The sequence below is a fragment of the Stegodyphus dumicola genome, chromosome 2, assembly GCF_044657685.1.
Source record: "Stegodyphus dumicola isolate Sdum_Otavi_A_Nest chromosome 2, ASM4465768v1".
NCBI classification, from domain to species: Eukaryota; Metazoa; Arthropoda; class Arachnida; order Araneae; family Eresidae; genus Stegodyphus; species Stegodyphus dumicola.
The window spans coordinates 96,197,596-96,269,684 of NC_140769.1; the positions used below are offsets into that span (position 1 = coordinate 96,197,596).

At 32.7% G+C, this 72,089-nt stretch overlaps 2 protein-coding genes across 2 annotated transcripts in view; both read left to right on the top strand.

Annotated features, from left to right (window-relative positions):
- Window positions 1-8,772: 8,772 nt before the first annotated feature.
- Window positions 8,773-39,051, top strand: LOC118179652 (oplophorus-luciferin 2-monooxygenase non-catalytic subunit-like). Its single transcript, XM_035348815.1, has 4 exons — window positions 8,773-9,099; window positions 21,717-22,111; window positions 25,876-26,024; window positions 38,855-39,051. Exons 1-4 carry the CDS (start codon window positions 8,818-8,820, stop codon window positions 38,998-39,000), a joined length of 972 nt encoding a protein of 323 aa, XP_035204706.1. The 5' UTR covers window positions 8,773-8,817; the 3' UTR covers window positions 39,001-39,051.
- An 11,692-nt stretch (window positions 39,052-50,743) lies between these two features.
- The window catches only part of LOC118180684 (uncharacterized), a 22,523-nt gene continuing 1,177 nt past the window's right edge, over window positions 50,744-72,089 (top strand). The window contains exons 1-3 of the mRNA XM_035349750.2: window positions 50,744-51,038; window positions 67,868-68,259; window positions 69,210-69,358. Coding sequence (XP_035205641.1) covers window positions 50,763-51,038; window positions 67,868-68,259; window positions 69,210-69,358 — 817 coding nt within the window. The 5' untranslated portion in view covers window positions 50,744-50,762. The remainder of the gene's footprint in view (window positions 51,039-67,867; window positions 68,260-69,209; window positions 69,359-72,089) is intronic.

A 72,089-nucleotide genomic window follows, 5' to 3' on the forward strand; every position in this document is an offset into this window, starting at 1 on the left:
CCCAGCCTTTTGAGTAACGCCTTTGTAAACATATGTTTAATATATATTTATATAATACAAAACAATATGGCTGTTTGAATACTTGCAAGTAATTTTCATGATGTTATTTAACTATTTAAAAATATTATAATAAATTTAGTTTTTCGAGGAGTAACTTTATTAAATTAATTGCTAATTAATGAAGTAATTTAATATGATACATTAGTGCAATATGTAAAATACTGAAAGTCCCTGAACAATGGTACTAAAGTAAGATTTTGAACAAGATTACCTAATAGTAAGGGTATAGTGCTTTGAACCTAATTATATTGAGTTCTAGTGAATTCGAAATCCGATTAATAAAAGGTTTAGTTAGTTTGAACAAAAGCAGCAGTCACATAAGACCAGAGTCGTAGCTAGGGTTTTCAGCGCCCAGGGACAACTGAAGATTTCGCACCTCCTACTGTTTGCCAAGGATGGAAAACATTTAATTCTAAAATGTCGTAACATCAGTTTGGCGCCCCTTGGATTCTGCGCCCGGGTACAGATGCCCCCCTTGCCTCCCTCTAGCTACGCCCCTGCATAAGCCTCAAATGGCCTTCACCGACAGCGAACATTCGAATAGCATATAAAAAAAATTAAGTTGTCTGCAAAGTGTTGAAATGTAATGAATCGTTTCGATAATTCAAGTGTTTAATAAGTGGGTTAATTTTTTAAATCCATCTGAATTCTATTTAGGAAGAGACCAACGCAGTTATTAGTATTTAATTAACTCATTGTTTAAATGAATTGCATTTCGACTGTAAAACAAAATCAGAATTACTTGACACATTTTTGCAAATTACAGTCGCTCTAGCGAAAAGATGGTACAAAGGATTTTAAAATAAAAGCAATAAATCGATATGTTCATGCTAAGTCTATTGAATCAATATCTAAATTATCTGTAAGAGAGAAATGCACCCTCCGATTTTGATTATCGTGTTATTAAGCTAAAACCGCCATTTTGTAAAACAATTACTTAAAACACTTAAGAAATGAGCATTGTTACATAATTTTAGAAGTTTAATTCACAGAACAAAATTGTTTTTACTGCATTTAATACTTGCAAGTTGAAAATTTTTGTTATTTTCTTTTGAAATTTTCATATTATTCTCAAAGTTTTACCTCGTTGAATCTTTCTTAAATGAGCATTTGCAACTATTAACAGTGCAAAAGTGAATATTTTCAGAAATTACGACATTAATATACTCAAGTAAGTATGAAGTGCGTCTCAGATAATTTAATTTGAGATATTTAATCAATAAAGACTTTGTGGTGACTTTTTCTTACCCACAGTGTAAGAAAAGTCTCCACAAAGTCTACTTTAAACACATTCTCCTCCTAAATTAAAGATATCATTAACGAACACTAGATGGCAGCACCATACTAATATGAAATGTTTGCAAGAAAGTTCAGCAATCAGTATAAAATTAATTTTGCACGCATTTACACTTTTTTTTTATCCCAATTGAAAAAGGCATTTTATTTGTACTGAAAGAATAGTATTTCATTTCTCTTGCTTAAAAATGAATGCTAATATTTACTTCTTTAAGCCTCAGTTTGCAAAGATCTGGAATGAGGAAGTAAGCATTCAGTAACAAAAAACACTCTTTAAAAATCCATCTACCAGAGTATTTTATAGATAAACGCGGGATTTCACTTGATTGCACAAACATTACAGTAACGGGCTTCAAGTATAAGCGACACAGGAAGCTAGTTTGAAAGTTTTCAGAGGAAGACAGTACGCCGGCAAGATGACATCCGTCCTATGTTGCGGAATTGAATGTCCATCTAGCGGAAATTGTTCTTTTTTTTTTTTTTTTTTTTTTTTCCTCTGTGGTTAAAAAAAAGGTATATGCAAACATAACAAAAAAAAATAATATACATACATAAGAGATCATAAAAACTTACGTACGTAGATTTTGCAGTGTTTCACTACAATGGTATTGCAAATTGAACATAACCATTGTTGTACCATTAATTTCAATTTTCTACATGTATAATACCGGCTCATACCATTACACATATTTTTAAGTAAAGCATTACCGTGCTTATTATATATACTTAGATAGCCTCAAGATATATAAAAATGCACATTAGCAATTGACATAAAAGAGTAGTTAAGAACAAATTTGAAGGAGCGTAGGAACTATAATATAATACTCGTGAAATAAAGGGAAAAAGAAATCATACAAAATGCATAATAATGAATATACAAAATAAAATGTGTAACAACTGATAAATACTATATGATACACAATGCATGCCATAATAACACAAAATATACAAATTACATAATAATACTTAATAAAATGTAATACCAAATACATAAAATTAAATATATGGGGTTGAGAAGATATATACATTTTTAAAGGTCACAGTTTTTACTGAAAATGAGAAATTCTGGCATAAGTGGAAACAGTGTGATTAATAGCTTTTTCAATCCTCGGCTGTAAAACTTAATCAGAGAGAGCATATTCTCTGTCCAAGCCGTATTTTGCTCAGGAGCCGGTAGATTTAAGATAATAGTCCCGGATAAAAGGACATTCAAATATGTAGTGAATGGGGTTGCTAGCGCTCCACATTCACAGATGCCCATGTCACTATACCCAAATCGGCTTGGATAGGACAGAATGGAGCAGTTTCCTGTTAGTAACTGAGTGAGAACTGCTTTATCAGTTTGCAGTTTTGTCGTAACTTTTAGCATCAACCAATGGGTACATCTGTCTGTCGCATCTGAGACCCAGCGTTCCTGCCACTACGAAAGAAGGTACTTGCGGATGGACTGTTTTTTTTAGATATGTGATTGATTGGAAGTGAAACGGGCTGCTCCAGAAGAGATAGATCATTGGCCACATTCTCGGCAACGATATCTGCCTGCTTATATCCAAGAAATCCAAGAATACCAGTGTGTCAGAGGAAGGCAGCGAAAATGTTCCCAAAAGCGACTAAAAATACGTTTCACTTTGAATTAATTTATACTGGGTGCCAAATGTACTAATCGCTTAAAGCGCCAAAATGCTGGCACCAAGTATGCTGGCGCGTCGTTACAAGAATTACTGAAAATTACTGTTGGTTCTTCCTTCGCATGTGTTGATTTAAGCTGTACGCATGTGGAGTTGTGACATTTTTAAAATTTGGTTTTAAGTTTTACCTTTATGCCTTATTCTGTCACGTAATCAGTGCAAAAGTTTATACAGATATGTTGCAGCCGACATGCCTTACAGGGAGATATAGTGCAGCTACACCATCATTCCGAATTTCAGCTTTTGTGCTGTATTCATGTATACTATCTACAATCCGATATCAGCGGCATTTATGTGAAATAAAATTTTTGCAAAGTTACAATAGTTGCACAAATATACATATGACATACAGAAACAGATTATTTAGGGCTTGTGGTATTTACATAGACCACAATGCTTACAATAAAGCTCATAACATAGTATTTAGATAATTGTTACATATGTTGAAAATTTATGTTTACAGATTTTTATATATTAATTTTGAAAAATAACTAAATTATATCATTATTCAGTTTAAAGAATTTAGACATACATAATTTAGAAAAAATTAAGCCAAATTAAAAAAGAATGAGAAAAACACTAAATATCGAATAAACATTTAATAAATTTAGAAAAATGTAAAATGTAGACTACGTATAAATATTTATAGGTATGCTAAAAGTAAATGATAAATGAAATAATAAAAATATTAATAATATTATCGTTAATAATCTTATAGTTAAGGAATAATCTTACAATTATGAGAAAAGAAGTATTAGGTAAGTATTATAATTAATAGAAGAAAAGGAGTATTATAAATTTATTGAAGAAAAGATATTTAAGGTAAGTGCTAAGAGAAGGAGGTGAATAGAGCGTAAATTGAAAAGTGACAGACTTGGGAAAGGAGATTAACATTGAACCATTGTTATAAATGCTGAAATATTACAGCTATAAATCTTGATAACTAAGCTACAGAGTTAACTACGACACTAATAATACAAAATTATAAAATTGATAATTAAATGTAAATGATATAATGATTAACAGAATTGTTATATTCAATATATGAAACAATAAATGTAATAGTATTAAAATTTTTAGCAATAATAGTACTAGTATTAAATAGGAGTAAAACTATTATCTGATATTAAGGTTACTGGAAGTACAAATACGTTAAAAATTGTATAATGTAGTAGAATATGACAGCATGATGAAAAACGTAAAATTACAAGATCTTCTCATAATATTTTGTAGGTCACAGAACAGCCTTTTCGGTGGCTCTAGGTAGTGTATTAGCTGTTTTTGAGCACTGTCGAGCGCTAGCAAAACATGTAAATTTTTATTATAACCCTTTAATATTTAGTTTTAGTTATGGGCCCAAAAAATGCAAAAAGTGCTTCTTGTGGTATAAAGAACAAATGTTACCCGTAATAAATAAGGTAGAATTTTAAAATATGAGTATGGCATATCTATACGACCTCGTATCATATTCACTGTTCAGTATCTTTATTAACAATTAATAAAGGAAACAAACATGTAAAAGGAAAACAATGGTAATGCCTGATCAAATCAATCGCATGGCAACTTATACGACTCTAGAATAGTGACAATCGCCTGCCATCGCAAAGAGCTTTATTTATACAAATTGATTTTCATCCGCTTTTCATGTGCCTTCAAATTTATTTTCAAGTACATGAAAGTGTTTAATTTAGTTTCATATTTAAAACATTTAATTAAAAAAAAAGGAGAGCATTTTATGTCTTGAGCACCACTTGAACTCTTTGCTGAAAAGCTTTCTATGAAGGCAAAGATGATTCTGAGACTGATGTGACAAAAAATTTTTAACATCTTCTGTATGATAAAATGGTTATTTACATAACTGTTCATAATATGAAGCTTAATAAAAACAAATCAATGGAATATAAGCTTCAGATGTGAATAGGAATGTACTTAATTTTTTTCAGAAGAATTTGTTCAAATTAGTTCTCCTTAAGAAATGTTCTACGAAACAGGAATTTTAAGGAAAATAAGCATTTCACATTTCGCGATTAATTAATTAATCTATGTAATTTAGATTTTAATAATTTTTTGAATAAATATTGTTGTTATATAGCGTTCTGACTTCAGAAATAATTCTAACTGTATTTTTCATTTCCATGATAAGAAAGACGAGTATTTTTGGACGAATGAGTTTCAGGCGTCGGGGATAGATAAACAGATAAATCGAAATAAAAGTTGCTTTCCCTTGTTAGCGAGAAAAAAACGCTTCCTGTCGCCTTAATGAGTGAAATCGTTTATGGACCGTGAGGGATTCGCTAAGAGGAACGGATTTAGATTTGAAAAAAATGACTCATTACGCATAAATTGTTGAAAAGTCTAGAAACTAAAGTTAGGGAAAGTTGAAACATAAAGTTACCAAATTCCTTGTTAGAGACAAGATAAGCAATAACTCTGGGAAAAACGTTTTTTCTTGTTAAGCACAGGACCATTTTATCGTTAAATAGCTTTTGGGATGATAAAGAAACAAGATGTAGACAAACTGTCTAAGATGCCTATTATTTTTAAGAGATGCTTTATCGATTGCACTGGGTTTTCTGCTATACAGAGAGTTTGATAAAATAAATTAGTTTCGTTTTTTTGCTTCATTGCGGCAATGTAATAGGCCTAATTTTAATGCCTGGACGCTTGTAATTGATTTCGTAAAAAGAAGTGAGATTTTCGTAGACCATCATGAGATCATGTGAAGTATGGCTGCGTCAGAAGTCAGTTTTAGATAATAATTAAGTTGTAACTTAAATAGTGAGTCGAAAAGGAGAGAGGACGAGGAAGGAAAAGACGAAATGAGATGTTTTGACAGTTTTAGGTGTGTATGTGTGTGTGGGGGGGAGAATGCCGAAAATAAGAATGCGCTGATAACTGATAGAAAAGTGTGTAGATAATGGAGAACAGAGGCAGGAATAGTGCCATGATGATCCCCAAGACTATGCAAAATGGAGGAAATTTTACTGAAGTTATACCAGCTCATGTATGATGGTTTAGGCAAATTGGATGTTTATTTAGTGCACGTTTAAATATTGTTCGAAACTGTTATTTAATGAGGATGACGGGAAAACTAAACGTGCAAATTCCAGATTCATCTGATAAATGTGTAAAGTCCAGTGTGTAATTATAGATTTAGCGTTTAAATTCAATGCAAATTCCAGATTTAGCGTCTTTGAGTATTGGCGGCTTCCGACTGTTTACAATATTCGACGATCAGAGTGTGATGTCCTGTCTACAACATGTTGGGCCAACCAGATACTGAATTTTTGACTTCTTGAATGGTGATCAATAGAAAGATGTTCATGACTGGTATTTAGATGAAGAATTCATTCCTGATGAAGAAGGACATCTAAATTCCTGCTTTAGGCGACTTAGAGCGTCGGCGTCTGATTGCTACGAAGCAGATCTGTTTCTACTTACGGAGTTTTACAAGGAGACTGTTCTGATATTTAGTGTGATGGAAAGATCGGATCTACTTTAAAGAAGAGTAACAGACAGAATTAAGGACAGATTACGTCAAATCATTGTAGTCTGAATCTGACTGGAGCGTTCCGACGAGCTATTCCTCAGCGTCAAATAAATTGTTTTGATTTTCTGGAGCCCCGAAGTTGGCTAATGTAAGTCCTCTTCGTCTGTTCTTTGTGGAAACGTAATGCATGTGTAACTCTTATTTAAATCCTAACTTAGGTCAAGTAAGGTAATTTTTATATGACTATTACGAGCTGCAGGAATTTTAGATGGTATCAGAGATCGACTAATGATGATTCTAATGGATGATCGGCTACTTCTAATGATATACGCAAATATAGTTATGTAACTACTAATGATGATACGCAAATATAGTTATGTAACTATATTTGTGTGTCAACATTAGAATGATGCTTTTTATTATGATTTCACATCTTACTAAGTAATTTAATATATTAGATATTGATCTACGTATGTTTAACGTAAACTGAAGGAAATGTTAAAAATGAATATATGTGATATTTTTATGCGCATATGCTTATCTGTCTGCCATGTTATAGGGTAAAGAATTCTAACCTGTATTTTATCAGATGAACCTGCGTTGTACTGTTTGCGACTCTTGGTTTTATTTAAAGGTTGTAGATTAAATAAAAACAAACATAGCGATTATCAATTTGAACATTATATATTTGCAAAATTAATAACAGAGCGTTGTTAAATAGCAGTTATTTAATCTTTATCTGTATAATTATAGGTATACAGTGAAACCTCCACAAAACGACATCGCTATTCCAGAAAAGTTTGGTCTTCTGTGCAGGTAGTAGAAATATTATGATGTTCAACAATATTACACAATAATATTCTCGGAAATGCTTGGTATTGAGATGGTGGTCTCCTGAGGACTGTTATCACGAGATGTTTCAATGTTAATAAATACATGCTCTAGAACACTGTATTATGAAATTCCACCATACAATATTTAATTGAAATTTGAACAATGCTTGACAGGGGCCCACCAGCCGCCGAGCGGTAAAGTCGCTGTACACTGGTAGCTCGGACAGGGATTCAAGTCCCGGCGAACCGGCTGGCTGCATTGCGTGAGCATTTTCGTTCTTTTCCTAATGTGTAAGTTGTATACGAGCCAGTTTCCCTTAGAAAGCCTTCAACGAAGGCATCCCCCCTTAGGCAAATAGCTCGTGAGTGCTTTTACGTGATCAAATAAACCAAACCAATGCCTAATAGTAACACTTTATCTCTTTTCTAATATCAACCCGTTTACCTTTTATGAAGGAAACTCAAATAGTAGTTCAAATAGACTACAAGGTATTTCTCCCGCCTTCTCAGCGTGCCTTCGTGGTGTAGTGGTTCTGCACGCTGGACCGATATTCCAGAGGTCCATAGTTCGATTCCCGGCGAAGACGATTGCTCATTTTTTATCTTTCCTGCTTCCAAAAGAAATACCTAATATCTCTACAATATTATCGAGTATTTGACTGTGATAAAACTTTCAAGTTGAGCTTAAAACCTTTATTAAACATTCCGTTTGTAACTGCAATAACTTATGATTTGAGAAAATCTACAGGCTTAGTTTCATAATATGACGAGGCTTTCAGAAGAAAATCATAAAGTATGCTTTAGGGCATGTTTTTTTTTTTTTTTTTTTTTTTTTTTTTCAGTACTCAGTTCAATGTTATATCTGTAATAAATTTGTACAATAAAAACGCAGATTATCATTAAACAAGCCAGTTAACAATAAATAAATAGTCGGTTAACGAATAGTTTATGTTTTGCCAAAATTTGGTCAACCAAATACGAATAAAACAATGCGTGAGGCCACTTTTATCTCTTTGAAAGAATCCATACATTTAAGAAATATATCTGTTATTCAGCTATGCTATCCTTATTTGGAAAGAACATGGCAAAAAAATGTCAGCTAAGACAAACAACGCTTCAGAATTTATCTTCATCTTACCAAATAGGATTCATATTCTAGAAAGCGGGTGGAAGAAATAGGAGATGCAGCAGCAACAATGTCATCATTAGAATGTTTTATTTATTTATTTATTTTATTTTATTCAGATGAAATATCAAACCCATTATGCCTCCAAGGCAGAAAATTTTTAATCAATATTCTGATAAAAGAAAATTGCCTCCCGCGTTGGAACACGATCAAATTTTGTTTATCAGTAAATACTGATAGGTAGAAAAAAAAGCACCTGTTTAGTGTGCTTGAGAGCTCCCAGCAGCTCTTTTGCCTCGTGAATAACAAAACAGTAAGCTGAAAATGGTTGCCTGGCTATTTTCCATTTTTTTGGCTCTCGCATCATGTTTGTGTACAAAAGCTGCGTGCCCGATGCCGCGGACCATACACCCTTGCACTTGCGAGACTATGACCGATGAAACTGGTGATGACTTCTCCATCATCCATTGCCACAATCTACATTCTGAAGAAGATCTGACAAGAATTTTAGCTGCCACCAAAAAGCACATAATATTCGAGCTGCAACTTGTAGATTGTATTCTAAGGTATTTGCCACATTCTGCTTTTGAAGATACTACTTTTGAAGTAAGTATTTTAACTGTAACTGTGATATCCTTTTGTGACTTATGCATGCAAACTCCCATTTTTTTTTTAGCAGTCCGCTCTTTTTATTCTTATTTTAACAACCAGAACCTGTATATCTTTTGCATAATTCGCTTCATCTTCCTGTTCCCATTAATCGTTTTCCTTCTTTAAATTTAAAAATAATTATTTGTTTATTTTAAAGTACTTAATATATATAAAAGCATATTATTTGACTTATTTTCAAATGGTACTCGGATTTAATATGCTGCCTTTGCTTTCGGCGATCAAACCACATTTTTAAACTAAAAATGACAGGTATGTTTTTTTCACAATTTCCGGTTTTCATTAGTTCTTTAAATATTAGTTCTTTAAATAGGACTTTAAACTTTTGGCAAAGCAAAGTCTCCTTCATTAAGATTTTTAAAGGAAAGTTACAAACAAGTTTATTGCATGGGGTATGTACAACAAGTTTTCATAGCATAAGAGATTTCTTTTAATTATTTTCTACTATAGTCGTATTTTCTGTACTGTGTGTTTTATTTATCGTCAGAAGTTTTCAGAAGATTAATTGGAAATATTGGTATTCATGTGAGTATTGCGAGTAGTGTTATAAAATCTAAGATTGCTTCACTAACATATTTATTTAATGGCTGAATCTACTTCCATTGGAAGTTTAAGATACTCGATTCGTGATTTATCGTTTTAGAACGTGTGTAAGTTTCTCTTTATTATTATTTATTTATTTTTTTTTGCATGTGGCAACAAGACTAGTGGTTGATAGAATATTGTGTTTGTGACAGCCTTTTAGAATAGGTCACTCATTTTGTATCGCATTTTCGCATCGCTTATTTTATATTTAGAATTAGTGTCATTAAATAAAGTTATAGGAAATGGAGTCCATGTGTAGTGTGATTTTTGTGTATCAGCCGCAGTGTGCCAATTGAAATTAAGCAGTCTAGTGAAAGAAATAATGAAACTGGCAGAAATTTGTGACAAGCAAATAAAAGTTATGAATTATCAACAGTTGCAGAGATTGAAGAATTCTGTTTGGAAACATGGTTGCCAGGAGATAATGTTAGAGAAAAAGGTATTGATTTGTGTAAGTTTGATCGTGTGTAACCATTTACATCATTCAAATGGAAGAATAAGTGTGTAGAAGAAACCTCACGAAGCAATGAATCCCATGTGAGTTTGTAATTCTCACACGGCCCTCTAAGACAAAAAATCTTAATTCTGGTGATAATCTGTAGAATGAGCTAGACAGCTACTTTGAAGCTGCTAATTCTCTGCTGTTGTGGGGGATTTTGAGAGACACGTATGGCATATTGACAAAAAATGCTAGTCTTCTTACTGAATCCCTGAAGTAAAAAGCGGACCAGCAGCTTATTATTTGGCGTAGAGTAAGTTTTCCATTCAGTATGTGCACAGTTCAGCAATAAATTTCTGAATCTAAAATTTACCATGTTACAAATGCGAATGGTTACAGTTAAGCGAGTTATAGTTTTGAAGGTATTTACCTATTTAATTTTAGCATTACAAACATAAAAGGTTTATTATACATACATATTTGACTAAGAAGTTAATGCATGGTACCATGAATTATCTTTTGAAAGTTTAGTGAAAATGATTATTTCACATACTTTAAACACTTTATAGTACAAAGGGTTTTAGTTATTTCAGAATTTCAAAATGGTTGGTCTTGCGTGAAAAATTTAATCAAGTTTTGCTCAAATATATTTTAACGCTCATAATCATAATATTTAAGTCACCCTTCTATAAGCAAGTTCTTTTTCCCATTAACGGTGTGAAACGAATAATAGATAGCTTACTCAAACTGTATGCTATTTTAACAATGTATATTGATCTACACTGAAGGCGTATGTTCTACATTAGGCATGCATGATCTCTTTGCAAGGAGATCTACGTTTTTGCGCATTTTCTCGTCTCCTTCATAGCAGGAAGTATTTGAACAAATCCTGTGCGCATTCGGGCCTATGAAAGTTGCTAATGCATTTGTCCATTGATGAATCAATTTTGATTATACTATTAATTCTCTAAATGTTCTTATTTGGTGAACCTTAGGATTAGTAGAAATCATTTAGGAGAAGAAATGTGACCATTTTACGGGAGTGAATTTGGAATCGTGCTCCAAATGTCTAAAAGAGAGTTAATACGAAAAATATTGATATGTGATCGGTAAGAAGATAATAATGAGAGTTGCAGTAGGATTACAACTACTGCTAATAGATTCCTATCTACTATGAACATTTCTAGCGGAAACATATGTTGAATCAGAAAATATTGTACGTATATCTTTAGTTCATAAGATTTTCAAATTTCAGTGTAACATATACCGTCGCATGGCATCTAAGTCTGGATGGGTCTAGGACGAATGTCATCCAAGGCTTTTCTAATGTTAAAATGTGTAAGGGAGTCCTTACTACAAGAAATATATGTTATTACTACAAGAAATAGATGTTATTATTACAAGAAATAGATGTTAAAAGTTTATATTAAGAGTGGAAGAAGGTTATATTTTCCACTACTGTATCATGTGAATCTCAATGATCATTTTGTTTGGGAGAAGAGTGTTCGCACATATGCATCTTCTTTTCTCGTCTTCGCAAGTAAGACGATGTGGGTATAGATATCATAAAGTACAATGAACATTCATTGTTTAACCATTTGAAATATCGGTATTGTCAAGCACACTAATCTAGATACCTACAGTCCGCGAGGCCCATATGAAGCCCCAACAGGCGCTGCATGCATTCGGTGGATCCACCTCCGCGGGCTGCGCCTCTTCTGGTGGCTGCTAGATCTATCTACCGTTTAGCTAGTTGTTTATGAGATATGAAAAAAAAATCACTTAACACTTTTTTTACACTGATGCACAGATGGTGCCTCCTACACTTACATGCTAAAGAAGACAGTTCCAGTTCTGTTTGTATTTTTACTCTGTTGTGGTTAGAAGCGATGATTGAGTTACAATTCTGAGGCAGATTGCTACAATTTTGTACAGATCTGTTCTTGTGGCAGAATTTGATAAATAAGGCGTTTTTAATTAGGATTCCATTCTTAAGAGTCTCATTGCTAGTTATATGGCTCGATTCTTGTTGTGGCACATAGTTTGAGCTTACAGTAAATGTTGTGAGATTTTGGGAAATGCTATGTTATTTTAGTTTCACTTTTTACTTAGCTCAGTGCCTCTTGTTCATAGGAAGTTTATTATGTTTGAGATTTTTTTCTGAGATCATTGTTCTTGATAGCATATCTTACAGAAAAATTTATTTCACTTTTCGAGTTCAGAAATTTAGGTGATGTGCGGAAGTACTTAAATAAATAATGTAGAGGAGTAAGATGTTTGGCTTACCATTTTGGTCTTCTAACCTGAGGCTGGATATTTTTACTGCTTTAAAATATTTTAAATGAGGATGTGAATGGCTGGATAGGTCTCATATTACGTTAAATTTAATTTTGTATATATCAGTATTACATTCTAATTCATGTCCTTCGTGTCACTTAAGAATGAAGTTTTAATTTGAATACATTTTTTTAATAATCTGAATTTGAATCAAATTGATTGAATGATTAACAGTAATTTAAATGAAATCACAAGAAACCTTATCATGAGATTAATATTTATGTTTAAAATGCAATATTGTGTTATGTTGAGCTTTATTTAAGAGTTTTCCTAGCTTAAACTATAAAACAAAGCTAAATGTCTTAAGCCAAATAGATAACTGTCATCTTGATACTTTTTCACAGTGAAAAATAACTCATCTACAATGATGTCGATTTTCTTATTGCATTCAGATGAAACATGAAAAAAGCTAAAGATAGTAATTGTAATAATAGTAATTGACTGCAGAAACATGAAATCGGATTTCATAAGCAGATGCTTTCGCGCAGGACTTAGTAAGGCAAACTGGCTGGTATTCGGGTTAATCATGGGAAAAGCAATGAAAACCTTCCATGCAGCCAGTCTGTTCAACTTGGGCTTAAAAGCTGAGTCGAATTACCGGCATTCAACGGTCTTAACCACTTGGTTTCTGGTGAGGCCTAATAGAAGGATTCACATTCAAAAATTGAAATTTTTGTTTAAGAAGTTAAAAAAATCGGTTGCGATGATGCAGATATGGTTGAGTGAAGTCTACAATGCGTTAAGTTACTATGCTATTTGAATAAATACATTTTATTTTGGTCTTCTCAAGTAAAAAACTCAGATCATTACCATTTTACTCGACTCAATGTCATTCAGACCATAATTGTTAATTTTCCAGGGCCAAATTTATTTCGAAATAACTTTCCTTGTTTTCAGGGTAGGAAATGGTTTCGCTTTTCTTTTTAATCTGAACAATAGTGATGAAAACTCAAAAGGAGAAAATTAATTCTTAAAAAAAGGTGCTACGATGATAAAATTCCTGAAATATTCTTTAAATAACTATGACAATTCATAAACATAGAAACTCTACTAGAAAGATATTGTAGTATGAGCTACTAAAGGCTCTGGAAGCAAATGGATTCAATCCAGCTATTGGAAAAGAGATTTCAATTAGTTCATAGCAGTTTGCTATGCGATGCAGAAAAGGAATGTTAAATCAAGGACTTTTCATGAATTAAGTTTGCAATATGTCCGAAACAGTTGCCAGTATTAATAAAGCAAGACATATTGACACGATCAATTACAAATAGGATCCCCTTGTTTGGTAGTGGGAAACACAACACAGTTGAGACAGAATAATCAATGTCTATATCAAATAAACTCAGTGTTGTATCTCCATCAAAAGTTAATATACATGGCATTTATAAGTAAGTTTAAAACAGAGGAAATCTGGATTAGAAAAGACTCATCGAATAACAGTAGATTACTCAAACAACAAATAACAGAGCGTTTGGCCAACAACACAGCGTCTGGAAACATGCATTTTCCTGCAAATATGTAAAATCGCGACGCTGGTGATCTCGTTCTGTATCACAGCCTTTACGCTGATAAAAAATATGGACTTTCAATAAGAGAAAACGAATATCGCAGTGACTCAATAGAGGAAAACCAACAAAACACAAATGTCAACATTCGATTTGATTTCCCGAAGGTTTTAATATCTTGAAAATACACTGTAGTCATTCATTATGTGTTTTTGCTATTTACTCTAACAACTGACTTAAATCTGAATAAATACCATCCGAAATTACACACACAAAAAAAAAAAAAAAAAAAAAAAAAAAAACCATCAGCCGTCAGTCGTTTTGATATCTCCAAGATACAAACGGGTCTATCGAAGCACATCCCAACGCACAAGCAGATGGTCTATTGACAGCATGTAAAAATCAGCAGGTACAAGGCTCTCCATCCTGAATATTCCTCAGAAACGGCCTTCTCAGACTTTCACATACCTAGCCATTTGGATCTCCCTTTTAGATGCAAAATTTTCTCTAAAAACAACGTGGTCATTCATGCTGTATGAAGACACTGCAATTCACGCTTCTTAAGTAATGGTTTTTCTTCACTGAAAATACGTTACTCGGTATTCTTCTAAACGAAATGCATTTTATCATATATCACTGCTTGATTTTAATTTGCTTCTGGAATGGCCCGTTATTAGGAAGCAACCTGATAATATATTGAGAAGTTTTAGAATGAATAATCTTAAAAATGGTTTATTATTACGCGACTGCTTATCACTATATGGCACTTTTGCTTTGGGTTTGCTTTAAGATGTTTGGATTAATGTGTCCAGTACGTAGCTTTAAGGAATCTAATTACAGAGTACAGCTAACTTCCTTTCTCCAGTTATCTAAGTGGAAGGGATACTTTCATGCAGACCAAAACTTAATAACATTTAAGACTAAAACTTTAATGAGTCTCTACTTGCGCATTACAGATAAAATTATAAAGATGACGGAACATGATGATATAAAAGCTGATGATGTCTACATGGACGAAATTAAAATTCACTTTACAAAGATAAGCCTAAGGAGAACCACAATTCCCTACTTTTTATCAAGCTAGCCATAGAATCTTTAGCTTACTGATGTAGACAGGAGCTTTTTCTCGTCATCACGCACTCCGGCTTACGTGCTTCCAGTAATTTCATCCATATGATCTGCCACGCCTTATGACCAGACTCTGCTGTCATTCTTCAAGTAGAACTCACCTTAGGGGATATCAGACAGCTGCATGCTACCGACCGACTGATCGACTACCACTTCCAACTTCCAGTTAACTACTTAAAATCCTATGGTCTTTTCAAAAAATCTGCGTAACCCTCTGGAGAGAGCGAGTTCGTGACTAAATCCGAATTGATAGAACAATGTTCAAATTATCGCAACCAGAATTAGAACTGTTTTGGAAATACACACATTTTTTTAATTTCTATGTAAAATATTAGTTCAAAATACACACATGCATTTATAAATCTCTAACGTAAAATTCTTTCCGAATAATCTGAGGGAAACCAAAGCAAATTTTATTTAAAATGCAACTTATTTTATTGCTGTATAATTAATTCTAAATTCCCACCAAGAAATAAAACTATATTTGATTCCAATTATTAGAAACTACCCCAGAATCTCAAGATAACATATGCATTCACTGGAATAACAATGACCTTGATATAATAATTTATCACTCAAGACATATGTTAATTTACGAACGAGCTAGATAAGACAACGTAATATCTTTCCCACGTTGAATGTTTCTTTAAATTCGCATTTCATGCACTTTCTGTTACTCTTCACTAACACGGAAGAAACATTTTATCTCTCAGTTATCGTTATCTGAGAAAAAAGTTTACTTGCTTCTCAGATATGCTTCCCTCATACACGAAATAATGACTGATAGCTAAGGTTAAGTCTATGACGTGTTCCAGACAAATTAATTTGCATTAAAATCAGCGTTTATCAATTTTTCTTGCTATGCGAATGTTTTTTAACATTAACTAAAGGCAAACCTATTCATGCAGTGTCTGCTTATTTTATCAATGAATGAAAATATGCAAATGACAACGTCGCAAAACCACAGAAGGTCAATGCATCTTTACTGATAATTGCATCACCGTTTTTTTAAAGATTATATAAATAAGCACTTTTATGCGAAATGTGTTTTGAAAGACACTAAATCTCTTCAGAGGTAATTCCAAACTAAATGGCCGCCAGTCATGGAGTGGATAAGACTGCTGAACTTCGACACGTTTTGACTGCAAGAGTAATTTCATTATTTTTTTATGCATACATCATTATTTTTTCATGCATGAATTTCATCATATAAATGCGAATTAGTTTTACTTAAAACATTTTGAACGGAAAGGAGAATATTTTTGTGACGTTTCTAAGAAAATTTATATACTTGCATCTCTAAATATGTAAAACAAATTAAAGCAATATATTAAAAGTATATAAATCCAGGTATAAAGTACAAAGGATCTTCTGGCATTAAAATCAATAAAATACGTCTTTCTCATGGCAGCTTTTGGGAAATTTGTGCTTCTTAGCAAAACGTCATGCCGATTACAGGGTTAAAAATTACTTCACGAAGGTATCCTTTCCTTGGTAGATAGGAAGCCTAACCCTCCCAGCGGGTTTTGCCTTAATTAAAACCAATCAACCAAGATAACAGTTGTTAAAGACCTAGATATTTTACAGCTCTAGCTTCAAATATCTGACAAATAGATAAACATATCAAATACAATAAGAAAGAAAATAAAATTCTCAAAGATTTCAGGTTTTAATATTCACCCAAAAGGGTCTGTTAAGGTCTTCAGCGGTCTCACTTAGCTAGCAATCTAGCGTTCTACTTTTGTGCTCACTCTTGCTAACGATTTTTTTTTTTTTTGCTTTTCCTTTTTTGTCTTTTTAGCCTTATTGTTAGGCATCATTTTCTTCGTACTTTTTCCATATATAGTTCAACAGCAAAATTAGAAAAAATTAAAAGTAGCATAGCAGCATATGTTTAAAATTCCCAAAGCGGTGTTAAAATGTTGGCATGCATTTTTCTATTTGCTTTAGTCTTTTCTCAGTTCATCACATCAATGCTAATTTTTCTTAGATGGTTTACAAAAAATTTTTTTGCCTTTATATTATTTACGTTTTGAATGTTGACTTTATCAAATATCACGTTCTTCGCACTTACGCCATATAAAATTCAGTTCAACAGCTTTGATGTTTTAGTGTTATTACATAACATGAAATAATAAAAAAGTATATAAAGTCACTCTGTGAAAATATTAAACATTTTTAATTAGCTAGATTATGAATTAAATGCATCTTTATTATTTAAATAAATCCGATTCGAAAGTAAGAAAGGAATATTCTTAAGAATCTGTTGGTCTTAAATAGCTTAGTTTGGTAATCCACAACAGACAGATTCAGTTTGAAAGACAAATATTTTACATTTTGCCGAATGGCAACAGACTGTAATGAAAACTGAAACGACGCATTTATAGCGATTTAATGCAAAATTGCTTCTCGAGACTAATAGCCCTTTTCAGCGTCAAAAACAATAATAAAACAATAAACTCGAAATGCAAAATGTTGAAAATATTTTTAATACCAAATTACCACTCAAAATTAAATAATAAAAAAAATAAATAAAAACAGGAATTTATTAGGTAATTTTTCAAAAAAAAAGGAGTACTGACATTTATTACTTAATTTTGGTAAATATATAAGTTCCCATATTATTTCCAGAGGCTATTAGAAAAATTCAGACTAATCAAAGACGTTCTTCTACCAAAACGTTTTCTAATCCCTTTCATGTTTACAAAGAAGGTAACATCTTGCAAATATTTTTCTTAGAAAGTAACAGAATTTTCCAGAGTACACCGAACTCGCTATCCCTTTACGAAGAAGTTTCTTACGAAAAGCGGTTTAACTTATTTCGTTCTAGTGTACTGCTGCTTTGGGTAGCCTGCAGAACACATATGGAACCAATGAACTCGACCCTCTAGCCAGTTCTTTGTACCTGAGTAATCCCACCAAATACTTTTGCCATACAGGGTTAATACAGATTATTATACAGTTTCAATAATAAAAGAAGCCCTCATTGAAAGACATGGTAGCAGAACTGATGCGCATGTAAATATTTCTTTCGGCAGCATTCCATACAGTAATGTAGGCCACCACCGAGAGTTACAAGGCTCTGTACGCAAAATGGAAGTGTCTAGAGCAGCAATCGTCAAGATACACCTAGAGCTAGATACACCTTAAACTTCACGGATTACTATATATATAATTTAATATTTGGCGGACCACTAATATAACTAAAAAAAAAAAAAAGGTAAATACATTTATACAAAAATAATCAGCGAACTAATCAGCGAAATAATAATCAGCGAAACTTCCTATTTCGTTCACATTGAAAAATTACATGAAAAATACAAAAATCTTACCTTCTTGTACAAACAGCTTCACATTTCCATATCACTGAAAAAGAATTTCACGAAAAGCAAGAACAAATCGGCAAACGCAAGCAATATCAATAAACTGATAGTGTTATGGCGCCAATTTTTAATTATTGTAAGTATAATAATCATTGCTTACTCATCAATGGCGCCATCGATCATCAGTTAGACAAAAACAAAAGCGGAAACTTTCAGTGATGCAATTATAAACAAGAATGTCGATAGTTCTCATAAAAATCCATCAAGATGCCTATTGACACGGAGAAAAACTGTGTTATTAACGTTCACAATTGCATACGTTTGTAATTCAAAATGAAAGAGAATTCCAGTTCGCACTATTATTGATAACAGCAGCATATTCATGGATGCCAACTCTCACTTTCAAATGTCGCTAGATACACCTGCAAAAGTAGCTAAAAAGTCGGTAAATTCAGAAGGAATTATGCTAAAAGTAGTAGATAAAATTTAATAAAAAGTATAACCCATATTCTATTATAGGTTTTGTTACTCGTCGTTTTTTAAACTGAAACTTCATTAAAATATAAATAATGTCCCAATTTTTCTGCGGACCATCAAAAGGTTTTAACGGACCACAGGTTGCCGACCGCTGGTCTAGAGTGGAGAAAATTTATTTGTTCTGTAAAGGTCATTAAAAATGGAACCATAATTGCAATTCATATGGATTGAGTTTTAGTTACTATCGCAACCGTCCTATTGTGTAGGTGATATGAAACAGGCTGCCATAGTCTTAGAACCATATTTGAATCTCGTAAAAGGTATAGCTGTGTGTGTATAAAATCTTTACTATGTGCAGGCACTTAATATACTCTGAAGGTGAAAGGCATCTCGAAAGGCTGATGGTAAGAGATAATGGTAAAATACCTTTCAATCCTTTCCCTAACTGTACAATCTGAAGTTTAAGTCATGATTTTTCATTGCCGTATTTGACGGCATATAAGACGCACTTTTTTTTTCTAAATTTGGTCTCAAAAAAGTTATCTGCGTCTTATACGTGAAGGACACAGGTTAACTTTCAATACTGAATACTATTTTTAGCCCGGATAAATGTCTAGACACACATAACGTTTTCTACATCTGCCATAATTATTTTGCACATGCGTGAAATATCTGTCGCCAAAAAGCTCCAAAGCTCGAAGCTGATGTCGAAGTTCGAACCAGTTCGATGGTCACATTACGTCTATGGAGCCTTTCCTTCTTTACATAGACTTTCTCTGACTCAGCCGACACACGTGTCAGTATCGGTGCTACTCTGTAGAAACGTGTCGGTATCGGTGCTTAAAACTATTTGTTTAAAAAAAGATGAACGATGAAAGATGTGCGAGAAAGATGGAACAAGTGGATAGGAGAGCCACATCACGCTCTCACACCCTCAGGTAGAACGAAGCGGCCCACTATTTCACATGTGTGCGAGCGGGTAAAAAGATCTTCGGAAGACGTAAAGGCTGAAGTAATTCTTAAGTTCTTTAAGAAGTGCGGAATCAGTAATGCTCTTGACGGAACGGAAGACGACCCATTATTCGAAGAAGGTTATACTAGCGATGACGGAAACAGTAGTGATGACGGTATGCTCGTTTTCGATGATGATGATAGTGAAAAGGATTTTTGTGGTTTTGAAAATGATTAAAGTCTAATTTCATGATAGGCAACGTTTTCCTTGAATATGAGTTTTTTGTTGTTTCTGCTTTATTTTGTATTATGTTTGATTGCTTGCCGTTCATTTATTTATTCATTATTGAAATTTACATATCATGTCCAAAATAGCTTGCCGTTTGTTAATTTTCCTTGATAAAAATATGTTTGGTAATTGCATTCAATGATTATTTATTTGGTTTTTACGAAAGGTGAGAACTATAAGAAACCACATTTTAAGTTATTGTAGTACCGCGCTGTCGCGCAGACTATTGAAACCTTTTTTCCTTGTGTGTGGCCTTCTAAATAAAGGTGCGTCTTATATGCCATCAAATACGGTATTTTTCGTGGGCATTTTTGGAACGTCCCAAGAACAAGTTCAGTTTGAAATACTTCAGATATCTTGAATTTAGCATTTATATTTTTAAATTTCTTGTGCCTATCATAGTCAGATTTCCTACACGTAGATGTCATTTTGAAGCTTGATCAAAATTTTTGTAGCAAATTACGTGTTGCTGGATTTTAAAACATAAAGCCAAAGCGTAGCTTCGTCAAAGACAATCTCGTCGATTGCATGTTACCTAAGCACTTTTTCAATGGCATTAAGATGCTAGCTGATCGAGCGCTAAATACATCTACTGCGATGAATGTAGGATCTTGCACATGACATCACGATCTCTCCACGTCACTCATTCAGCGAAAAACCACTTTTTAAGGGAGTCATTTTTTACGTTTTGTTTTGTTCGTCGTGCTAGTCACTCATTAAGGTAGGTGCTCGTTAACCGACGCTTGACTCTATTACATTTATAGGGATAAAATAATATTCTAATTTTCACTTAAATTTGTTCTACATCTAGGCTCGAAGAGAGCACAACCACCAAAGGCTCAACCACCAGAGAGCGCAACCACCTACATTACAAGCTAGGTAAACACGAATACTGTGATAAAGAATGCTGTTGAAAGAAATGTTAGGGATATTTCTGTAATTAAATTTGCTTGTTACAGTTTTACATTTCAATTTAATTAACTTTTAATAGCTTCTGCCTTAGAAAGAATATTTCATTTAGTATTAAACACTTTTAACAGCAATAAACTACTTTAAAGAGGATAAATTTTAAACTGATTAAATTGAAAATAACATTTCACTTCCTTAGGAACACCTAAAACTCTAGATAATCTCTTAAATGATCTTAAACTTCTTACATTTTTACGTTCAGCTTGAAGGGGGAAAAGTGCATCAATCAAATAAAGTTTTCTGGAAGTGAAGAAAATTTTTTTTAAAATATTTATTTATTTATAATCAGAAATAATATTCCCATTTTCACACACGACCTAAAAGTTGCAAAAATTTCTATTTTTAAAATAACAAATATAATATAAATAAATATAATAATAATAAACTTTAAGGCTTTCTTGTGTATACTTTCTGTACGAAAACCTCAGTTAAGCAAATTCAGATTTCTTTGTTTATGACATATGTGTATTAAGACGTAGAGATTTCGTAATAATAACGTTTAAGAAACATAATTCATCAACTAACCATTTTTTCTCTTCTTTTACTTGAAGGTTTTTAGTATTCATAATTCAACCCTTAGAACACTGAGTGACGACACCGTTGCTTTCAAAGGTCTCGAGAAGAATTTACATTTGATCGAGGTAATAAATTGCACATTTGTCAGCGACTGGGATTGGTCACAGTTGCAGAATCTGAAGCATTTGATGGAAATACATGTCAGCCATTCCGAACTTGTTGACCTCACGGATAGCATATCGAAAATTCAACACCTAGACGACATCGAGGGATTTTCCTTCACGCAAAACAAGATCGAAGTTTTAGAGGAGAATGTATTTGCACCCTTCTTTTTCTTACAGCGTTTGACGTTGGACCATAATTACATAAAGCAACTAAAGCGTTCCATGTTGCCCAGTCGTGCTGAGCACCTACAAATTTTAGGCTTAAGGTAAGCATCAGTTTTAACCAGACAGATTTTAAATGAAAGGAATGTATTGTTATCGCGTAAACTATATCCTTAAAACCTTGGTTGCACATTATTTTAGGGAATTTAGCTATATGTTTCAATTAAATTCCGTGTGTTTTTTTAAAATATAAGTTCATTTTGAACGAAACTGAAAGAGGAAAAGAAGATGAAAGATGAAACGAGAAAATCTCCACTTAATTACAAAATAATATATTTAAATGATATTGTTTATATTATAAATTAAAATACTAAAATAATAAAAATGATTATAATTAAAAAAAATCTGAAATGTTTCAGATTTTAAATTACGTCCAAAGGGGCGTTTTTTAACATTTTGTGTGTTACCTTTCTTTATTAAATATCATGTTCCTCGCACTTAAACCATAAGATCCAGTGCAACAGCAATATCGCAAAATAGTTTTAAAACGAGCATATCTTTAGAATTTCCGATACAGAGACTCACGCGCTGGAGATAAAAATGTTTTTTCTGCACAACGTTGCCATTGCTCGCTTTGAAATCCTTGAGTTTGTTAATCAAAAATTCGTCAAAGTTTTAAAAAATAGGAAATCGATCATAAAACAAATTTCAAATTTCAAATTTGGTCTTCCACATGCTCATATTCGTTGGAGGATTACGTTATTCAAAATTCGATGACTCTATGTACTGTTGTTTTATCACAATACGAGAAATATACATACATTTATGCAGATTTTTCATTATTTAATTTCTTCAAATATAATGCAGGAACATTTTGTGGCAACAGTTTGAAAAGTGAACCGACATTTATGAGTCCGACGCAAAATGCCAAAACGAAACTAATAGTCCTTCGGGATTCAAATCCCTTTGGACTAATAATATATATATATATATATATATATATATATAATACAATAAATTAAAATAATATATATAACATAAATAATGTATTTACAAAATAATTACAATTTGTTATAAATTAAGTATTACAAATTAAAATGATATAAATTATGAAATAATAAATTATATAAATAATATATAATTATATATTATCGATGTAGTATAATTTACTATTTATTATTTTATATTTATATAATATTTTTCTTTCAAACCATACGCACACAGAGTAAAATAAAAAAGTCATCATCTCAATTTTGCTTTACAAAATTTAAACTACTAGATCACTATTAAACTATTAAACAAATGGAAAAGCTGTTTATTGCTATTAAAATGCTCCGAAAGGAAAAACGTTGAAGGTTATATTCTGAAGCAGTTTATACTAAGAGAAGATTTTAGTACTCTTCTAAACCGAGGCCTACCCTAAGTAATTACCCCATAATATTTGCAATTGAGTGAGACAAAATACTGGGTGTAAATATTATCAGTTCAAGCATGTATAATCTAAGTTTTAGACTATTTTATAATGCAGAAATTCACTCCAAGCGTTAATAATTTCTTAAAACTTTTATTTACTTACAAATTGTTTAAAAAATTATTTATCTTCTAATTTCCTTCACTTGTTGATCTATTTTAGCACATAAATTTATCTGCATAAAAAGAAAATATATGAAGATTAATAAGCAAATTCGAAACTTTGATCTCTGTAATATCCTATTTTATAAATATTTGATTCAATTAGTATTAAGCATAAGAAATTTTTTGCTATAATATAGAAATTAATCTAATTCTATTTGGAATGAGAAATCGAGAGATTTAGCTGCAATAATAAAATTTGTATATATGAAAGAATAAAAATTTTAAACATCTTTGTTGTCAGTCTAATGCATCCTTTCTTTCGGTGTGAGGAAAATTAACTAGTTTGTTTTAGAATTTGAGGTCACTATTTATTTATTTATTAAGAATTTTTGCGCTCAGGTTCGGGGTTTGTTGTAATATCGTGTATTTTATTATTGAGAGGTAAACAAATATGCTTTGTGTATGTATCTAGTGTGTTCAGAATAAATGATAAAGTAGTAGCTGGTATTTAAAAAACTGTGCCTTTAAATGCAGCAAATAATTCATAATTCAGCAAAATATTAAAAACGAATCATAAAAAAGGAATCTTGAAACCGATGAATTCATTAACATTAACTATGCAAGGAAGAAGCTTGGGGTGTTTCGGATGGGAAGATAAATTGCTCAAAAATAACAAAATGTTAGTTCGTGAAAACAGGAACTCTAAACCTCATAAAATTTATTATAATCGTATACACTTCTTTCTTAATATTCTTCTTTTTATCGTACTGATTATTCATCTGACATTTTTATTATTCTTCAGATTTTCAGCAAGATCTGTTCGGAAAGGCTTTCATTTAGTCCTGATTAAGTAAAGAACGCGGAGTGTGAATGAGAGTAGTCATACTGCAAGGTTCAGTGAAAGGTTTATTGAAATCACTTTGACAACCTTCGTTGAGTTCTTTTTCAATTAAAAAAATGCACTTAAGTTTTGAGTTCTAAGCTAAGTAAACGTAGAGAATTTACGAAAACATGACTATAAAATTTTGTAGAGTTCCCACCTTTTGTCTGACAGCTAAATATGTAGGAGCCTCGTGAAAAAGTAAGCGAATAATCGCTTTAGTTCAGAAACAGAAACGTAAAACTCAAGAAGGGTTAATTGCCCTTTATTTCTCAAAATAAGAGCTTAACAGATGGCTCCTTCAGAGCGTAAAGTAAAGCTTTGAACTTAAAGGGCTTGAAGTTAAAGTAATAAGAAGTAAAACTTAACTAAAAAGATGTAGCAGAGGCTTTCAAGATTTCTAAGTAGTTCGCTCCTAAATATCAAAAAAGCTGGCGAAGCTGTCAAGGGCCTGAAATACGGCCGGGTGTAATAGATTAGAGAGAGTGTAGCCAAAAGGCAAAAGAGCGCTAGTCAGAAGCTTTGAGGCTCTCTAACGAAGTCAGTGGAACTTCGACTTAAATACCACTCTTACTCATTTGCATTAAACGCGATTCTAAAAATACATTCTGGTAGGAAATTGTAATCTGAAATTAGGAGAGACAAGGAAGTAGCTTTAACTAAAGATAACTGTTAAAAGCTTAGGATAAATGTTACAAGTTTATAATGAATCTTTATTAATGTGAAAATAATTCCAGTTTGAGAATGCTGAGAAGTTGATATTTATGTGTTATTCACAAAGTGAGTGCATAAAGAGAACAGCAGTGTGTATACTTTATGTTATAAATGTATGTAAGTATGTACTTTATGTATGTAAACTTTATCAAACATTATTTAGCAAAATTATCCTCTAATTTGAACTTTGTTATCTGAGTGGGTATTTCTTCCCGTGATAGCTGACATACGTGCGAATAGCATCCACATAAATACTAACAGTAATTATCAGTTATTATTAATAAAATTTCATAACTACATAACGATAATGCTTAAATTATTTTACTCAGGTAATAGTTTCTTTCGAAAGAATGTAATTTCTCTTGCATGCTTCTCCCATCCCTTATCTTCTAATTATTCATTCACTGCCATTTTTTCTATTCATAAGTTTGCTGGATAAAGATATGATTTACTACTACTTACTTGATAATTATTCTAATTATCCTTATTTATGGTATTAACAATAATTAGGATATTAAAATTCAGTTTTGCATGGTTATGAATTATTTTCAAATTTCATAAATAATAACTCGTTCCTGATTTTAGGTATAATATAAGCTTTTCAATAAAGACAGGCTCCTGCCTCAAATTTTTTAATTAATCTAGCGAATATGAAGTTTTGTAATAAAAGCAATGACAAATACTCTTTTTGTTTTCCAGTTATAACTACCTGAAAACGTTACCAGCGGACATGTTCTTAGGTATGCCTGCTTTGAGATCCCTATACCTGACTGGGAATCCTCTGTACACGATTGACGAAGCTGTATTTAAACCTGTTTGGAACCAACTACATCTTTTCCTGTTTTATGGTAAGAACGTACACAAATGTTTTCAGATGTAACAACAGAAAAATCAAAGTAGCATTGAAGTTTTTCATGTATTTCAATAATTATAAGTATAGATAATTTAGATAATTACACAATCGTATAGCAGATATAATTTTGATAATTACGTACTCTAATTTACATATTACACATAAGTAGAGGAAATGAGAGTTCTGGCTAGGGATCTTAGGGATCTGGAGTTGAGGGAGATCCCGAGAAGGAAGGCTGAGCCGTGGGAGGGAGGCTTATCTGAAAATGGAGACAGGGAGCCTTATCAGGAGGTGGATGGGAGTAGGGTAGTTGCTACGTCACAGAAAAAGGACGTGTGCTGAGGTTTTATTAATTAGGTGATTTAGGCATTGAGTAGTTATATGATCATGTGAACTTACTTATATTGAGTTCTTAAAAACGTATATGAAGTAGGTGTTTTAAGTGACTGATCCAGTTCATCTCGTTAAACAGATATGTAATAAAATGTTTCCTTCACAGTCTTTGGAAAATATTTATTTTGTTACTTGCCTAAAGTGGAATGTCTATAATACTGCTATATATAATGGGTTTCATTCACACATTTTAAACCAAATCATAAGTTTATTCAAATACAAATCATAGTGAATACTGTTTCTTAATTTGGTGATTTAGACATTTAGCAGTTATATGATCACTTTCTTACTTATATTGAGTTCTTAAAAACATATATCAAGTAGGTGTTTTAAGTGACTGATATAGCTCATTTCCTTAAACAGATATAAAATGAAATGTTTCCTTCACAGTATAACCTCTTCCAAAGATAATTATTTTCTTACTTGTATTTATCCTATGATTGAATATCTGCAAAACTGCTACATGTCATCACAATTTAATAAGAGATTATATTTTACTGATTTATCGGAAGTGATTTCCCTTCGTTAATAAATTTTTAGCCTTTGTGTTTTTTCTTCGTATTCCAACTGTTTTACTACGTATATGATGATTATCTCCTAGTTACCTTGAATGAGGATTATTTTCGAATTTAATGATTGAGTGATCCTATACACTCAGAATTTTACCTTATTTCTTAAATCTTCTGTTCATAATATCACATATACTTTCCGTAATTTTCCTTACATTACTCGTTTTTATTCTTAAATTCATTTTACACAGAGTTTTTTCAGACTTGTTAGGCAATACTTTTAGCTTATTTTCTACTTTTTAATGTTTTTAGTTTCCAACATGCTCTGAGTTTTAACTAATTTGCTACATTTTCACATTACGTACATGACGTTTACTTCATTTCTCTTATACATTTTAACCTTCATAATTTCCAATATATTCCTAATTTTAACATAATTGCTATATTTTCACATGATATACCTGACTTTTATTTAATTTTAGGTGTAAATTTTAACTTCTTTTCCATATTTTAACGTTTTTAGTTTCCAATATACTCTGAATTTTAACTAATTTGCTATATTTTCACACTATGTACATGACTTTCATTTAATTTATAGCTACTTTCATACGTTTTAACCTTCGTAATTTCAAAAATATTTTAAATTTTAGTTTAATTCCTATACTTTCTGACCATATATATGAATTTTATTTAATTTTAGATGTAATTTTTAACTTGTTTCGTACATTTTAAACCTTCGTAATTTTTAAAGTACTCTAATTTTTTGCTTATTACATTTTCCTACCATATACCTAACTTATTGATTTCTAGATGTAAATTTTAACTCCTTTTCTATTTTTTTATTGTTTTTAGTTTCCAATATACTAAGAATTTTAACTAATTTATTATATTTTCACATGACATTCATTTAATTTGTAACGACTTTCATACGTTTTAACCTTCCTAATTTCAAACAGGCTCTTAATTTTAGTTAATTCTTCTATTTTCTTACCATGTATATGAGCTTTATTTAATTTTAGATATTATTTTTAACATGTTTCGTACGTTTTTAGAGTACTCTAATTTTGAACATGTTTATTACATTTAACTGCCATACGCATGAACTTTAGTTAATTTTAGATGTAATTTTTATACTTTTCTGGCACTGGTTTTCTTTCTAGTTTCCAACATACTCTAAAGTTTAACTGTTTTATAATTTTTGATTGTAATTGCGCTTCTGATTTTACTATTTCAGCTAAATTAACACGCTTAAATTTCTTAAAAATAGAGATAGATTTCAATTAAGCATTTTATTTTACAACCTTTAACTGTTATTCATATCCAATTCGTCGAATAGCCCTTACTTAGTCCATATTTTATAGTACTATTTTAATTTCCCAATTCTACAACTTATCATTCTGTAGTACTCTTACCATGACTTATCCTACTACTTTCCTTCATTATTAACTTCAATCGCATTTTCAAACTTTAACATTTCCTGCATATTCTGGCATTTTCTTTTAATTATTAATACTCTTTATATCTGAATATATGTTTTTAAGCTCTTCAGTGTTACCAATGTTCAGTTCTGAATCTTGATTCTCATTAAGCTAGTTTGATAGATTCCGAATTTTTAGAATGAAATCTCTACTTTCATCCATAATTTTAGACCCATATTCATTCTTTCATGTACTCATACAAAATTCTTTCTTATTATTTTGAACGCTCAGTACCTTTTAATTCAGTAATTTGTACTAATTGAATGCATTCTACATCACTTTAAATGTTTCGACTATGCAAATTTTCACTTTATTACCTTTTTCTACACTAAGTATGGGTATTTCTGCCTTCATGAATGATTTTCCTGTGAAATGGACGATTATTTAGGTTACATATCCAAAAGAAAGTCCTAATACATTTCCAGTTTTGAATAAGAGATGAAAGACAATCGATTTTACCCATTGGTTACAATTTCATCTCTTGAAAGCTTGTTTTATTGGTATACATTTATTTCTAACGCATAGTGTTAACACATTTTTTTGTAACTTAGTCCAGTTCCGACTTAATTTCCCTAGACAATATCATATATAGTCTGCATTTTTAATTTCTTAGACTAAAATGTTCTTTTCGCAAATGTCAGTTTGCATTAATTTATTTACCAATTTATTTTCTTATGGTTGAAATCTTGTAAATCACTACCATATCTATACACAACATATATCATTACCAATATCTATATTTACAGAAGGAACCAAAGAGAGAAAGAGTAAGAGACATTTGACCCAAATCTCCACTATAATTTCGAATATTTTAACCTTCTTCATCACAAATATAGAACTTTCTTCGTACAATACTTATCATAGCAATTAAACATGCCTTACTAATACACATTTGATGAGGTATAACCCCTTTTCAATTCAAAATTACACTCAAATAAGTGTTATGTTTTCTTATAATTGCACATATATGTTTGCATTATAGGAACTTTCTATCCATTTTCGAGAACTGTAATTTGCTAAATATTACCTCTTTCTGAGAGAAAAACTCCAAACACCATATAAATCATTTAACTTTTCCTGTAGTATAACCACACTAGAGAATAACTATCTTAGAACTATTTTCTTAATATTAAGAACTAAATATGAAATAAGCATATTTCACTGTAGAATATTTAAGGTTTTAACTAAATGAGGATATAACCTTTACCGAATTTAAGTTATTTATCCAGAATTTCCAACAAATGTTTAAAAAATGTGTTGATAGAAAGCAATATATTTATCTATATTTACCTAAGTCATAACTAAGTCTATAACAGATTTTTATCGGCTCCAGATTTACTATCAGTGAGAAAAACCTCAAGTTCACTTTATCTACCCTTGTCAATATACACAAAAAATTCATGAATCATTCTGTAGTACAATTAGCATTTTACATACATTTAATACTAAATAATTTTAATAAACTTTCAATTAGGATTTTTAAAAGAAAAGCATATTTATGCGACATAGTATTAAATTACTCCCAAGCGTTGTTGAGGAAAATGCGATTAAATATCCACATACACATTAAGAAAATCCCACTCGTTAGGAACAGTAAAACCTTAATTAAACGAAATGTAAAATATTGTAATGCATTAATATGAAACCTGAGTAACAAATCATTTCCTATAAGCTGTATACGGCTAAAAATACTTTTCTTATAACTTATTAGCTTTTAAAAAGTAATAGTAAGGTAATGAATCAACGTTTATAGAAACTTTCCTTTTTTTTTCTAAATCTACCCTTTAGTAGTAACGAGAAAATTCAGTCATACTCCTATTTTATTTTTATGTAGGCATGCGCATTTCTTCTAACAGACAAAAATCCGAATATATCTCACTTTTCCAAAGATTTAGCTTTAGACTTACTTTCATCAGAAAAGGAAAATAATTTTACTTAAAAAACAGGATATCTTCTACTCAAAGAACTTGAAACAATTACGATCACATCTATATCTACCACGCAGTGATTTAGTTTCAAACCAAATTTTGATATTGTTTAATCATGCAAGCAACAATTTTCATCTTCGAGTTAAATTTTATACGACTGCAACAGATTTTTCAATGGCTTTCATGCTCACATTGTGTAAAAGACTTCTAGTTTTGACTATTTTAATTATGACTATTAGTTTATTTAAAGTCATGTACATAGTGTGAAAATATAGCAAATTAGTTAAAATTCAGAGTATATTGGAAACTAAAAACGTTAAAATATGGAAAAGAAGTTAAAATTTACACCTAAAATTAAATAAAAGTCAGGTATATCATGTGAAAATATAGCAATTATGTTAAAATTAGGAATATATTGGAAATTATGAAGGTTAAAATGTATAAGAGAAATGAAGTAAACGTCATGTACGTAGTGTGAAAATGTAGCAAATTAGTTAAAACTCAGAGCATGTTGGAAACTAAAAACATTAAAAAGTAGAAAATAAGCTAAAAGTATTGCCTAACAAGTCTGAAAAAACTCTGTGTAAAATGAATTTAAGAATAAAAATGAGTAATGTAATGAAAATTACGGAAAGTATATGTGATATTATGAACAGAAGATTTAAGAAATAAGGTAAACTTCTGAGTGTATAGGATCACTCAATCATTAAATTCGAAAATAATCCTCATTCAAGGTAACTAGGAGATAATCATATACGTAGTAAAACAGTTGGAATACGAAGAAAAAACACAAAGGCTAAAAATTTATTAACGAAGGGAAATCACTTCCGATAAATCAGTAAAATATAATCTCTTATTAAATTGTGATGACATGTAGCAGTTTTGCAGATATTCAGTCATAGGATAAATACAAGTAAGAAAATAATTATCTTTGGAAGAGGTTATACTGTGAAGGAAACATTTCATTTTATATCTGTTTAAGGAAATGAGCTATATCAGTCACTTAAAACACCTACTTGATATATGTTTTTAAGAACTCAATATAAGTAAGAAAGTGATCATATAACTGCTAAATGTCTAAATCACCAAATTAAGAAACAGTATTCACTATGATTTGTATTTGAATAAACTTATGATTTGGTTTAAAATGTGTGAATGAAACCCATTATATATAGCAGTATTATAGACATTCCACTTTAGGCAAGTAACAAAATAAATATTTTCCAAAGACTGTGAAGGAAACATTTTATTACATATCTGTTTAACGAGATGAACTGGATCAGTCACTTAAAACACCTACTTCATATACGTTTTTAAGAACTCAATATAAGTAAGTTCACATGATCATATAACTACTCAATGCCTAAATCACCTAATTAATAAAACCTCAGCACACGTCCTTTTTCTGTGACGTAGCAACTACCCTACTCCCATCCACCTCCTGATAAGGCTCCCTGTCTCCATTTTCAGATAAGCCTCCCTCCCACGGCTCAGCCTTCCTTCTCGGGATCTCCCTCAACTCCAGATCCCTAAGATCCCTAGCCAGAACTCTTATTTCCTCTACTCACATAACAAACAAATAAAGAAGCCCTTCAAGTGTCACATTTACTGCAATGTCCCTGTTTGAAATTAGCTTAAAAATGACATTAATGTTCCATTCACTAGACTGATAGGTGTCGCGAGAGGAAGCAGATCTGCATCGTGGTTTTACATAGTTTATCAGTTATGTCAAATCATTTAGATTATTATGCAGTCGTTCAACATATATAATTTTGATTAACACGTATTCAAATTTATATACTAAACAAACACAGATTCAAACACTGTATTGGTAAAGCTCTGTAAAGCAACGGTTCCCAATTTGTGGTGCACATACTCCTGAGGATAAATGGCAATCTAGTCAAGGGTACGCCAAAGAAAATATGTACATTCCCAGAAAAGTACATAGTATTATAGCAAAGGTTGATAAAAAAACATCCAGAAAGATTAAATTTGTCATCCAATATAAGGAAAAGTAACAGTATGAATTTGTGATGCTACTGTTATTGACCGAAATTTATTTGAAAGCAATATAATTCATTCTACCTAGCCCCTCCCATGCCATTTATATCGCTCAATTACGCACACATATTTTCACTTTGAAAATAAGTTCACATGATCATATAACTTACTTACATTATGAAAACTTTCAGCAATACGCTGACACAGCATGCGTAGAGAGTCTGGAAACTAAGCATATTTTAAGTATGAAAAGGATCATCAAATAAGTTACCCGGATTTCTTTCTTTACAATTGTGAGAAACAAACCAGTTTCAACGTGAGGTTTTGTTTTAAATTATATTTTGTTCTTTTAGAGTTTTAAAATTAAAATTGTTGCTTATATGAAAACAGATAAATGGTTAAAAAGAATATATTTGCGAGAACTGAATGATCATGGATAAAAGCTCTGATTTGAAGTCTGCGTCAACCACTTTCAAGGAATAAGCAAGTCTTAACAGTTGAGGAGGTCAGGATGAAGTTGCAACTTTGATATGAGATAGACTGACCAGTAACAAAAAATTTCTAAATAACGGTCCTAGGTGGGAAAAAAGAAGGAAAGCCTTCTGATGAGTTTTTAAAGCATGAATGAGGACAGAAGTAATCCTCTTTGCATATGTTTTTCTTTCTTTTTTAAATATGAATATGAAACCTTCGTTATTATTGCGCCATTTAGAACAAAACACCCTAATCACAAATAAAAAAGGAAAATAATTTCTCAGCGATTATCTAAGAGTAATAGTGTAAAGCACAAGTATTATGTATTACTAGCTACCGCAGATATTGAGAATACGTTGAATGTTCCGACGGAAATTATACAAAAATATAAAAACTACATTATTGCTCAAAGTTTGTTAACTCCTTTTATTAAAGATGCTGTTTAATATTCGTTGGGAGAATATTTTTGAAACATTAAGGTTTTCGAAAAATCCAGATTATGATTGATGACTAATTGATGAGAGTAGCTACCGAGGAATCGAAATTTAAATACCGCTTTTCATCGCATGGTTATATAAAATGGCAAAGGTTTCGAGAAAAATCTCTCATTCTGCTTCCTCTCACACGAAGATCTGCAAAAGTGAACGTTTTCAAGCTATTAATAATTAATTTTATGAAAATGAAATTGAATATCCCAATTTCTCTGATATTTGTACAGACGGGAAGAAATTACACAGTTTATGGCAGGACGCTACACAACATGTAGCTTGGAACCCTTACTGTCCTACTGCATGTAGCTTGGATCTTTTTCTTAATTTGAGAATTGGTAAAAGTTATTTTTTTCATTAAATCCAATTCAACAAACTCCAGACTATGAAAAGCGTTATAAAGTAAAATGGCTTATATATCCGAATTAGTTAAACTTTATGTCAGTAAAGAGTTGCAGTTGGAATTCGGGAAACTCGAGAGCGAAACTAGATTTTCCATAAACCACGAGTGCATATTTACATAATTTTATAAGCAGTGAAACTGATTTCACATGAAAAGAAATGTCCGTTTTTAAACAATAAATTAATCACAGTTTTCCTTCAGTATGTGTTGTTCTGTTGAAGACAATGCGAAGTTTTTTATGGTGTCTTTGCTTTCTTTAATTATAGATTAATGCGGTAAAAAGTACTTTTTAGTTTTTAATTACTCCGATTCATCCGCGATACATTCTTGCAAATGTTGATCTTTTACAACTTTGTAATTCTCATGAAACTTTGGATTGTTCTTAAATGTGCACTACAGCGACTCAAATTGATTTTCTGCTACTTGAGAATTATTCCGTAATTTCCCTGCATGCTTGTTCCACGACAAGCACTGCACAGTTTATGGCAGGACACCAGAAAACTTCGCATTGGCTTCGATAACGTGACCTATTGTCCTCAAAATTCTAAGGATTCATGATTTTTTTAAAAGTAACATCGTCTTCTGAGCTGTGGCTAACTTCATATTTATTATAAATTCTCAAAGCTTCCAGTTACCATACATTTCTCATCAATTCGGACTTCGAATGAACTACTAAACTGTTTTTAACTTGTATGAAATTTTATATGATATTAAATATTTCTGATGCATTACACGCGTTTTCTGTTCCGCTCATAGATCACCCAAGTTAAGTTTCTAGAGCTATTAATGATTAAAAATTTCCGCTGACCTTTCCTGTAAATCATCCACAAGCATCCATACATCAAACTATTTTTACGAAATTATTTGATAGAAGCAAAATAATATTTTTATCTTTTTAAAAATATTTTTTGAGCGAAAAATATGTTATTTAAAAAGAAATGAAATAAAGCAATTACATTTAGATATTGATGAAGCTAAGTTTACTAATAACTATGTAAAATAAATTAAACAAATTAGTTACTTTCTTTTGGATACTGAGTAGAGCCATTAGGATTTTTTTTGGAGGCCGGAGAGATGAAAAATTAGCAACTGCCTTCGCCGGGAATCGAACCACGGACCTCTGGAATACCGGCCCAGCGTACAGTACCACTACACCACGAGGGCACACTAGGAAGGCGGGAGAAACACCTTACAACTGAATAGTTATAATTTACTACATTTCATGCATGTATATTATTCGCATAAGGACCGCACCACTCGCCTTTTATTTGTACAACAGCCGTACCAGCCGCATGCGGTTTATAAGCCGGCTGTAGCCACCCCTTCTATATATTATTCTAAAACAAGGAAACTGAGGAGAGTGAAGATAGCATCTGAGTTAAGATACCAGATTCATTTTTATTTGTGTATTTCAGTTAAACTTGAAATTTCACTACGATGAATGGTTTAAAAGACTTGCATACATATATATATATATATATATACCTTTCTGAAGAAACAATTAGATGACAAAATGTTTCTCTGACTGTTTTCAAATTGTCTGGCAAAACTGATTCTGTGACCCAAAAGTTAGATTTTTGGAAATCAGTATTGCAAAAAGTGAAACGAAAATATAAGAAACGTTTTATAAGTTTTGATCTGAAAAATTAGTTTTAGCTACAAAAGAAGTCGAAGAGACATAATTAAAATGACTCCAACATTACTTTCTCCCATTCAAAATGAACAGTGGCAACACTGCTCGAAATAAAAAATTTTTATCTCGAGCGTTTGAGACTGTTCCCGTTCGAAAATTTAAGATACTTATCTTTAATCAACTAACTCAACTATTTAAAAGCAATGCGTAGCTACTGCCTGAAATAAAATACTTTTATCTTCCATGCTCACCTTGTTGTCATCCAGTAAAGCATAAGATATTTAACATTCTTAGTTAATGAGTTAATGTGTCTGTTATCGATTAAACAAACTAAGCGATTTAAAGGCAAGCGGAGTTCTTAAGAATACTTTTCCGCTTCTTAATTTAAGTGATTTAAAAAATATGTAGAAATATTAAATATTTTTATGAAATTAGACTAAATGATAAAAATTATAACACATTTTCCCGTTATATTATAATTATTTTAATATTTTAAGTGGCTGGCCCTGCAAGCGGTTAGTAATATAAAAAACAAAATATACCAAAGAAATATAAGCAGTTTCCAATAAAAGTTGTTTTGCACGACTTTCCCCCCCCCTCCCACTCAAAAATGAAATTTTCTTTGCAAGAATGAGTAAATATTAATCCTTCGACAATTGCAAGATTAAGCCATTCTTTCTTCCCAAATACGCGCGATAACTGTTATTCAAATTGCATCGTAAATTTGAAATGCAAGCTGGTTCATTTGTGCCCACTGCGGTTCATAACTGGAATGTACGCTGAGCTCGTTGATGACCATTAAACGGTTGACTAAATTAATTTTGACAAAAATTGCTCTTTTTTCCCCCCAATTCACCATACTTTCTGGTCGCCCTATATAACAGAAAACCACTTTACAAATAACTGTTCTTAAGTAAAGAGTATGGTACTTACATTTAGTTCAACACTTTAAGACCAGGCATACGATTATCAAAATAAATTACTGCGCTCAGATGAAGCAAGGTATTTTCTTATTTTCGAAAATGTTCATTCGATAGAAAGAGTAAAGAAAATAATCTATTTCAAACCTTTCCGAACTTTCCTTTAATCCTTTAACCAGAATTATGTTACATTTGTGTGTCTGTTTATAAACGTAAGCAAACATAGCACACCGTTTCCTTATACACTTTTAGCATAAATTAAATTATGTAGAAAAATGTGTATTTACTGTAAATATCTACATGGGTTTAGGATAGGGTTTAATTTTTAATTGCATAAAGCAGAGGTGTGAAACTCAAATTGCATGCATGCCTTCCCTAAATTTTGAAATCGACGTTTACAAGAAATTTCTGCTAGTTAAACTTTGTAATTCAAACGTAACTGATAGCTGAACATTAAATTTTCGGACTGATATTTATTTCAAACAATTCTAATATGACGAATAAACCTCCAAACGACTTCCTTTATTCTTAACTAAAAATAAACAAATTATGAAAGCTTTTCAATTGGGACAAATAATGACAGCCAATTGTCTTACTTTTCTTTATTAAATTTTTCTTTGATGCATACAGGGAAAATACATGCATGTCAATAATTAAAAACTTTATTTTTTACTATAAATTTCAGTTATGGCGTTCCGATTTTGCTAAAGATTGTAACCTTAGAGAAAAATAAATAGCTATCTTCATCACGAAATGTAGATACTTATAAGTCTTGTAAGTTTTTTTAGACTAATTAATTTTGAACTGTAGAAAAACAAGATAGTTCACATATAAATGTGCTCCGAAACAAAGTGATTACTCTTATTCCAAAAACTTGTAACTGAGGCTATTTATCTTCTGAAAAGTAAGAATAAAACAATCAAACTTATATCGTTAAAATTTTGAGCAAGATTTTATATCACAGTGTAAATTAATTAGCTCCACCTGCAGATTTTCTGAAGCGTTTACTCGAGTTCATTTTTAATGGGACTGAAAGTAATGTAAAAGTGGACTTCAGATCATTAAATTCTTAAATCTTTCTTCAATTTCTTGGTATAGTAAAAATGTTATTAATTTAGGCGAAATTCATTTGAGAACCGTTCAAAATTATTTCGTGGCCCCTCATGCGAGCCGCCAGTTTGAGACCACTGACTACGCAGCCATGCACAAGGAGAGAAAAATGTGTAGTTTTTACTCGTTTAGTAAATTTTACAAGTATGGAAAAAATGAGCAGTTTTTAGAGAAAGTTTAGCATGCAGAGAAAAATATCTACACGATTAGCGAAAAGTGTGTAGTTTACATACGTGTGGAGATCGTATCGCGACTGCAGAAATGTGCATTGTTTTCATACTTCAAGCAATGCTTATACATGAATAAGAAAACTAAATGGGGAAAAGGTTCGTAATTTTCATTTGTACGGAGAGTTTTCCTCAAATGGAGAATTTGTTAATCAGTATATGTATGTAAATGTTCTGGAAATAGGCACGATTAGAGCGTCAAGTAAATTGTGACCACAAACGTCGATTGAAATAGAAATGAAGATTTAATCTGCCTCGACTGCCAAATTTCTTATTCATTGTTCATCGGCATTTCAGTATTCTAAGTGTTCAGAATTTTTTTTCTTCAATATGGATCTACGTTCTACGCCTAACAACACTGCTACATTTCTACGTCTCAGTGTTCCTACATCAGTACTTCTAAATTTGCTTTTTATTATATATATTATATATATATATACAGATAAAGCAACTTTATAAAATTTGCTACAATGTTACTCATCAGAAATGCATTTAACTATATGAAATATATGAATGATATAAATTAATATCAATGTTATAATTATATATATAATCTTACTCATCAGAAACGTTTTTAACTATGAACAATATAAAAGTATACCAAAATTCGAAACTAAAAGCTAATGTAATCAACATATAAGGTATTTCTCCCGCCTTCTTAGTATGCCTTCGTGGTGTATTTGTCAGCATACTCGGCGTGTATTCGAGAGGTCCGTGATTCGAGTCCCGGTGAGGGCATTGCTCATTTTTCCTCTCTCTTGCTTCGAAATACCTTAGTGCCTCTACAGTGGCGCCCGAACTAAAAATAGTGGTGGATGATGATTTTCCACTACCAGAGTTTGGCGACTAGGTCCCCTAATCCGCAGTCACTCTTTAAAAAGGGGAGTATATAAGGTATTTCTCCCGCCTTCTTAGCATGCCTTCGTGGTGTAATGGTGAGCATACTCGAAGCCTATTCGAGAGGTCCGTGGTTTGAGTTCCGTCGAGGGCATTGCTCAATTTTCATGTCTCTTGGTTCGAAATAACCTTATGTCTCTACAAGCATATAGATCAATTAATATAGCAACATCTAATTAAAATGAAAATATACATATACATAACATTTCATTTTTTACTCAGCTGCGAGGAATCCTATTTTTAAAATAATAGATTAAGCTTATGGAAAACGTTGGTGAAAAGTTCTAGTTTAAAAAAATATGTTGCTAAAAATGTTTATTTATTTATTATTTTTATTACTTACTTACTTATTTATTTATTATAGGAACTCCTCTTTCCTGTGATTGCCGCTTGATATGGCTTACAAAAGCAGACAACAGCAAGAAATTCATCCACGCTGAATGCTACGGCCCAGCTTCTTTTAAGGGAAGACCTTTGCATAGTGTACAGCCTCACGAACTGTGGTGTTGAGCGTTGACAACAATACAGCTTTTAATAAATATATATAAACATCCAGTAAAATACAGGGTTGTTATTTATTACATACTTTACATTTATTTCAATCAAAATGAGCCACTTCTAGTGTTGCCATCAATGAATGATATTCATTTGAATAGCCCAAGGTTTTCCTTAATAAGCTTTACTTAAAAAAATAATTATCTTATACAAACAGCATAACAGATATCTGTATCCTATAAATTATTCGAAATCAACAAAGAACACTAGATTATCAAAATTATTGAACTAGATGCAGGAAGAGAAAATTGCAGCATCAGGATTAATTGTTTAAAGCCATGTTAAATATAATTCCAATTCTAGCTATGTAAGCTCTGTCTCTTCTTTTCTACCAGCACGGATGAAGGGTGGAAATAATCCTTTATTAATTCAACTCAGAATAGAAAAGGCTTGTACAACGTGTTTTACAATAACAGCGACCACTTTCAGTGGAACTTAAACGTTTTCAAGTCTAAATAGAATAGTGCTGGATCAGCACGTTAAGTTACGGCTAACTTAAGTTGGTTCTACAAAACCTAACAGGCGTGACGATTGCCCGAAATGGCCAAGGGGCGTACTATCGTAACAGCAACATAAGCAACGAAACGTGCGTTGGCTAGGGAAAACACACTCTGTATAAACTCAGATATTCACCAGTTTAAATACTCACTTCACTTAACTTTAAATTTACAACCTGGCGAGGAAATGCGAGGGGGGTTGCGGAGTTCAGGAACGGTAACAAAATTGGAATAAAATGCTAGTTAACTAAAGGAAACCCTACAGCTATTATATGAAACTCTTAGGTAAACTCATATGCAAAATTAGACTCTGAAAATTCAACAGTCAAACTTACTTTTCTATAAAAAGGACATTCTATATGTTTATGTGCACTTCAACAATTACGTGCCGCAAAGTATCCAGCATAAACTATAACTGATGCCTACATCAAGCAAGTTACATGTGATTACGAATCACATTACTTTTATTATTCTGGATATAAACAATTAATGCTATGTATATGATTGCCATGAATCTTTGAATAGAAGTAATTGTATTATAAGGTATTTCTCCCGTCTTCTTAGCGAGCCTTCGTGGTGTAGTGGTCTGCACACTCAGCGCGTAATTGAGAGGTCCGCGGTTCGATTCCTGCCGAAGGCGTTGGTAATTTTTCATCTTGTCTGCTTCCAAAAATATCTAATTTCTCTACAGTGTATTGCATTAAATCTTGTAGAATTAACACTATTTTATGATCGCTGCTACCAAATCAAGCCTCACATATCCGAAATAAAATCCACGGCATTTTTAATTCCTAAAAATGGCATCAAACTCACAAGTAAGTCTTGATTAGAAATGAAGGAATATATAATTAAAATAACCAGCACACTCAAATACCTCGGACTGACCTGAGAATCAAATCTTCTATATCACATATAATGTATCTCAAATATCAGATGCTAAGAATTATGTATAAACGTCGGGAGTTTCAAGGTGCTAAGTGGAGCCTGAAACCACAATACAGAAAATATTCTACACAAAATGTTATACCATACGCAGCGGCAGTCTGGTCAACAAACAATGCAGAAGAGAAAAGTAAAGCTCCTTCTTCCAAAATCCAGTTTACATTTCCCGGGTTCATCGTACACATTCTACAGCTTCAGCAAATATCCTATACATACACAGACAGAATAAATAGCTACATTACAGATTTTTCTGCAATTACGAAAACAAACGCAATTCCACTCTTATTTCCTTTAGTTATATCATGCATTAAGCACACACGACCACCAAATATGTTGGGAATGGCATCACTACGCCAGCAAATCAAAAGCCAGATAGAGACTGACGTCATGGGACGCCAGAGGAAAACGAACAATTCCGGTTTAGTTAGCTAAGAACGATGTTTGCATGATGTGGCTAGATAGATATTGTAGCTAGATAAATATTTTATATTCTTTTAACTTGTCTTTATGTGTAAATAAAGCTTTTTGCTTAAGTTTAAATGAAGTACTCCATTTATGACAAGATAGCTGTTAATTCATCGGGTAGATGACTTACGAATCCCTTCTGAGCTAGCCATTGTTCGAACGTAACGCCTTACGTAACATATCATTGTGGCGCCAAGACGTGGGGCGCGATAACAGCTAAAATAAATTGAAAATGGAGCTTACACAGCTGAAAACCGAAAGAAAATGTCTAAGAACTTCCTTTACCACATGTGCAAACAAAATTGATGCAGAACTGAAATTAGATATTCCTGATTTGAAGCTACTTTCGATTCTGGAACAACAGCTTAGAGACAAGTTTAATCGACTTGAAATTTGCCAAAAGGAAGTAACGTCACTAATTCTACAATCTAAAGAAGCTGAAAAGCTATATGAAGAAGATTTTATTTCGTCTGAGCCTTATAGAGATAAATATTTTGAACTGTGTTCTCAAATCGAAAAGCTGTCGAAGAATCCTTTAGCTACTGAATTACCAGAGAAGCGGAAATTTAAACTGCCGAAGATCGAACTAAAGAAATTCAACGGCGAAGCAAAAGAATTTTTGACGTTTTGGAGCCAGTTTTCGAAAATCCATGAAGATCCGACGATTCCAGATGAAGATAAATTCCAGTACCTCCTGCAAGCAGTTGTTCCTCAGTCCAAAGCCGCACGGGTAGTGGAGAGCTTTCCGGCAACGGCCTCGAATTATCCGAAAGCAATCGCCCAGCTTCGAGAGAGGTTTGGAAGAGAAGACTTACTTGTACAGATATACGTCAGAGATCTTCTAAGCATGGTTATGCGTAATGCAAGCAGTGGACGTGTGAAGACGGATCTTCCCACTCTCTACGATGATTTAGAAACCAAGATTAGAGCTTTAGAAAGTCTTGGAAGAACGCAAGAGAAGTATGGTGATTTCTTAACGCCTTTAGTTGAATCCTGCCTGCCCGAAGAAGTATTAATTGCTTGGGAGAGAAACAGAAATTTAAAAGAAGCACCTCAGCCTGATGACCGATGCCTTGAAAATTTGATGAATTTTCTGAAACAAGAAGTGAAAGGAGAAGAGATGGTCGTGTTAGCCCGCACTGGGTTTGGTTCTAATCATATTTCTAAGAAAAAGGATACACTAAATAAAAATTTAGATTTCGCCACCGCAGCTGCGTTAGTAAGTACATCAAATTCTGAGAGCCCAGGTAAGCGCAATTTTAACTGTCTCTTTTGTGAAAAACGGCACCCAACTAAAGAATGTTTTTCTGCTAGAAATATGACATTAGAAGCTAAGAAAAATATATTAATTAAAAAAGGGGCCTGTTTTGGATGTTTCAGATTTGGACACACTTTTAAAACATGTCGAGTAAAAAATTCTTGCATGTACTGTAATAAAAATCACCATTCTTTAATGTGTCCCAATCGCCAAGAAAAAGGCGCAAATGAAAAGTCTAAAAGGGACGTAACTGAAACCAGTACATTAACTAATAACTGTAAAACAGAAAATGTTTATTTAATGACTCTAATAGTTAAAATTAAATTTAAGAATGTTGAGCTTAAAGTACGCACATTACTGGATACAGGTTCTCAGCATTCGTATGTCAGTAAAAAATTAGTAGAGAATTTAAATTTAAAACCATTAAGGCAAATTAAATTGAAGCATTCGTTATTCGGTGGAAGAGAAACGCGAACGCAGATTCACGATGTTTATAATTTGTTGATTTCGGCATTAGATGAAACTTTCTCCTTTCAAATCAAAGCACTTTCCGAGAGCAAAATTTGTGGCACAGTGCCAAAAGTGAACGATAGTAAAATTCTTAATGAACTGAAAGATAGAGGCGTCAGTCTAATAAATCTGTTCGGTTGGAGTCAGGGTTATTTTTGATTGACACTTGTTTAGGACATGTGTTAACTGGGAAACATGAGTCAATTGGAGATAGCAATGATGATACTGTTTTGAATGCAGTTTCGTTGTATGTTAGTAATTATTCGATAAAAGATTCATGGTCATAGGTATTTCAGATCCCATTGAAAATAATAGAAAGAATTTAGAACATTCTAGAGTTTTGGAAGAGTTTAAAAATAATGTGAAAATTCTTTCAGACGGTAGATATGAACTTTGTTTACCTTTTAAATCTGATGTGGCCGATTTGCCGACAAATAAAGATTTAACTTGGAAGCGGCATAAAAGGATGTGCCAGCGAGCACAAGATAAAGCATTTTTAGAAGAATATACTACGATTTTCCGAGAATGGGAGAAATTGAATATAATTGAAAAGGTAACTGATAATGCTGAGACGGGACATTTGTTACCTCATCGGCCAGTAATTAAGGACAGTACCACTACAAAAATCAGACCTGTCTTTGACGCGTCAGCCCGAGAAAGTGGTAAATGCTCTTTGAATGACCTTTTGTATAAGGGTCCGAACTTAGTAGAAATAATTCCAGAGATACTTGATAGGTTTCGAATTCATCCAATAGGATTATCTTCAGATATTGAGAAAGCATTTCTGATGCTAAGTATAGCCCCTCAACATAGAGATTTCTTGCGGTTTTTTTATCCGTCCGAGAGTGAACAGATTGTTTACCGACATCGCAGAGTAGTATTTGGGTTAAAGTCGAGTCCATTTTTATTGGCAGCCTCAATTACACATTTATTAGATAATGTACCATCTGAATTTGATGCTATAGCACAAAAACTGAAACATTCTTTTTACGTAGATAATTGTGTTTGTGGTGTTGCAAATATTGAGGAGCAGGAAGATTTTATTGTAAATGCAAAAGATATTTTGTCACGGGGTTGCTTTAATTTAAGAAACTGGGAGAGTAATGTAAAATGTAAGTATGTTTCTAATAGTACTGGTGTCACGAAAGTATTGGGAATTTTGTGGGATCTTGATAAGGACACTCTTAAGTGTAATTTAAACTTTAATCTTGTAAGTGAAGATCAAAATTTTACTAAGAGAATCATTTTAGCTACAGTTCACAAAATATATGATCCAATAGGTCTGTTGAGTCCTGCAATCTTACCACCTAAGCTTTTACTGCAGGAAACGTGGAATTTAAATCTAAAGTGGGATACTCCCTTACCAGATAGTATTCAGATGTCTTTTAAAAGATGGTTTAGAGAAATAGATGCATTAAAAGATATCGAAATCTCACGTTATGTTGAAATAAATGATTCCACTGAAATGCATGTTTTCGGAGATGCGTGCAAAGAGGCATATGCCACCTGTATTTTTTTTAGAACAAGAACCTCTCAAGGGGTAAAAATTTACTTTGTTAGAGCAAAAACCAGAGTTGCACCTTTGAAGAAAGTAACGATCCCTAGGTTAGAGTTAATGGCTTGCTGCATTGGTGCCAGGTTGGCATATTCAGTGAAGCAGGCTTTAAATGCCCATGAGATTAAAACAATATTTTGGAGCGACTCTAGGGTAGCTTTATACTGGTTAAAAGAACGTGGTGATTGGACAGTTTTTGTCTCGAACAGAGTTAAAGAAATAAATAATCTGTTTCCTAATAATGAATGGCGACATGTGCCAGGGAAAATGAATCCCGCTGATCTGATTTCGCGAGGGTGTTCCCCTAAGAAATTGTTAGAATCCTGCTGGTGGAAAGGCCCGGCATGGTTGTTGCAAGCAAGAGACAACTGGCCTGACACCGAAATATTGATAACGGAAACACCCGAAATAACACTTGAAAGGAGAAAGGTTAGGTTATGTAATATTAATTTGCTAGAAGAGGAAGACCTAGAGTGGTTTATACAGACAACGGTACAAACTTTAGGGGAGCTTATAATAATTTTTTAGAAATTGATTGGAGTAAAATAACTCGACAAACAGAAATACAGAAGATCGAATGGAAATTCATCCCCCCCCACTGCTGCCTGGTGGGGCGGATGGTGGGAAAGACTTGTTCGAGTAGTCAAAAAACTTCTTAGGAGAACATTGGGCAGAGCTGTTCTTACCTATGAAGAACTGGAAACAGTTATGTGCGAATGTGAAAGGGTAGTAAATTCGCGACCCTTGACATATTTATCCGAAGATACAGAAGACTTAGTTTCACTTACACCTGCCATGTTTCTGACCGATAGATCCAATTTAGATGTAACTGATATAGACACAGTAGACACCAATCATCTCAGGAAAAGAATCAGATTTCGTGCAAAATTAATGGAAGATCTCCGAGTACGTTTTCGAAAGGAATATTTAGGACTACTTATTCAGAAACGACAGCAAAATTTACACTTTCCAAATATTCGAGTGAATGACGTTGTGTTGATAGGAGATGATATCAAAAAGAGATTGAATTGGCCTTTAGCCAGGGTTACGGAACTGATTCCAGGAAAGGACGGTAAAGTGAGAACAGTTAGATTAAGAACGCAAACTAACAATTTAGTACGTCCGATACAACGAGTGTTTCCCCTAGAAATCCAAGATGATGATTTGTCAGGTTCATGTCATCCAAGTGATCCTCAAAAACATCAATCTGCTGTAAAGTCTTCAGATTCTCATCGTGGAGATGACATGAGTACCTCTCATCATTCAGAAATTTCTGGGTCACCCCGATCTCCGGACCCCACTGATGTTTCCGATGTATGTGACAGTTCTAAGACTATAAAGACACGAGCTGGTAGAACTGTTAAGATGCCACTTAGACTGAACTTGATAGACTTGAATGTTTTGAGTAGCTATCCAGCAACTCAAAGGGGGGAGGATGTTGGGAATGGCATCACTAAGCCAGCAAATCAAAAGCCAGATAGAGACTGACGTCATGGGACGCCAGAGGAAAACGAACAGTTCCGGTTTAGTTAGCTAAGAACGATGTTTGCATGATGTGGCTAGATAGATATTGTAGCTAGATAAATATTTTATATTCTTTTAACTTGTCTTTATGTGTAAATAAAGCTTTTTGCTTAAGTTTAAATGAAGTACTCCATTTATGACAAGATAGCTGTTAATTCATCGGGTAGATGACTTACGAATCCCTTCTGAGCTAGCCATTGTTCGAACGTAACGCCTTACGTAATATAACAAAATACATTTCAAAATATTCTTGTATTAGAGCAATAAATGGAGTAATTCAGATTTAAGTACTCGTTTCACTTAATCTTATTTTCGCAGAATAGTGAGAATCTTGCTATCCAAAGGTGAGAATCGTTTAATTTCTCATGACAGATTTTTCTACATCGAATTCATATCACGGTATACTTTATATAACCTTAACATTATAGATGATAATAAATCAGCATAATGTTTTCGTATAAACTTCATTGTTAAAATATAAACGATAAGAGACGTTATAACGAAGAACTGTGTTTAAAAATGTAACGCAGTTAAAGTATTTTGTTATCAAGAAATCAGTGCAGTGAAATGAATGATTCAAATTGTCTTTGAAAATTACTTGGATTATATTTGCTATTTTAATTTCAGTCTCGTAGGTTTCTATAAACAGAGGTCAGAATCATTTGCTCTTTCATGAGGTATTTTCCAATGTCGAATTCATATCAGAGTATATTTTATAATAACCTGATCATTATAGATGATAAAAAATCAGCCTTATAGTTTCACATAAATTTTACTCTTAAATTATCAATTATAAGAAAAGTATCATTTATAATAAAAACTGGAATGAAGAGCAGTGGTTAATTAAAATGCAGCTGGTAATCAAGGAATGAATGCAGCCATGGCCGCACAATGTAATGAATAATCCACCGTTAAAAATTAGGCAAATGAGCAACCTATATAAAAACAGGTCTGCTGTTTTGCCCAATTTCAAATTTTACACTGGCGTGTTTCCCCATCCAGTTTTAATCAAAACTACCTCTTACATAGCCCGGGTTATTTTCATTACATAGTGCTGCCATCTAGTGTTTGATATTTAAAATATATAAATACTGAATGAAATACGCATATTACTGTTTCTATATAAATAACAGTTTTGAGTACTTTCCAAAATAAATAAATGCATACGAGTAAAAATAATAGGTAAATTAAGTTTGGATTTTTGATAATTATTTAAGCATTTTTAATCGTATCATTGCGTTGACTTTGAATTCGATGTAGACATACAGACCTTCTAAGCAGATTAAGCTCCCCCAGTGATTGAGCGATTAGGAAAGTTGAACCCAACCGACCTCGATGCGATCTCTGACCCAGGCCAACGGGCTGGCTTCATGTTTGTTTTCTGTGATTCTTCTCATGTGTAACGTCAATATGAAGCAGCTTCTTTTAGGGTGTAATCCACGAAAGCATCTCAGATAGATGGCTCTCATGCACTTTGGCATAATCAAATAACCTTCCAAATTGATTATTCTAAGTATACCTTAAGTTTTCCATCGGGCTCAGTTCTGAATCTCGTGAATGCCACTGACTTCGAATCCCATTTAAATAGGTCTAGAAATATCAGCTTTCGAATTATGCTGTTAAAGAGACCACTTTCTTCGTCTCACACCAGGCAAAAAATATACTCCGGATAATGTCTTGAGATTTTATTTCGTTTATTTTGACTTTAACTGCTATCTCTACATATAATAAAAGAGTCTGTCTGAGTGTGTGTCTTTCGTTCGTGCTTGCGCGTAAGCTAACAGACCCAAGGCTACGAAATTTGGTACATAGGTGCATCTAGACAAGATTCAGTGCACATCGAAGCGATTTTTTCAAAATTAGAATCAGATTTTTTTTTATGAAGTTGCATCATTTTGAATAGTTTCATTCTTTTAGAAATGCGGTTTTGGCAATAGTTTTTCATTCAATGCTTTGTATATTGGACTGCTGATTGTTGGAAATATAAGATAAAATGCTGCTTATTTATTTATTTATTTATTTATTGGACACGCAACACGCACATCGCAATCTTCTTATTCTGACGCGCATGTGTCTCGCGAGGTACAACAGAAAGAAAACTGTTTCCCCTCCCCCTCTCTCTTTATTGGATAATGGCAAAGATGTTTGTATATTTTGAATTATGTTATCCACAAAGCACAATTTTGATTGGTTATTGCTTTCTGATGATAGTTTCAATCTTTTAGAAAGGTGGTTTTGGCAACAGTTTTTCATTCATTGCTTTAGATTCTGGACTGCTGACTGTTTTCTCTTGAAAATATGAGATTTATTGCTTATTTCATTGTAATCTTTTCAAATTATGCTTTAATTATATATAATTTTTATTATATAAAATGTTTTGCGGGATTTTTTTAGGAAATAAAGTTCTTAACTTCCTTTATACCATTTGAATTCTTCAGATTTTGCCACGGGAAGGTGGTTAATTTATTTATTAAGATAATTAATATTTGTATTAAGGAATATTGCTTATTTCATTGTAATTGTTTTAATATCTGATACATTTTTAGTGAATTTTTTTGATAAAGTTGTTCGGCAGAGTAAAATTCTGTGCAGGTTTTTAAATTTAATGTTTAGCATTTTAACTTTTATAGTTTACATTTAATGTATAGCATTAGCACTTTAGCATTTTTACAGTACATTTAAAAGCTAGATAAAAGCTGGACGCCTAGTGGCTAGTAATACATAAAATGAGCACCGTTTGCTGGGAATACTCTGCCTACCGCCATCTGACGAAGTTATTTTTTCAGTATAATACCACTACCTTAACCATCTCTCACATCCAGATATAGTTAGCATTCTAAATAAATAAAAGAATAAATCAATGTGGAATCTTCGTTATTTACCTCTGTAACATACATTTTTCTAACAAAAATTTATAAGAGAAAACTTACACCAATTCTTCAGAGCACCACGAGATTAGATTTTTTAAAGCGATTGCAAGTTTAGTACTTTGATTTGAGTTAAGATACTGTGCATATTTTAGCTGGCACATAATGTATTTAAATTTGTTAAATATTTAGATCATCATCACTATGACATGCCACTCAAACCGGTCGACCTTTGCTGTCCTGAAAGTAAACTAGCTCTAGCTTCGAGCACCGATTTTCTCAGACCACAGGATTTAGCTGAAAGTGTTATTGGCTACTGTTTTTGATTTACTTATACATATTTCTGTACGTGCACGACTCATTATACTAGTATTTATTTCAGTAAATTTGATAAAACAAAAGGCACAGACAAAGGCGTTTAATCTGTAGCATAATTATAAATAGCAAGAACCAGAACTTCTCAACGGTGTCAGTATTAACACCCTGGGGTTGATGAAATTGCAAAGAGGCTTAGTGATGATCAAGGGGTCGACTGAGGAAGGACAGCAGAATGAAGATAACATTGATTACAAAAAATAATAATTAGTAAAATTTATGATTAATTTTTTACTATTTTAACTTATATACTGTAGTAATCATAAATTTAATATAAGGAAAATACACTAAAATTATTGAACATGTCTTACAAATCATTGCTACATATTTTAATGCCTGAATTTTTTATGCAATAAGCGAAATATAAAAAAATTAAACGCAGGAACACTAGAAAATACGAAGAAATCATAACTAATGTACTACAACAAAATTTAGAACCACTGAATTGCGATTATCTGATCTTGATATTATAATGCAAGAGGAGTTGATGGTATCGAGGGAGAATGTTCAAGAAAAAGTATTATTCAAAATGCACCGTTATGCACCGTTCGAATATACTGCACACATGCGTTATGTTCAAAATACGCGTGGAATTTAAAAGTTACCTCAGAGAAATATCTCAAAATAAATAGTGGTTGTTGCCGAACGGAAACTATTGATTCCACCTTTTCTGACCTAACGTGTTCAGGCTTTAGTCATGTTAATAATTTACTACGGAAAACAAGGAACAGTTTAAATATTTTTGAAGGAAATAATTTGAGAATTAAGTTAAGCAGTTTTATACCAAATACTAAACAATTTTCAATAATATAATAAGTGCAACCATCGCATTAATTAAATCAAACATTTGTGCAGTTAGAATCTGGGATTTTGTTTCTGAAAACTTGTTTGCGTTTGTAAAAAACAATATAATAAAACAATATAGTAAACCAATTTTTTTTTCAAATTTTCTGTTCCTATATATAGTATAAATTGTTTATGTGCAATTATAAATATTATGGTCATGTGTGTTATACAGAAAAATGCACACAGGTCGGTCGATGAAGAAAACCATATTGTTGGATGCAGTCGATGCACAAAAGGACTCACCATTATACCAGAAAAGAGACTTAAGCTATTTTTAGATTTATATTTTCTTATATGCCAAAATCAGTACAATTTTGACTGCTTTTGAGAATCATTGGCGACTTCTTTCCTCATCACAAAGCTTAATAAAATAAAATAATTTTCTTCCATTTTTTTACAGTACATTAAGAATTAATAATCGAGTTTTATAATTGTCATTCCCAATATCTGTGAATTCGCTAAAGTTACTCGCGTTAAATAATAAATCACGTTATTTAATACGTTAAATTTTTGTATTTGGGACATTAAATCCTAATTTGATACATTAAATCAGTAATCCGCATTTATGTTTTCTTCTGAAGCGTTGACTGATGATGTAATTGCAAGAAAAATATCTTTCATTATTGGAATACTTCCCAGGAACATAATAGAGATTTGAAAAAACGATGTTCCATACAAATGCGATGAATACGGAAACGAATTATTAATCATATTTTGTGAAAATAAAACAAGAATTTATTTTCTGTGATATACTGTGTGCAGATAAATTACAAAATACATTTCTGCTTATCTGTATCACTAAAACACCTGCTGCAAAAAAATAATCACACACAAAATATCAAAATTATCTTTTTTTTCCTTCTAATTCTTCGGCAACAATGAGGGCCCAGGGTTACACGACTTTGATTCTGCTGTTTTTGTGTACAATTTTAAAGCTACGTATTGTTCAGTCAGGTTGTCCTAAGCCTCATAAAATACATCCCTGTAGTTGTCTCAAAAGCAAGTCCATACTCGAATGTGAAGATATCACCCATGAAGATACTTTATCGACTGTCATGCAAGTGTCCAAAAAGCATAAAGTTGTTGGCGTGGAGCTGAATGCTGTGGTATTCCGGTACATACATCATGATGCATTTGATGGAACTAATATACAGGTAAACAAAGTTAAAAAAAGTAATTTATTGATTTTTAGTGGATTCAGACTTCAGATGAGAGCCAAATTAGACAGCCTTCAACGATAGCATGCCTAGATTTACTTGGATGCTTTATCATTAATTATGATGTCTTAAGCCCCTATAAATTTTAATTAGTTAATATGTTGTTAGTTGAATATATGTTATTATGCACTGGTAATGCACAGAAAACATACACTAAAATTCTGATTTGCAGGTACCGTCTTGACTTTGAATACTGTAGTTTATCAGTTGAATTAATTATTTATTTTATCGCAAATGTCAAAATCGAAAGATGATTTTTTTCTTATCCCTTAAGTATAAGACCTTCGAGGGTAATTTTTCGAAATGCGTTTTTCTTACGATTATCGGTACAATTATTTACATCAATATCTGGGCGTTTTTATAAAGACACAGCTATCAATTGAGTTGATTAAAGAAAAGATCAATAAAATTGGATCTGTATTAATGTAGATAATTAAAACATGCAGTCATTATTGAGAATAATAGGTTGCTTATGAGTAATTACACTAAAACAATGGGAATTTACTAAGAAAACTTTCAAGATCGTGCTTAGATTGTAAAGGAATTTGGGAGTGTAAAAATCATTAGAATTAAGTGTTTTAATTCCAGAGAAGGAGATAGAAAGTTTTTCTTTAAGTATAGATATCTACAAAATTTCGTTCTTTCCGAAAGGACAAAATAAAAGAATGCAGTGAGTAAATGACAGTTTCCATGTAGAAACTGCAGATTTTTCTATCACTTTCCAGAGTAGTTGAAATTTGTGTTTAGTTTTAATTTGTACCGCTTTTCTTTCAGATGACATACTTACATTTTAATTAACTTCGCGATACTAAAATCTGTTCTTTTATGCTTTATGCTGTCAGAAACTACTATATATTGGGATTTTATGCAAACAGCCAATAATCTGTAGAGCAAAATCCTAATTTGAATATTCTGGTGACATCTTTTTAACCACAGCTATTATTTTCCTACTTCATTAGCTGTAAACACTATTAATAAATCCTCAATAATTTTTTATTTTCCACTTTACTCGAATTTACATGATACACAGAATCAAAAGAAAGAAAAACGTTGTTGCAAGTTTTACAGAGTTTGGTAAAATATCTTTAAACAAATCACTAATCAATCAATGGAAAACATGAATTAACTTCGCGATGCTGCATAACTGTATTTAAAATATCGAATGATGGCACAATCTAGCGTTCGAAAAAGAGAAAGCTTTGTTATGGTCCAAGACTAAGCATAAATAATCATTCTTCCTCGAGATAAACTTACAGTAGTTGGCCAATATTTCACTGCTAAGCAATATTTATATTTTGAGAGATCTCAGTACCAGTTTCTCTTATTTTTTATTATATTCTTCCGAGAAACGCGAAAGTTAAGCACACCACTATGGAAGAAGTTATTTTGTTTTTCGAATACTTTTTTTGCAGCGGAAACTGTAGCCATATTGTCATTTATTTTAGGTACTTTCAATATACTTTATCGTTATTCAAAAACATTTAATTCTTCCTTAAAAATATAAAAGACAGTTTTATTAGTTGAGGATTCTAGATAAACATTTCTCTTAAGGTTATAAGGTATTTCTTCCTTCTTTTAGCATTCCTTCGTGGTGTAACGTTTAACGCACTCGGTACATATTTTAAAGATCCAGGTTCGCGTCCCAGCGAGAACATTACTCATTTTTCACATATCCGGCATCAAAGTAACCTAATATCCCCACAGTGGCTCCCAAGCTAAAAAAAAGGTGGTGGTTGATAATTCTTCACCACCAGGATTTAGCAATTGGGTCCCCCAATCCCCAATCGCTCTTTAAAAGGAGGAGTATATAAGATTTTGGGTTCTCCTTCTAGCATGCTTTCGTGACGTAATGGGTAGCACACTCGAAGCGTATTCGAGAGGTCCAAGTTCGAGTCTTGGCGAGGGCATTGCTCATTTTTCACATCTCCAGCATCAAAATAACCTGATGTATCTACAAGGTAACCAGAGTGTATATGCACATTTCAATTTTTATTTAATGACGTGTTATACAGCTATTGGAAATGTTACGATTTTTGTTTGCTTTCGGAACTCTTTCACGAAAGTAATAAATAACAACGAATATATTTATATTGATTACTAAAGAAGCTACACATTTTCAACCGCTAAATTTGAAAACTGACGAACCTCATAACATGCAAGATAATTTTTTTTCGCTATTAAATTAAAAGCACGGCACATCCCATGACCTTCAAATGTACATTTTCTATTTTTTATAAGATGTTATACTACCAAACTAAATCTACAATTACTGCTGAATTATCTGCATCAAAAGCTAAAATATTCAGATGAACTCCATTTTATTTTAAAGATTTAATAATGAGCTATGCTATATTAAAGCCTGAAGAATCTACTTCCAGAAGAGGGACATAAGCAGATTAATTTTAAATTTTAAAGCCATGAGATGAAAGAAAAATAACAACTGGAAACAATTTTGCATCATTGTGTAATTGATTCCATTTGTAGAAAGGCAGCTGCTTTAATGAAATCAATAACATAATTTTTTTACAGTCATTTCTTTAACAGCTGCATCCATTTTTGTTCTTGCATGCCAGTATAACCTCAGACATTTTTTATCGGTATATAAAAGTAGAGCTTTTTCTAAATAAAACAGCGGCGTGATCACTGGCATTCTGTGGCAGATTGTACTCAAGTAAAAAGCAAAACACAGGCACTCTGCATTAATAATGTTTGGTCGTATGCTTGCTATGTGTTAAATATCTTTAAAGTTTGTCCTTGGAGTTGTCGGCTCACATCCAGTGTGAGAGACCATAAAAACTATACAGGGTAGTTCTATGATAATGGGACAAACTTGGAAGCGTGGTGTAGCGTACTAAAATATGCATTTTGTGTACATGAATGTAGGGTCTAAAGAAACGCAAAAAAATGACACAGGAGGAAAAATGAATTTATTTACAAAATCAACGCAAAGCGCTTCAATGCAGCACTACAGTATTCACAAGAAATGTTCAAAAGTACGACCACCAACAGTAATACGAACTACAGCTGTGACTGGCTGACAATGCGGTAGTGAGCGGGGAGGAATGAGGAAGGTAGAGGGCGGTAGTGAGCCGGGCAAACTGCGATCCGATTGCATCGGCGGAAGAATAACTTGGTTTAGAATTACTTGGACGCAAATTTTGCGTGCGATGGATCAGGCGTGGTGGACCAGTCCGATGGCCACCCCTTTCGCCAAATTTATCTGTCGTAGATTTCTTTTAATGGGGGCATATGAAGCGCATCATTTAAGAGACTCCCATTGATTCGCTGGAGAAAATCGTTGCACGAATATCTATTGTGGCTGCAAGCGTACGCGTAATGCCTATCATTTTTCAAAGTGTTTGATGAACTCTCCTACGACGCTATCATGCATGTATTACTGTTGGTGGTCATATTTTTGAACATTTCTTCTGAATCCTGTATTGCTGCAAAGAAGCGCTTTGCGTTGATTTTGTAAATAAATTCATTTTTCCTCCCGTGTCATTTTTTGAGTTCGTGTCTTAGCATGTAACTTTAGACCCTGCATTCCTATACAAAAAATACATGTTTTAGTTTGCTCAACCACCCTCCAAGTTTGTCCCAAGATCATAGAATCACCCTGTATATGTACTTCACAGCTTGGGTCTAAGTAGATCTCGTACTAGTTCTATGTGTACACAGGAAAATTTAATTTTTCTCCAAAAGAATTAACGTTGTTTTTGTGTACACATGTATTTTAGTAGATTGACTCTTTCACCATGCAAAATAAAGAAAAAGTACCAATAATAAATGGAACTAATCGCAGACGTAATATATTTTCTTGACGAAATTATTCAGACGAAGTTCTCTGCAGGCATTTCTTGACAAGTGCACGAGTATTTTACTTTTTTCGTAGTCCCAACTAAAAAACCTTTTAAACAAGCATATGAAACTCACACGGTTTAGAGAACTCCAGGATGCAAAGGATTGTTTCCATCTTGTTTTGTGCGCATAGGCTGATGGGCGTCAGATGGCTGGTTGCTACCCTTGATGCCCAGGCGGAGAACTGGATTATGATGCTTTCAGTTGTATCTATGCAGTACGCTAACAAAATTGTTTCGTTAAAAAAGAAAGCAGTCAAAATAAAAAAAAAAGCGAACGTTTTCAGATGCCTGAACTTCCGTTTAAAAAAATAACGAATAAATGATAACTAATGATAATCGTGAGAAATTTATAAGAAAGAAAATTACTAGAAATAGAAATTCGAGCGCAAATCGGGAGCTTCCCGTCTAAACCGGGACAGTTAGCAAGTCTGTGAATGTAATCAGGCGACAGCAAAAATAGCATTTTTTTCGAAGATTGTAGTTTCTCTTGGCTTGCAGAAAAGACAGTGCATGTTTAGTTCCTGTATTCGGTCTTCACTTTATAACCAGTTACTAAAGATCTCGTCTATGAAGCAAAAGGCACATCATTTCGGAAAAAAAAGGGGGCGTCAATTCTGTAACTCCCGTTCTACTGGACCGATCGACGAAATTCAACTTACATTTTCGATGTCTCGAAAGCGCTACTTAGGATATGTATTATACACTCATGTCCATAAATTAAGGATAATTCGGAGTCACGCGGAAATCGAACTCTAAAATAAATATATCACCTAAAAAATCACTACATACATCTTCAAGAATCATATGCAAATTTCAGGAAGTAACCAGATGACACCGATGGTGCGTCACAATGACGAGAGTGTAAGAGAGTGGTATATAAGGAATACAGGCAAAGTAGTAAAATTGTTCGCAGGCGCTTTATAAGCATTTCAGTGCAATAACCGAATAGTTATGACACAAAGGACGCATTTGGATGATTTTTTAAGTGGTAGAATTATCGGCCGTCTGGAATGTGGGCGTACCCAACTGGAAGTATCAGACGAACTTGGAATCGCCCAGAGTGTCATCTCCAAGCTTTGGCAACGATTCCAAGATGATGGTAATGTGAGTAGACGTCACAGCATAGGTCGCCCCGCTGTTACAACCCCGAATGAGGACCGGTATTTGGCAGTTACTGCCAAAAGAAACAGGCAGAGTACAGCCTCAGACCTGTCTCGTCAGCTCTCTTCAGCCACTGGTAGGACAATTTCAAGGCAGACCGTGTACAGATGCTTAGGGCAGATTGGTTTATATATTCGTAGACCTGTCAGATGCGTTCCACTTACTGCAACTCACTGTCGCCTGCGGTAGCCTGGAGTAGAGAGCATGCATTGTGGACACCGCAACAGTGGGCTTGTGTGATGTTTTCCGACGAGTCCAGGTTTAGCTTGCAGTCTGATTCTCGCCGGACTTTCATATGGAGAGCTCCAGGTACCCGTTACCAACAAGAAAACATCATTGAACGACACCGTTATGGTGGTGCAGAAGTGCTCGTTTGGGGTGGAATTATTCTGGGTTCCAGAACTGACCTGCATGTTCAAATTGGAACTATGACAAGCCAAATCTATCGGGACGTCATTCTGGAACAACATGCTTCGAGGCGCCATGGGCGCACAATTTGTGTTCATGGATGACAACGCCCGTCCTCACCGTGCAAACATCGTAAGCGAATGCCTTCAATCGGGGGATATCACCCGTATGGACTGGCCAGCATTCTCACCGGACTTGAATCCAGTAGAGCACGTGTGGGATATGCTTGGCGACGAGTTGCAGCCCGTCTACCGGAACTTCGGAGAGCATTGCTTTTTGAGTGGTGTAATATCCTCAAGATCAGATCGATAATTTGATACTCAGTATGCCTAGGCGTTATACGGACTGTATTGCATCGTCTGGGAGACACACAATGTATTAACAATCATACCAACCAATATTGGTTTTTTGTAAATAGGATTTTTTGTAATTTGCTCCAGGTAGAAAAAATCGCTATTTTTTAATAATATCAAACATATAGCATCTTTTTTTGCTCTTTACCTTTTGTTTAATAAATAAGCTTTACAAATAAGTCAAATTTGCTTTGCTTCTAACTCTTCCTTTGCCTGAGTTTGCATTATCCTTAATTTATGGACATGAGTGTATTTTTACATAGCATTGTTCTAATGTAGGTAGTGTTCCATAGCATATAATCGAGAAAGTGCAGCTGGTTTTGAATTACCTAATTCAGATTTAGATTTTAACTATGTATGTAATGTATGTAAGTATGTAAATGGCAAGTATGTATGTATGTAAATGGCAACTTCACAACAAAACGACCATCTGAATTAATTGAGCAATTTTCCTGAAAATGCGTTTCAACAAATTGTTCTTCAGGTGAGAATACAGTGCCATTTGAATTTGGTACTTCTTCTAACTCTCAAAACCGTTTCAATTCGCTATCAATATTTATTTCATAAATATGCAAGTTTGAAAGTGAATTTGATTTCGTTTGAGTTTCAGGTAGTTTTCCGGATATGAGGAAACCAAAAATTGAGTTTTGAGCAATTAAATCACTTTGAGAACAAGTTATTTGTCCAGGAAGTAAAATAGAAAACAAGTAGTCAGATCCTAGAATAATATCTATCTTATCCGGAATGTGAAAATATGGATCAGCTAACTTTACATTTTCAAATGCGAAAAGTCTTTCTCATTTATTTTTTTGGCTTGAAAGCGCAGCAGTTAGTTTATCTAATACAAATGCCTTAATTGGCATTCTCATTGATGTATCATGGACTGACATCAACTCAATTTCAACGCAACCTTTTGTAACTGCGCCTTCTGACTCAGCTAAACCCTTGACAGGAAAACGCGCATTTTTTCTTTCAAATCCCAATAAATTAATACAAGATTCAGATAATAACGTTGATTCGGAACCACTATCACAAAGCATTCTAATATTACGTTTTTGACCCATCGGATCAATTACATTTACATACGCAGTTGGCAATAAGCCAAAAGTTGTTTGAACGCTATTATTTTGAATTACAGTCCCGTTTTTGTTTTCATTCGTAGACGCAATGTCTGGTATTTCATTCGCGGTTGGATTCTTTCTTTGCTGTTCTGACTGAAAACTTCTCTCAGAAAGAGACGCAGATGTGGAATAACTTTTTAACTGATTTTCACACAGAGTACTATGATGCAATAACTGGCAATAATGATAACGATGTTGAGACATACGTTCAGATTTTTTGTGCTGACTAGAAAAACAATTTAAACAACGATTGTTTTCCCTAACAAACTGATTTCTTTCTTTGACAGTTAGTGCTTTAAATATGAGGCATTTGAAAAGAAAATGATCTGATTTACAAATAATACATTTGATACTTTTGTTACCAGAAAACCTTTTAACACTAGGTTGAGTTTTTTCCCTTTCTTTTCCGTGGTAAATTTCTAAAGAGGAACATCTATCATTTATAAATTGAATAAACATTTTAAAAATAGGAAATTCCCCTTTTGCTGAAAACTCAGAGCATTGCTTACATGTTTCGTTGTCAACCTTCTGTAATAAAATATAAATTAGCCAGACATACCTTTCATTAGCTTTGGGATCAATAGATTTTAAACCTCTGATGATCTCATCAGATGTATCGGCAATTTTTCGCAAATTAATTGAGTTTGCATCAATTACACAAGATTTATCCATGAAAGTTTTTATTAGTGATGTGACCATTTGTTTTTTCTTATCATACCTAGATAATAATTTTCCCCAGGCTTCCATGTAACTATTTTCTGAAATGAGAATATGTTTAATAATAGAAGCTGGTTCATCAGTTAATAAACCCTTTAAATATTGAAATTTTTTAATATTGCTTAAATTTTCATTGTTATGCACCAATGATACATATAAGTCCTTGAAGGACATCCAGTTTCTGTAATTACCATTGAAAGACTGCATATTTATTCTCGGCAATTTAAAATTATTAGCAGTATTTGTAGTACTATAACCTGGTATTTGACGTTCATTAACATGAGTAATTTGCATATTAACAGTAACATTTAATTTCTCAAGTTCTTGTTGTAGTTTGGCTTTGGTTTCATAATATTTTTGCTCAAATTTTTCCATTTCAGAACTTTCCGGCGGAAGTTCTGCGTCTGCCTTGTCAAAATCAGAATAAATGCTTTCAAATTTTTGAAGTTTATTCATCAAATCGTGTTTTCTAATAACTGCTTATCATCATTAATGAAATTTGAAATTCTGGTAAGAGCAGCTTTCGCTCTACCTCTACTAATTTTTGCAATCTTAACCTTGTCTTCCATTACGACGTAATGGTGCAATGAGGAAAACCAAAGTCAAACTTGTAAAAAAGAAAAAAAAATACTTATCTTGCTTGGTCTTTAAATAAAGTGCGATGCTAAAAGTATCCAGTAGTATCCAATACTGTACCGAATAAAATTCGTCTATTTTTCATGATTTATTTTTTAAATTTGTATTTTAAAATAATTTTTATAAATTTTTTGAAAAAAAATTGGAATATAATCTACAGAATTTTGCCATTTACTTAAAGTAAATATATTTCTAAGCTTACTTCCAAAAAATTAGAGTTTTTTATTCAAAATTTCCTAAGATATACGTGAATTTTCATTTTGGCGCGTTTTGAAATTCGGCGAATTTATTATAAGCGATAATAACGAAAATGTAGTTTACTTACTTTGTTAAAATTATTTGAAAGTTTGGAAAGATGACTTTTTTCGCTCGTGGACAATAAAAAAGGAAAGGAAAATTGGTTGTTATAAATTAAGAAGTTGGCCAAATGAATTATTCTTGGCGCAAACTAATAAAAAAAATTGCTCCAATGTAAATTTTTAAATTTCTTCATAAATTTCTCTGCAAAAATTACAAAATTTAATACCTATGCATAATCTAAGTCGTAGAACCGAAATATTATGAAAACATTGGCCTGTCATTTATGAAAAGCCCGATTTGATGTTAAAATATCTATGTTAGAACAATGCTATATATAAATCTAACATATATTCTAAGTCGCGCTTTTGAGACATGGAAAACTCAGCCCAGTAGAACGGGAGATATAGAACTTCCCCCCTTTTTTATCGCAGTGTACGTAGGTCGTACTAATTGAAAAAAAACATACAGTTCTTCCAGTTCTTATTGATAGACGGCGCAACCATTGTAATTAATCACGAAATCAGCGATTGTACTCGTAGATAGCTGCAAAACTATTAAGATATTAAGAATTTAAACATGTGTTTGATTGATATGGCGTCCTTTTAAGAGGATGAAAAGACCTCTGTTTATAGACGAAAAAAAAATTAAAATATAAAGAATGTAATCTGGACTTTAATATGTGCCTTTATGCAATACAGAAAAAATCTGGGAAGATAAAAAAAAGTAAATTTTCAAAGTAACGTAACCTCAAATATACATTTAAGTACGAGTATTAAGATCATACATACTCTTTGAAGTGATTTCACGTACCCCCATGAATTGAGAGATTAAAACTCGAAAGCTAAATATTATACCGTATACATTTAAAATATTTATGAATAGGATAGGCTTAAATTAAGGAATTCGTATACGTGCAATATAAAAAACACTTACATTATGATTAATCTCTCCCTTTACGAGCTTCAGTACAAGAACAAACTTTTAACCATCCTTTCAATAGGAGAACGAAACCTTTAATCTTATTTTGCGTCTAGATTGAAGATCCCAACTTTCAGACTTAAAATACAAATACGTACGTACTTAAACTTAAACTCAGTCTTAAAAACTTATTTTAAGTACGTACATACTTAAACTCAGACTTACAATACGTAGTGTGCTCTCCTCAAGATTTTAAATGGAAGTTCTCCAAACCCTAGTGTTCCCCAAGAAATTACTAGAAGTTCCATAAACGTTGCATTTGTATTACCACAGAACATTTGGGGGAGATTTCCTTTATACAATACTTTGTTGATAAAAAAATATTTCTCGTATAAAATTGTCTTATTTTCTTCCATGGTCCGTTAATATTATTCTCATTTTCTCCAAATTTCATCAAAATTTTCCACGTGATCTTTTTCTTTAATATTATTAACGTTCCTTCATTCATGAAAATAATTAAAAAATTATGCAATTTAAATAAATTAAATTTAATAACTTCAGAAAATTATTTAGCCCAAAAGGGGGATATTATTATCGAAATGGGATTTTATGTCAGTTCACTATAAACAGCGAAACAGGATTCAAATCGTTGCCACCGAATATCATAGCCAAATATTATTTTTAAAGAAACTAACTAATGAAGAATCTGCATATATTGACGTATGTTACTCGAAGTATGAAAAACGAAGGTACCTAAAACCATCAAATTTTGAATAATGTAATTCTCCACCCGAACATGTGCACCTGGAAGTCCGAATTTTTAATTTCGAATATCATATTTTATATTTTGTGAAACGTAAATGAATTTTGAATTAACAAATTCAACGTTTTGAAAGCAAGCAGTGGCAACAGGAATAAAACATTTTTAAGTAAGGAATAAAACTGTAAAGAATAAAGCGTTTTTAACTCTGGGGCGTCAGATTGTGTATCGGGAATTTTAAAGATATACTGTTTTTAAATACTTTATAATTTTGCTGTTGAAATGAATTTTATGTGGCGTAAGGGCGAAGAACATAATATTTAAGAAATAAAATTAACACATAAAAACGTTGATAATATAAGACTAAAAGAGGTTTTGCAAGCCATCTTACTACGAAAACTAAACATCGATATGATCAACTGAGGAAAGACTGATAAAGAAGAAAAACGTATGCCGATACTTAGGACGCCATCAGTAATTCTAGGACGACATATGCTATGCTGCTTTTAAAATTTTTGTAAGTTTACTGTTGAATTGTATATGAACTAATACTGAAAAAATGCTGAATAATAATGCTTAAAAGATCCCCCCTCCCCGAAAAATCTGAAAGCTTTCGGATTTTACATTACGCCCAAAGGGGCGTTTTTTAAACGTTTTGTGTGTTACCTTTATTTATTAAATATCATGTTCTTCGCACTTAAACCATAAAATTCAATTCAACGTCAATATCGCAAAATAATTTAAAAATGAGTATATGAGTTTATATTTAGAATTTCCAATACACAGTCTCGAGGGCACTGGAGATATTTTCCCCCTTTTCCGTACAGTGTTGCCATTGCTTGGTTTGAAATCGTTGAGTTTCTTAATCAGAAAGACATAAATGCTTTAAAAATATGAAATAGGTAATAAAACAAATTCCAGATTTGGGCTTCCAGTTGCCCATATTCAGGTGGACACGTACGTTATTCAAAATTTGATGGCTCTGGGTACCGTTATTTTATCACAATACGAGAAACATACATACGTTATGCAAATTCGTCATTATTTAATTTCTTTAAATATAACATAATATTTGGTGGCAACAATTTGAAAAGTGAAACGGACATTTAAAGTTTTCAATGCAAAATGCCAAAACGAAATTAATAACACTTCTGGGCTAATAAAACAGTATTAAAAGAAATTTATAGTCATAATATTTCGCATAGGAATCTCAAAAATATTATTCTTTTAAAACCTACTCCGCTTAACTGATTTCTCACGTTATTTTCAGATAAGCTTTACATTTACTTTGAAAACTTTTAAAATGCGTTAGAAAAGATATGTCAAGAGAAATAATACTAGTTTCAGGTGTTTGATAAGCATATGGTTATTATCGGTGAGAAGCATCTGGTAGTTCCAAAGTTCATTCAGTTGATTATTTGATTTCCTGTGTTAGCAGGCGCAGTAAGTGTATCATTAAAGCAAAATTCAAGATTTTTTTCTATTAAAAGAAATGTACTACAGGTATATCTAAAGAAATTACAGAAAAAATAACATTTAAAAAATGTATTCGCAATATTAGATAAGTTCTAATGCCTCCCCTTTCTTCTTCCTAATTATCTTACTTGAGAAAATTAATGATAATACAATACAATATATTTAGCCCAATTTCAATCAACAATTACCGATTTTTTCATACATTACTCTGAACCTCAACAATCATATAGTTTACAATATAATTTAAATCAAATCTCTATAAATAAATAAATTAAAAAAATAATATTAAGCAGACATAATCCTTTTAATTCAAACAATTAGACACATTTATTACTTTTAAACCTTATTTACCTGTGTAAAAAAATTACGTTTTATCTATTGTATTGGCAATTTACACATGCAAGTGAATATATAAAAGCTGCAATTAAATTACGCATAAATCTCATTTCAATAAATTTTCGAGCATATCAATTCATGATATGTTTCTTTTCAAAACAATAAAGAATTTCTTTCTTAAAACAGCAAAAAGTTCTGTCCACTGAATTCTCTTGTGGTTAACTGAGAGTCCGGCTAAAGGTCAGAACATCCAGAGTTCGAATGTCGGTTAGAGCATAAGTGATTTTTCCCGTATCTTACTTCAAAAAGGCCTAAGAGACTGGACACAGGAAGTATTAGAATTATATACAATAAATATTCGAAAAGAGTAATAGATTCTAAACAGTTCAGATTATTTGAGGTAATGAGGAATTATGATAAAGCGACTTTTAATTATAAATTAAAAATTAGAGGTGTAAATTTTAAGATTTCATATTGTTTCTTCTCCTTTTCCTGCCTTGATGAATTTAATGGTATGTTAAAGGGAAAAAATACATGTTCACACTTCTTCAGTTGTTATACTCGTAATGTGCACAATAGTTTTACGTACAATAATAATTTACGGGGTGTCAAAGGACACTCTGACACATGGCTACGTCATCATTGCTTCTAAGTTTTGTTTCCAGAGTTAATTTCTATAATACTATTACATCTAAGTTCGCTTCATTATATATATATATATAATGAACTTGGTTGTAACGAAAGATTTCCAGCAAAAACGTTCTTAAAGAAAATGTGAAAGCAGTAATTTTACTGCGGGTAGTAATCACTACCCAAGTCTATGATTTTCTGCCAGCGTTTTGGTAGTTTTTCAAAGCCTTCGGCCCAAAAATATGGTGCCCGCAAGTCCAAAAACAGATCAATCTCATTTCCGATGTCCTGTACAGAATGGATGATAGCACCAGCAAGATGCAGCTGCAGGTGTGAAAACAGGTAGAGTTCCGAAGGAGCGATTTCGGGGCTATATCGTGTGTGTGGCAAAGGATACCATTCGAGACCGTACAGAGTCCAGCTGGTGAATTCAGATACATGCGGTCTTGCATTATCTTGATTGAACATAACCTTTTTGCGCCGGAATCCACTTCGATGTTTTGCCTTCATAGACTAACATCACCTTGCTGTCGAGGGTTTTACCTTTTCCAGATACTCCTTGTGGATAATACAGCGACAGTCCCACCAGATATAAAGCATGATCTTTTTGTTACGCGTTCTGCAAATCGATTATGCTGCCGACGGGCGAACCGGGCGCAGGTCAATCTCCTTTTCTGCCTGTGTTGTTAAGTAAATCTACTTTACGTCATAAGTGACGATCCGGTTCAGAAGTTTGCCCTTGCGTTAGTATTTGAGCAGATTAATGCAGGCGCGAGCACGCCTGCCCTTTATCTGCTTGAGTCAGCTCATGCGGCACCCAGAGATTGAACTTGTACGTGAAGTTTATGCAACGCATAGCGCGATTAATGGACATGGTACTAACGTCGAACTCCTTAGTAAGTTCTCGAGTGGGTACATAATGTTTTTCTTCCACAAGTTCTCACTGGGCCTTGTCAATATCAATAGGCCAGCCAGAGCGCTATACTTCTTGAATGTCATAATTCGTGTTTTGGAACTTATATTACCAAACATTCACAGTGTCATATGATACGACATTATTAGTACTTAAAGCTAATTTAGTGACATTCTGTAGCTCAGAAGTGGAAATAAATGATGATTCTAATCTGGTAGCTTGATAGTTCCATTTCGGACACCTGTACTTAATGATAAAGATATTTTTTTTAACAAATTTCACAACACGGTGATCTAAAACAAATCTCATTCTTTCAAATGCTAAAAATCGTTTGATCAAAAATACGATTAAACAAGCCTCCGCGAACTATTAGCCCCGACGATATTTGTGGTGGCGAGAAACTTTTGTTTCAATCCGATATATATATAAAGCAAACTGAAGCAACATCCCTGAAGAGTCCTGCACTCTTTCTTGGATATTCCTCAGTCTTAAGAAAATAAAAGTTGTTTATTATGTTTGTTAATCTTACTGTTCTCTCAATAATTACAGCACTCCTCCCTAAATTTGCGATTCTAAAATTTTGCTTTGTTTTGCAGGACAAGTTCTTTTAATGCTTAGTGTAGTTACAAATAACGATAATTGAATAAAGAAGTTGTGATAGCATGCTAAGACAAACCTAATTTGCATGTTATGTAAACAGTAATTACTCGATTATGCTTTTATAAATAGAAAAAATATAAAGTTAAATGCGTTATTTTTCTTTTTAATATTGATTTAGAAAAATCGATACAGAATTAATAATTTATTTATAACTTTGTTCTCATTTTCATTGCATTTCACAGAATTTGTAGAAAATCCATTCATTTAAATTTTTACCGGGCTTTCAGCAATTTATTAACATAAAGTATGTCCACTGAAATCCTAGAAGAACATATACACCAGCCTAATACTTCATAAGTTCACCTCTTGGTAGTAACTACAGAGTTACAACTCTGTGAACTTGTTGAGCGAGTGTTATGTAGGTATTGAGCATTATACCCTTTTCACAGCGATCTATAGTTCTGTTGCATTCCGAAATAATGTGATTTCTTACGCTTCAAAGCACATTACATAATATCCCATATACGTTATAGTGTTGATGCTAGGTGATTTAGCTTCCCATGGCATAATCCAAATTCAGGTAGGAAATTCTCTGAATTAAATTTATAATAACCTGAGCGCAAATTATAACAATAATTAATACTATGTCCTCAAAACATATAGTATGTCTGACATTGATCAGTTTGAGACTTTGCATATTTTAACAGCCAAGTGTTCTTTGATTTCACCGCAATCTTAGGTTAGAACATGAGAAACAACAATTATCCAAATTTTATTCATATCAATCGAGTATAGCAGTATTTCACTTTAAAGAAAGTTTGCTAGTTTCCTAGAATACGAAAAATGGGCACTGTGCTAAATTACATAGAAAAGAAAATATTCAAGCAATATTGATGATTTGCTTATTAATTCTAATACTCCTTTTCTAAATAACAAAATGCATTACTTTGCATCATCGTACTTACATAAAAATGTCTTACACTCCAGCTTGGTACTTACGTATTATCGCAACCAAGTTGGCGCTATTTGTAAGTTTGAGTAAAAAAGTATGAATAGAAAGAAAATGTACATTTATTAATTACAGATAATTTTTAATACAGTTTTTTATATCATTTTGTTTTAAAATATAAAATAGCAATTAAACCTTTCCGATTTCGAATTTGAATAACTTGCAGAGTTATTTTTTCGGCGGAAATCTTTTGGCTATTGCTTTTAGCACTGATTGAAAACCGTATTCGCCATAACCATGTACACGTCGACTTATTTTTACTTAAAAAGAACATCTCAGAATTGCACAAAAATGGCATTGCGCACACTCTTGACTTTATCCATGTACACTGCTATTTTCTCATAAATTACAAAAATTTGCACGAAAACGCAGGCAAATTTTGTGAATCTCCACATGCTCTTTTTACAAAACTACGTATAACACGTATGGTTGCCGTAAGTAGGGTCGCCAAATTTCGCAATTTATGCGAATTTTGGCCTGGTTACGTTAATACGTAAGTACCTTAAACTTTTTTTGCTATATTTTAGATAACTATGGAGAGACTCCAGAACGATATGCCTAAGATAAGGAATAACTTAACAAAGTACAGGGTAGGTCAAATAAAGGTGACCCGGGAAAGAGAGTAAGTCTGTTCTCCGGGCCACTTTTATTTGCGGTGGCTGACATTATATACATGGGGGAAAACTATGAAAACGACTTGCAACCAGCTGGATTGAATAACTAGTGTTCAACGGGTTTACCGACTTAACTCCTGGTGATTTGGTTTCGTTTATTCAACTACGGCAAAGCACTCGAGGGCTATCTGCCTAAGGGAAGGGATGCATCCATGGAGGATTTTCTAAGGAAAACTGGTATACATGTTAAACTCGGGGAAACTCCGAAAACGCCTATGCAGCCAGCCCATTCGCCGGATTCGAAACTCTGACCAGTTTGGTTTGGTTTGTGTAACTGTGGCAAAGCCTCAAGAGCTATCTGTCTAAGGGAAGGGATGCCTTAGTGGAGGACTTTCTAATTGAAACTAGCTCGAAACTCTGACCGAATTACCAGTGTTCAGCGATTTTACCGGTCGCTGAGTACTGTCGAGCCCACCAGCGTTAGCTGCTGGTGGACTCCACTTAAACTGAAACGTTCATCTCATGTAACGTTCTCTTATAACACAGCTTCGTATTTAAAAAATGTGTAATACAATGTTTCTTAGTTGCACACCTGTTAAATGCATTACTATTTCGTATACGGTAGACTCTTTTAAACTCATTAGAATTACTTTTTTGCAACAAAATGTTGGTAAATTTTCACAATTCAGCCAATATTCATCATGAATTTTCAGCCAATTTTCAATAATTCAGGGCTCCTGAACACAGCTTTGTTTTTAGTACAAGATTACTAGAGTTACGACTAATAAATACAGCTTGATTTTTATTCGAGGAGTTCGTACAAATAAATATTGTTTTATATAGGCAATGCTGGACTAGTCTGTTTACAAAATTAGTAATTATTAAATAATTGAATATTTCACATTTAAAGCCTTTAATTTTTTTGTGCACAGCCTAATTAATGTTTGCTTTTAGTCTTTAGTGATCACCAACTCCAGCATCATATCTTTGAGCGACACAGATTATGCTTTCAAAGGCCTGGAGGAAAGTCTGAAAGTACTCAAAATCAAGAACTGCTCATATGTCAACAGCTGGGACTGGACGCAACTTAGAAACCTTCTCAAACTCGAAGAATTAGAGATTTCGAATTCTGAGCTTCTGGAGCTGACAGAAGAGTTTCTAAAGATTTCCAATCAACCACTGGTAGAACTCGATTTTCGAGAGAATCATATTCAGTGGTTACCTAACAACGCATTTGCAAGTTTCAAAAAGTTAGAACGTTTGAAAATAGGCAAAAATGATATATCAGTTCTAAAGCGATCGATGTTTCCAAAACCTGCCAAGAAGCTTCAGACTCTTGGACTCAGGTAAGATCTTCAAGCTGTTCTAACCATATACTTTCTCCTCCTGTTAAAAAGCAAAACTTCACTTTTATTTCAAAGCTTCACTTATTATTTCAACATTGTAGAATGTATATGAATTGATGAAATACTAGTTTAATTTTCATACTGGAATTTCCTGGACAGAGTACACTTATGTACTGCACAATTATGCTAACAGTAAATGCGGTTCAAAGTAAACGAATTAATAATTTGTAGATTGTTTTTCTGTAAATTAATTAAAGTTTTTAAACCTTACCAAGGAGTTAAAAAGAGTTATCACTCCGTCTGTGAAATAACAATCGAATTTTAAAAGGTTTAAATAAACTTATTTATTAACAATTTGAAACTGAACAAAGGTACGACTGGTGTACACATTAAAACTCTGGACTATCATTTAACTATTTAACAGAAAGTTGAACTTGAACTCGATGCTAGAAACTACAATACGAACAATATAACCAAGCATTAGCTCAATTTATTAAGTACACAATTTACTTCGGATAGCAAATTGGCTAATGCTAGATGTTTATTGAGGCAAATATAAATAGTGCTATGAACAGCCGCCGTTACCAAAAGCCTTTCAGAAACTCCGACTTAAATACTCTTAATTGATTTACTTCCTTTTGAGAGCTAATGAATTGAAGGTCCAAATCATAAAAAAAGTTTAATTTATATAAAATATTCTTTACAAATTGACAACACAATCCAGATTTTAGGAATTAACTGTAAATCAAAATACTAAGAATGGACTGAATAACTAAAAGGAATTGCTTTATTGAATAAAATCTCAGGCATAGTGAAAGAAAATACACATGAATTTTCTAAAAATTCATTGAAATGTCAGCAAAATTTTATTTCGTTGCTTATTTTAGCCTAATTGATTAGTTTAAATTTTGAGAATTTGAAATACAGGATTATATATATCTATTTCGCAGTTATAATCACATCAAAGAATTACCCGAAGACATATTTAGCGACATGCCAGCTCTCAAGTTCTTATACCTGGAATCCAATCCAATCCGTGTACTGGATGAAAGGGTTTTCAAACCCATTTGGAAGCAAATAAAAATGTTCATTATGTATCGTAAGTAAAGCCGTTTAAATTCTCAATTATTTCCACTTTCTGTATTAAGAAGTATTATTTATGTACAAGCCTGTTCGAGACATTACCTGATGCCGTAGTATTTTTTTGATACCTCCTTATTGTAGAGACCACCAAAATTTAATTGCTAATCAATCGAGATGCGTCGCTTTTTCGAATGGCTCAGACTGTCTTTTAGCACCTATAGACAGATTTGTATTGTCGATATGGAAGTGAGCGTTGTTTTATCGATTACAGTGGAACTCCAATTACAGTCCGTTTACAGTGGGACCAGACCCCATTCGCATAATCAAAAATTCGGATAATTGGATTTTTTCCAAAGAAAGGTTCTACGCACACTTTAATTAACTACTGTATGTTGATAATGGAAGAAAACACTATTTTTAAAGTAAAAGAGGTTTTAATTAATTAAAATGAAAAGGCGACACTTTTATGTACATGTTATATAGCGTACTGTACATTACTTAAAAGTGCTGAAAGTCATTGCTTGCTGAACATCTCGGTCAAAATAAGCTGTTTGACTGTCTTCATCCATTTTCGGGCAGCCAAATCGCGCTTCTGCTTGACAGTGCGAAAGTGCATGCGGCCACACTCGGGTTGACGCTTCACCCAAAGAACGTCTATGTACAATACATATTATTTGGCTCCATCCACTTCAGCGTAGTTTTAAGGCCTGCAAACGTGTTAGTTTCAACTTCGACATTAAGGTAATCTTCTTCCTCGACACTTTCTCTCACCCTTTCAATATATTCATCATTTAGAATTTGAAACCCAGGGTCTGACGAATCATACACCATCCATTCTGCTGTATCCTCAGCACTAACTTCTGAACATCCAAGAATTTTTAAAAGAATGTTTCTTAATTCCTCAAGTGACACGTCATTCTTATCTTCTCCTGTCTCTTCTCTTTCCTCTACTTGAGCTTCTTTTTCCTTTTTTCTCCTTTTCCTTCTCTTCTTCAGCTGATTCTGAAAGCGATACAAATAATCAGCGATTTGGATAGTCGGAGTTCGGCTAACTGAAGTTGTACTGTACTTTCAAATAAATAAAATTCGATGATTATTTTCCTAAAGCGCTCGGTCTACCATTTGTAATTATTATTTTAAATCGTACATATGCAATCACTAGATTATATCTATTTTATAAGCATGCGTTATTCATGAAAAGATGCGGATCTGCTTTGCTTTGACTAAATACTCTTGAGCATATTTTCAGTTTCAATACTTCAGCTCCTAACGGTTTGCTCAAGACCATAAATCGACTTCTTTAATCCTCTTTCAAGCGTATAAAATTCATAAAAGCGTAAAAAAAATTAAAAAATTTAAATCTGAAAGTTTTAGATTTTATCGATCGCCCAAAAGTGGTAACCAATTTCATTCTGTCGATCTAGCTTTATTATCAAGCATCATTTTTTCGCATTGACGCCATATGCAATTCACCAGTTAAAATTACAAAATATTTATCAGCCGCATAGCAGCATATGTTTATAATTGCGAATATGGCATACATTTTTTTGTTTTTTCAGTTATCAATGTTCATTTTTCTTAGTAAGATGGCTAACGAATTTTTTTTTTATAAAGACAATCCATTTTATAGTTTACTCTCTATTGCTGATATAAACGAGTTGTAAGAAGTTGGCAAATAACATGGTAAAATTGCTATCAAGTTATTTTCTTTAATTTTTTCACCTTTACTATACAGTATTTCAGCCAAATTTAATACTGCTTTAAATGCGTTCCTGTATTTCCAGAGTTATATTATTTCTATTTATAATTTCCTAAGAAAAAACAGTTTGTTAAATTTACATGTTCATAAACTGATGTTAACTTATGTTATACGTCTTTGGAAAATTATTTATTGTGTTAAAAAAGGAATAGTTTATGAATCTGAAATATTTAGGCAAATTAAAGCTTTAACTTTCCTGTTATTCTTTAAAATAAATATCACAATCAGTTTTAGATTTTTCTCTCAAACACAAGTGCTTCTAAATCTTCTTTTATTAGAAGTTGTTCTATTTTAAATTTCCGAACTGAATATAACTGAATTTGTTAATTTTTTAATGTGAACTGATTCTTTCAGAATAGCCATTAATACTGGTTACGATTACTTGTAATCCTTCAGAATAGCCATTATTACTGGCTACAATAACTTTTTATCCTTCAGAATAGCCATTATTACTGGTGACAATTACTTTTAATCCTTCAGAATAGCCATTATTAATGGTTACAATTATTTTTAATCCTTGTAAATAGTTATAGTCAGCAACAAGAAAAGTTTTAATACTTTACAGGAATCCTCCTAAAATACAATATTTTAGACTTTTATAGGAGCATTTTCAAAAACAAATTTCTCAAGTAATTTTAGTCTTATAATCTCTGATGTCTGTGCAGGCTTTTGAGTAAGTACATTTAAAAAAAAGTCACAAGTTCTAATAACCATGAAATCTTTATTCTAACAATGAATGAGACATGTGGGTCCTGTAACGATGATTCGAGGCGATCAGATCGTTTTTTCTATGTAATATCATCCATTTCTAGCGCCATATTCAGAGCCGGTTAACGCCGTAAGCTATTTGAGATATGGCACTCTTTATAAGTCTGTCATACTGTACCTTAATACTATATTTATACAATATTTTAATTTTGGGGGGTCCTTGTGTTGCTTATATGTAAAACTTGCACTAGCCATATTCATCTGGTACACAGCATTGCCA

What these genes read in the sequence shown, in the direction of transcription:
- LOC118179652 (XM_035348815.1), top strand. Translation starts at nt 8,818, where the DNA reads ATGGTTGCCTGGCTATTTTCCATTTTTTTGGCTCTCGCATCATGTTTG. An exon ending in CTACAAATTTTAGGCTTAAG is followed by an intron (nt 22,112 to 25,875) that starts GTAAGCATCAGT and finishes TTTGTTTTCCAG; the next exon opens with TTATAACTACCTGAAAACGT. An exon ending in ACATCTTTTCCTGTTTTATG is followed by an intron (nt 26,025 to 38,854) that starts GTAAGAACGTAC and finishes TATTTATTATAG; the next exon opens with GAACTCCTCTTTCCTGTGAT.